Source organism: Amblyomma mixtum, chromosome 6, assembly GCF_055824585.1.
Source record: "Amblyomma mixtum isolate Tamu chromosome 6, ASM5582458v1, whole genome shotgun sequence".
NCBI classification, from domain to species: domain Eukaryota; kingdom Metazoa; phylum Arthropoda; class Arachnida; order Ixodida; family Ixodidae; genus Amblyomma; species Amblyomma mixtum.
In genome coordinates, this window is record NC_143017.1 from 71,272,098 (window position 1) to 71,344,186 (window position 72,089).

The 72,089-nt window shown below is 47.9% G+C and overlaps 1 protein-coding gene and 2 non-coding genes across 3 annotated transcripts; 1 reads left to right on the forward strand and 2 right to left on the reverse strand.

Annotated features, from left to right (window-relative positions):
• Nucleotides 1–21,264: 21,264 nt before the first annotated feature.
• LOC149339345 (small nucleolar RNA U3) lies at nt 21,265–21,478 on the reverse strand. The gene has a single exon (XR_016283909.1). It is a non-coding gene; the product is annotated as a small nucleolar RNA U3 (small nucleolar RNA).
• Nucleotides 21,479–21,783: 305 nt separating this feature from the next.
• Nucleotides 21,784–21,857, forward strand: TRNAN-GUU (transfer RNA asparagine (anticodon GUU)). Its single transcript has one exon. It is a non-coding gene; the product is annotated as a tRNA-Asn (tRNA).
• A 20,499-nt stretch (nt 21,858–42,356) lies between these two features.
• On the reverse strand, nt 42,357–56,934 carry LOC149339347 (uncharacterized). The gene is made up of 2 exons (XM_089548095.1): nt 55,415–56,934; nt 42,357–43,258 (listed from the first exon to the last, which is right to left on the reverse strand). Exons 1-2 carry the CDS (start codon nt 56,764–56,766, stop codon nt 43,222–43,224), a joined length of 1,389 nt encoding a protein of 462 aa, XP_089404221.1. The 5' UTR covers nt 56,767–56,934; the 3' UTR covers nt 42,357–43,221.
• Between the last annotated feature and the right edge of the window lie 15,155 nt (nt 56,935–72,089).

A 72,089-nucleotide genomic window follows, 5' to 3' on the forward strand; every position in this document is an offset into this window, starting at 1 on the left:
GCTGGATTTCTTTCTTTGCAGATTGCAAGTGCGTGCGAATACAAAATAAGAAAAGGGAACTGCGTTTTTCGCGGAAGCGAATTCAAACTCGAAAGGATCACTGGCACTGCTTTTTAGGAACCTAGTTATCCTGCCGCAGTTTTCACTACGTTCACACGAATCATGCAAAAATGCATATCACTTGACGAAAGCTCAATGAACCAGGCTGCATGGTGGGCTTCTAGCTTGTATAGTGGAGCCCTTGTGGCTTTCCTAAAGGTCAAAAGGTGTTTGAAGGTAAGAAGACCCGAAGTCCTTACCTTTGACAACCATTTCAGCTTCAGGGAAGCTGTAAGGGCTCCACTGTACGAGCTAGAAGCAAACCATGCAGCCTGGTTACTTTTGACAAAGACCGTACGTTTTTTGTCGCGAGTGCTAGCAAACGAATTAATTCCCAAGTAATCAGGGTTAACCATATTTTTCGTAAGAAAACAGGGGAGCGCAGGAGAGCAGGTATATTGCATAAGCTAGTGTACAAAAATTCATAGGGACACCTATTACCTGATACGTTAGCAGTGTGATAGCATTAAAAGTTATTGATGCATTTTCATTCATTCAGAATTTATTTCAGATAACGGAGAGGTTGTCCAGGGTGACGTGGCAAAAGGCATACATTGCCTGACGAGGCCACGCCACCCGGATGACAGGCGGCACCACTGGCTACAGAAATCAAGAAGGGCATTACATAATAGAACACAGATTTATTATCTTTACACAATATATTAAGACATCCTTACAAAACACTGGCTTTCGGCGGAAAAACGAACAGCATACTTCAACCACAATTCGACCATAGCAATATTGGCAAAACATACACAAGTGATAGGCATACGTTTAGTTTTCATCTTTAAGGTTCATTTATAAGCATTGCTTTAATTAACATTTTGTATTTACGTATAGAGGGGTGCTGCGTGCAGTATCCAGGATAATGGGGTATTGATTAATTAAGTCAGGAATTTGCCATCCTAACCTCTGAAAACCATAATTTGTGCCTACACGAGGTGTTTCCATACACTGTTTCCGAAGTTCGTATGTGCTAAGTTTTGTGTGATAGGTGGTTTCGAAGGTTATTTTGTCTAGTTTGTACTGGCGTAATATTTCGAGACATAGTTTGTATGTGTGCAGTTTACTTATTTCTAGTGTTTCATGACACCTAAATAAAGGCCCTCGGAAGCGACACTGCTTCCCTGGAGCCAATAGGTGAATTTTATGACCGACGTCGTTTTTTTTTTTGTAAGCATTTTAATACTATCGCGTTAATTACGTTGTTGATACCTGTTCAAGCATTACGGTACTCCTGTCTTTCGAAGCCGATAAAGTTCAGCATTACGACTCCCGAATCGCAGAGCCCACAGCGAAAAGGAATTTCGCTCCGGCGATGGGAACCGAACCTCTATCTCGTCGGTTTAAAGACGGGTGTTGCATCCACTAGACCGTATCTACAAACAATGCAGCCTTTCGAATACGTGGGTTATACGTATATGAAGCACTTAATAGATAAGTAGCCCAGTCGCCATTCTTCGCACGTATTGCCAATATTTGCACAATGCGTGGCTGTTTTATTCCCATCAGCTTCCGCAGCGGGCGTTGCTAAGCCTTAAAACATAAACGACGCGCTCGTCTTTAGACGTTCCTCGCACAAGAAATGTGGTCGAGTCGTGTGTGTATTGACGCAGAGTGCTTCGCAGCCGACGCTTCCGTGATTGTGGCAAAGGTTTGCACGATGCCTGCTCGCGTCATATCGGCACGGTCTTCTTTCCTCGCCGCCACAGCGGGTGTATGGTCTCGCAATTCCGCTGAGCACGGCGAAACTGCGCCGGGTGGTCTCGATTGCATGGTGCCGCGATGACGACTGGTCACTTACCACTTAAAGAGCACCGGTCAGCCACCAGACAGTATAAAACTATATACTTACAGCAACGAAATAAAACTGAGTGTATTGAGTACGCACCCCACACACGTTTCGCAAAGCCTCGTATACGTATTGCTGCATTCTTTGTTGCCGACCCCTCCTTTGCCAATAAGCCTTTTTTGAAGCAGCAGTATTTTCCACCACACGGATAGAGACAATGATTTTGTTCCTGAACAACTTTATATCATTATTTTTTTTTTACTTCTAGCATGCTCTAGCAGCCTTCAGTTACAAATTTTATTACTTACCCTGGTGTCCTTTCCATGTTGTTGAACCTGAAAACCAAAACGTCATGTGGCCCTGACAACATTCCAAACGCATTTCTGCGACGCTATGCCGAAACTCTGACTAAATTCCTTGTAATAATTTTTCGCGCTTCAATCTCAATAGGTAAAATACCTGATGACTGGAGGACAGCCCGAATTGTTCCCGTTTATAAAAAAGGAGACCGTCTTCTCTTGCAAAACTACCGCCCCATATCATTGACGTCCCCGTGCTGTAAACTATTAGAGCATATAGTTGCACATTGTATGAACGAATTTTTAGAAAAAAATCGCGTGCTAACTAGCTTCCAGCACGGGTTCAGAAAAGGATTCTCGACGGTAACACAGCTAATTACAGTAATAAATTCATTTGTTTCTTGTATAGATAATAAAGGCCAAATCGATGCAATATTTTTGGATTTTAGCAAGGCATTTGATAAAGTTCCTCATGATAAACTAATTTTTAAAATGAAAGAAATTGGCATTCCTGATATTTTAGTGACATGGATTACTGCATACTTAAAAGACCGCAAACAGTTTGTTGAAGTGGGTGGACAACGTTCGGGCTCTCTTCCAGTTTCATCCGGTGTTCCCCAAGGAAGTGTTTTGGGTCCTCTGCTTTTCCTTTTTTATGTCAATGATATTGTTCAAGTTGTTAAGCCACCAGTGCATATTCGATTGTTTGCTGACGATTGCATTCTATACCGAGAAGTTACAAATAAGGAGGATCAAAGTGACCTGGACAGTGCCTTGAACAACGTTTTTGAATGGTGCGACCGATGGGGCATGGTTCTGAATGCTGACAAAAGTGTATATATGCCGATAACCCGAAAAACCATACTTCATAGCTACACATATAAATTAGGCTCTCTCCCTCTTCAACAAGTATCCAACTACAAATACCTAGGAGTAACAATGAGTAGCAATCTATCGTGGAACTTGCACATAAAGAATATCTGCTCTGCTGCGTTTAGGAAATTGTGCTGCTTAAGACATAAACTAAAAAATGCTCCTTCTAAAATTAAGCTACTTTGTTATTCTTCAATAATAAGACCTAAACTCCAATATGCATGCATAGTGTAGGACCCGTATACTAAATCTAACGTGAAAAATCTGGAGAGAATACAGAGAAGAGCTGTCAGGTTTATCTTTAATAAATATGCAAGGTCTGACTCCCCCACCACTTTAATGGAGATTAATAAAATTGAACTACTTGAACATCGGCGAAGAAAGCTTAGGCTAGAATTTATTTCTCTCTTATTACATAACAAACTTGGTTTGGATCCCTCATCATACTTAACGCCGGCACCAACCAGACAAACTCGTCAACACCATCCCAGTTCTCTAACCCCTATATTCGCTAGAACAGACACAAGTTTTCGTTTTTTCCACGCACAATAACAGATTGGAATCAGCTAGTTAAACCGTTATCCCAAGAGTTTTAACGAATTATTTTTTCTATATTGTGTTGTTCTTTTTGAAATGTTGCGTTTTTTTTTTTGTCTCTTGATTGACCTTGTTCGCCCACCCTGCTTGGACTCAGTGTCCGCAGTATTTTGTAAATAATAATAATAAATAAAAGGCGCGGAGCAAGAGAGCGGGGATTGAGAATGCTGTCATTCGTCCTTCTGTTCGTCTCTTTGCTATCGAGGGCTGAACGTTTAGTCTTTGAAATCAGCATACACCTGCCTCGTGCTGACATTAGCCTTTTCGCTGACCAAACGTCGCCTCCGGAGGCGAGCGGTCGTCGTTTCTCCCGAAAAACGAAAAATCGCTTACAGTGCAAAAACTTCTATCTTGAGCGTGTTCAGTTATAGTCGAAGTTAGAATTTAAGGTACAAATGTGTTGCTACAATTTGATTTTTCAGATCCTATAACTTCGCACGATACGGTTACGTTTTGATCTCAGATATCGGAGCTCGGCTGAGGTTTTGGCTGCAATCAAAGATTTTGCACAGCAGCCTGTAGTACGTTCACCGTCATCTTCGCTCTCAGTCAAATCATAGGCACTCGGTGTTGTCTGAAGCTCATCTGTGTACTTGAATTATCCTCGTCTAGCTCTACCGGAGGCCACCAAACCACTAATAATTTCATACGGTAAATAGAAAACTTTTGAAGTGCATCGGCAATATGTCAAATGACAGAAGAAAAAAGGAATTCTCTAATCCGAGGCAACTTTTTGGATACGTTGCGCGATAGCCTTTCATTTCGAAAATGGGCATGCAATGATTTCATCTCACTCCCAGCTAGGTCTTCCTTCTTTTGGTCGTTTCAGACAGTTCCGTGGGCCGCCAGGTATCTGTTTTACACGTTGCAGGTTCAGTAAAATTTGTTCTTGCTTACGTTCCTGCAGCTGAAATGTTAACGACCATATTTAGTTGATCCATGCTTCTTTGTGCGCCTTACTTTAAACCTACAATATTTGTTTACTTCCTTTCAACGCGATAGGGTTAAGCAGTCAGCGAGGCTGATAAGCCGATGTCATCGTCGCAAGTCGCCGCCGTCCGCATCGCGACAGTGGCTGAGGCCTTGCGCAGCTTCAGAGAACGGAAGCTTCCCACTTCTCGGGGAGGTCACCAGGAGCGCTTTGAGTGAGTGTGACATCAGCGTTCGTCCTTGAGGAAGCGGTATCGAAAGCCTCCATTGCGTACGGGGGCCTCTAGGAGCAGCGCGGAGTGATGCCGTGAAGTGGATGGTACAAACAGCGGGCGCTACCGCATTTCGCAGTTACAGCAGAGCTTAAGCATCTCCCAAGTTTTTTTTCACTGATGTTCTAAGTCCAGTTGGACTTTTTTTCTCTTTTATTTCATGCAAGCGCAAGGGTGGGGTAATTGAGTATCCACTTGACATGCGAGAGGTGCGGGAATCGATTTTCAGCGCCGCCGGTTACCCACCGGAGATAGAGAGAGAGAGAGAGAGAAAAGGACGGAAAGGCAGGGAGGTTAACCAGGCGATGCCCAGTTGGTTACCCTACACTTGGGGAGGGGAACAAAGGGGACAATCACAAAAACACCTTGTCAAAACACCTCGGCCATATACACTATCACTCTCAGGAATTGGTAAGCTGACGCTGATCGCGTATGAGTAATTGCCAAACACACTTTAAAGTGCTCTCGGTTTCCTGCTTTTTTTTTTTTCAAGATCATCCTCTGGGATCCTGCTTTATTTTTCAAGATTATCCTGATTGGTCGAAACTGCTTGTCCAGAATGAATAGCCGGAACTGTCCCTTATATTTCAGCGCTCGCCGTTTACCGTACTCGGTGATTAGTCGACGTGAGGCAGTGTGACATTAAATGTATTTTAGCTATTTACTTTAAATCGTACTGCTATGTACTTCCTAGCAAGTTCTTATGCAACTACTTGCTCTGAATCATCTCAAGAGGTACTTTCGAGGATACTGTTACCGAAAGACGGCTAATTGCTCAAGCGCTTTTAGCAAATGCAATACCTTATTGTTTTGCAGTGAAATTCAATACAGTTCTGAGGATATGCCATGAAACAGATGAAACAGAGTATATTTCCTGCAAACAGTAATGACGAATCCATCCATATTTGTTCTCGAATGCTACATTGAGCAGCGAGGTAGTGCAGGTCGACCGCATCAATATTGATGCGCGTAGCAATGCTTCACTCCCGATCCTGACTGCAGCCTCAACCACAATTTAATTTCCACGTATATGCTTAAGATTTCCTCATTCGGTTAGAGGGGAACAAATAAACATAAATCGAACAGCCCGGTCTATTGCTACATGGTCGAGATCTCGGCGCGCGCAAGCTCCGACCCGAAAAGGGAAAAAAAAAGTGCGCTGTCGGCGAAAATTTCGGCGAATCTTGACAAGGAGTGGAGGGAAAGTGGCATAAAATGTCGAGACAAGGTGAATGTCGCGATGCTGTCACAAGCAGTCGGCGCCTTTCAAAACCCTCTGAGTAAAATGCAAAAGAGCTGAAAGATGCCAGCTGTCGCGATTCGCCCCAAAAACTGCACGTTCGGCTCTTTTGCTCCAAAATTTAGGGAACCAGGGCACCAGCCATCGAGAAAATCCCAACAGGCACAGATGTCTGTAGCACACATCTGCCAGAAGCAGGTCCCTCAACTCGTCTTACGGGTTTAAAATATTGTTTTATCTGGACGGCTCTCACTGTTGTCGAAGACGTCGCCGATGTTGGGTAACATGCTGTAGTCAAAACCGAGGTCTTTCTGAGCAAATGCTGTGTCTCGTGCTTCGTCGATAACAGCAAGCCGCTCTGCTTCTCGCCTTTCGCAGCCCACTAGTTCGGCCACCGGTAACTGTATGGTGGGCATCAACCATTTACAGAGTGCCGAGCAGTGCAGCATGGCTCGGGTGACTGCCAGCACCAGACGCATATCCCGCCCCAAAGATGCTCTTAGTTGCTTGGCGTGAAGAGGCTCTCGGTTAACAGGTGGTTAGAACAGCGCCCTTGAATAAATATACTTAATTGTCTTCCAGTTTTCACGACTTGTTTTCGTGTTTGTTTTACCTTTTTTCCGAGTGGCCACCTGGAGGTGGTGTACGAGTAATCTTGAGGTCATGGTGAACGACATCAACCAGCTAAGGTTCCCAGAATTCCGATTATTTTACACCTACCTTATGGAACACACCGACTTTCGTAAACCTAAGTTTATCTCGTGGAGCGCAGAGAGGTGCAGAAATGTTGTGGAATGTTTTCTTATCCCTAATAAAAGTCGCAGGTGCACACATATTTTGATACTGTAGCCGGGCTTTCGGGTGAGCGTTGCCGGAGCTTAGGCTCGCAAGGATGTGAGGACTCTCTAAGCTTGAGATGTACAGCACAACGTGTGAATACTCTGTGGATATGTTGATTCTATTTATCAAGGAGTGGTGAAACCGTAAAATCATGCAATGATTTAGCGAGGAATTGAGCACTTTCTGTGTACCCTGGTTATTCTTGTTAGGGTGGACAGTTCATTTCCTCCTCTCTTATCAATATAAACTGGCCTCTGCGAAGTGCACGCGGCAGACTGAATCGGGCTGTAGCTTTGCTGCATTCTTCTTTGTTGATGAGAAAATTAAATCACGAAGGAAGGAAGAGGCGGGCGTGTCAACGTGTAGAGAGCGCATAGGAGCCGAACAGTGGTGTCCCAACTACAAATGGTGCATTACTGTCCCAACTAAAAATGGCACATTACCACACTGGAGGATCCGCCGTCCCAACTACAAGTGGCACATCACTGCCCCAACTACAACTGGGACATTACAACACTGGAGGATCGGCCGAGAATCTGGATCCTGCATCAACGCATCTTCTTCTTGCCTCGTCGCGGATCGGCTGCTGACCCGAAAGACGCGGGTTCGATCCCGGCCGCGGTGGTCGAATTTCGATGGAGGCGAGATTGTAGAGGCGTGTGTACTGTGCGATGTCAGTGCACGTTAAAGACCCCCAGGTGGTGGAAATTTCCGGAGCCCTTCACTACGGCGTCTCTCATAGCCTGAGTCGCTTTGGGACGTTAAAACCCAATAAACCAAACCAAACCATCTTCTTTCTGGACGGAAGTTACGCCGCCAACAAAGGAAGGGAGAAGCTATACGAAAAATCTTATATCGATGCATCTGAAGAGAAATACAATTAAGGCGCATGCTGGCTGCACTTGGATTTAAAGGTGCACTGTAAAGGATCCAAGGATCCTAAGCTCGTTTTTTTACCACGTCAACTCGACCTACATGCTCCGAGCATTCTCAGCAACTTCGAATTATTGTCCTGTGCGGCCGATTTTTATATTAAATCTAATTAAACCCGGCTCCCGCCACTTTTTTTTTTCCAACTCACCTCCAAAAGCAAGAGGAGCGAACCAACACGTGGAGTGCCTTTCAGCCAGTCGCGTGGCAGCTTCGATTTTGTTTTTATTTTATTTTTATGTTTCTGTGAATAAATACTTACAGTCGCAGACAACATAGCCGTAAATTAGGCTCACAGAAATAAAAATAAGCATGGAGTGTTTGCTTTAAGTATTACTCCGTGGGTGGCAGAACGGCAAGCCGGCACGCGACTAACCCGGGTGAAAGGTTTACTCCTCCTACATTGGGAAGTGAGTTTAAAAAAAAAAAAGGTGGCAGCGGGGACGTTTAATTCGTTTTAATAGGGAAATCGACAGCACAGAACAATAACTCAAAGTTTCTAAGAATACATGCAGCGTATAGGTCGAGTTCTCACGGTGATAAGACGAGCTCGGAATCCACTTTACTGGACCTTTAATTGACATGCTCGCTTTCTTTAACTTTTAGCTTTTTGAAAAGTTGCGAAATGCGAATGTTTCTGTGATTACCCAAAATTTTCATGCTATTTATTACCAAAGCAATGATGCTGTTTTAACGCTACTGAACTATTTTGTTCTGACGAGCTACGAATTGCCACCTTTCATCGATGAACCGAGACCTTCCTGAAACTTGACCAGAATTAAGGGTTCAAAAGATATTTCGAGCTATATGTAGCGCCAGTAGTGGAAATTCCTGATTAAAATCCATAAACCGTGCTCTCACCCGCGAACATAAAAATTTTGAAATCTCGTATTTTAATCTTACTGAGAGGCAGTGTTCTTTTTTTTTTTTGAAAATTTTGAAGTTGTAACTTTCATTTCCTTTATGTTGCATGCCCTCTCTCGACGAAAGATACGGTGAGCAACCTTAAAGATTGAAAAAATATATATTTTCCTTCAAGTCAATCTCCTTTTTTTACGCAAAAATATACGCAAGAGCACAACGCCATAACCTATACCAAATATGAAATCCGCTGGTGAACGCAGTCGAGGTTAGGTTGCAAGTAACACAAACACACTCGAAAGTAGAAGGGTCCACAGCCGCTAACTTAGCTCAGTTCGTGGAACACCGTATGCAGCATACGAAGGTCGTGAGTACGGGTCCCACTGGTGGCATGTGGTTTCTTTTCTTCTACTTCCTGATCAATTATATTTCATTTAACAAGTGATAAATCTACTCATTCCTCATTGATAAAAGCCATAAATCGAAAAAAAAACGAGCATTCCCTATATATGCTCTCCTTGCATTCTACGTGTGTTTCCTTCATATCTGACATAAAGAGCCCCCTAATCGTTCGTGCTTTATAAAATTTCTTAAAGATATTCCACTCCAAAGAAGAATGGCACAAACGAGTCCTTACTGTAAAGTGTGCTTGATATCCGATCACCATCAATGCATTTCGTGGCGTGGTGGCCGAAGAGCCTGATTCACTCTCACAACGCTTCCACATAGAGTCGGTATACCCACTTTACCCACGCCCCGCATGCCGTGAAAAATGGGGGTCTTCTTTTTAACAGCAGCGATGGGAGCACTTTGGGGCGCATTGCTCTCAATGCTTAGAATGGCCTGAAACTTACCGCCCATGAACCACATAACGTGGTTTCGGAGCCAGCTCAACATTAAAACAAATAAATTGATTCATGGTAGCAACAACACTGTAGCATTGGTATCTGCTATTGGTATCTGCTACCTGCTAGTGCTATCGACTTCTTAACAACCTCGCACAGAACAACATTGTTCTTTAAAATGTCACACGCCGGAACCTGTTCGAGTACTGTATGCATTTATTCTAAACCTTTACTTTTTTTGTGACTCTTTTACCCTACTTTTTTTTTTTTTACTCGCATGATCGTGAGCTTCTTTCCACTGTGCTCTTGTTCGTGCGCTGATTGCTGTGAACTTAAAAGAGCTTTATTCTTTGTATTTTTTTCTTGTGTTGAGATGCACACATGATGTTCTTGCCTTTATATATGCCCACATGCCAGAATACTGCACAGCTGTCAGATTCGGGGCCCGTGGTCTTGTCAAGCTGTCAGACGGCAGTTTTTACTCCGGGCTCCCGCCATCATTCGTACCATTATGGCAAATAAATTTAATTGAATTGAATTAAATAGACGGCACGCCAAAGCTGCAGTGGGTGTCGTTGTTGACATTTACGGCAGCCCTGCCTGGCGCCAAGCCACGCGCACCATCGGAATAGTTACTACCATTCTAATTTATCGAACTGAAAAACATCAACTATGAAGTCACGGACGTTTGCAGACCATGAGTGTTTTTCAACCATTATTTCCAAATTGATGCTGCTAGCGTGATTATCAAATTATTCATCATTACCTCGAGTAATGAAAATGAAATCGCCGCGCGATGGAGGCACTCGATCAGAACAAACGATCGGCAAAATCCTGCTCGTGCACGAGCCACGAAGCACGAGGCCTGATTCTGAAGGCGAAGTAAGCAGAGATACACCGTCTGTCCCTGATGTACCTTTCGAAGCGACCAGTCCAGCTGGCGACGTTTTTCTGTGCGTCGGGAAGAACATCCCAGCGAAAGATCTTGGTGCGGCAGCTACCGTGGCAGAAGGCTCCACCCGGCTTCTTTGGCCAGCCGCCTACGGGGCCCTCTACGAAGGCCCTGTGGTTCCAGATGGACCAGCCACCGCTGCCAACTCCAGGGGACCAGGACCCTGGCGCACAGGAACAAGAGGGGCAGGTGCTGGTGTTGGCCACAGGACTCGTCATTGCAGAAGGCGCGAATGCATCGAAGGCAGAAAGGGGCGACTTCTCGTCGTCACCATCGACCGATGGGACCTCTCGCGACAAGTCTTCGCCAAGGTACTGTCCTCAGCCAAGGAGACAAAAATCTCGCAAAACCGTTTCTAGTGTTGTAAGTCTAATATTCCAGCGTTAGCATAACCAGAACATGAAGAAGTCGCTGTCGGAAAACTCCAGCTATATTATCGGTTGCTAGGGTGGAACCACGGCATAGAGATCATTCTTGAGCCACTAACGATCGCATACCGACCATCTGAAGCCGAATTAGTTGTTTAGAAACTGCTTGGTGAATGCCTTGGTTGCAGCCTCTATCTTTATTGCTGCTTTCGCTGGCCTATTCCATCGCCTCGCTTCTGCCTCAGCGGCTCGAACTGCGGGTTCCTGGCGTCGAAATAGACTGGCCTGGATAGCAGCAGCTCGAAATGGAGGGTCGCTACTTCTGTTTCTGCGGCCTGCACCAATAATTTTCTCGCTTAGGTCGCATTGCCGCTGCTTCAGTGGCACGTAAGCCAGGATTGTTGCTGCAGTAAAGGCGTTCTCGCTCTTTATCTCAATCTCAGAGGATAACTTTGGGGTCTGAAGGTCCTGCTTTTTCCTCTACATTTCAGCAACAATCATCAAAGGTGATGCAGCAGGATGGCGTGTTGAGCTAGTTGGATGTTGTTCACCTACAAAACACTTGTGGCGTCTTGTTTTGCACTCACTGACACGCTCCACACGCTGACATGCTGATTAGTATGCATGAAATGCCGTCAGGCATGACGTCATTCCACGCACACTAATCAGAGTTACGCAACACGCTGCTATGGCAACCGCTTGATACGGACCCCGCCAGCGGCGAAAACTTGGGTAAAAGCTAGGTACCGCAAGCGCTGTAAAATAAGTGATACGAATGCGCATAACTGCTGCCAACAGGATTACATTTTAAGAGTTAGTGGTCAGTCGCGACAAGGTGGAGTATACTGGAAGAGACAGGCACATGATAATTCGATGATTTCGATGCCCGAAGAAGGAGCAAGAGTACTTTTGCAGCAATATACGGTTAGTACTCTCAGGATTTTGCACCGGAAACAATGGTCGGTCTCTGGACGCAGGTTAATTTCACGGGACATCTATCGAAGGGCAAGAAAGGGGAAGAGTCGTATATATGAAGGGTGCGCGTCCTAACACTGCTGCGGCTACAGGGGATATCTGGATGAGACCAGGCCGGCCTCACAGAGGCCGGTCGTCGGCAAATTTGTCATGGGATCTTAACATACAGCAGCCAGGTATCGAGTCCTCTTTTAGCACTTAGTCAGAATTTAGTAATTAAATCTGTGTTGACCTCTCAGGAGATGTGTCTTAAGGCTTTATAAAGAACCCTTCGTAAAAAAGGGGGGCAAAAGGATTGTCCAAAATACCAAAGAATCAGGATATTGAGGGACTAACAGAATACTTCTCCCAAGGAGTATCCACGAATATGCAAAAGCGTTTACGATGGAGATTCTCCGCCCTCGGAGAAGTGCCTTCATATTCCCTGCTATCATTTTAGAGATCCCAGAGAGAGGAAGTGCTTTTTTTCCGCGCTGCTCCCATCAGTGTTTTGCACCGCTAATGCCGGCATGCCGTATAAAATTCCATTTTTAAGAACTGCTTAATCAAGAAAAAAAACGAGTGCGCTGAAAAATAAACATATTGCGAAAATTTTTTATTTCACTTGCATATTTTTGCTAGTTGCTTCATATAAATACAGCATTTTTTGTACCTTAGGAAATACGAGCTGACAACAATATGAGAACATTAATACCACTGGAGCTTTTATGAAATGTTCCAGCGCTGCGGTCAGGTCCTCGACTGCTAAACTTTCAGCCGTGTCTCAAACATGCGCTGTGCAAGGCTAGGCAAATCTTTTTTTTTCGCTGTTTCATTTCTAATGAATGTAATAGAAAGCTTCCACTCTCTCTCCTCTAAAATATTATGAGCAAAACGTCCTGAGCCCCGCAAAGCATTCCGCATCAGTACGCGTTCTTCAGAAAGGGGACGTGAAAATATCGTTGTTGTGCCACGAGCTCGAATGTTCACCCAGACTCCTCAGCATGCGCTTTCGCATCGAAATGATTCGATTTTCAGTCCTCGGCGCACTCTGCGTAAGAAAACGCCTCTCCGGATAGGCTGAGTTCGACGGCCAAGCCGTAGAAGTCCAGGTATTTTCCATTTACAAAACAGGCATATATTCGCATCATCCGGTCTCACAAGGCGTTGCTCTATTCTGACGCGTGATTAATCAGTCCCTCACGCAGCATCCTGTGTTCCTTGCACTCCCAGGGGCCGGGAACGCTGGCGCCCACAGTCCCTAAGGCACCAAGTGAGTAGCAGCAGTGCCGGCGAAGAGAGTAGCCTGTCGTCGCACTGGATGCCGGAGGAGACACGCCACCCCGTCAATAAGCGGGACAACGACGACGACGACGGTTTAGGTGCGGGTGGCACCTGCGATTCTGCGGTCTCCTCGGAGCTCAAGTGTATCGACAGCGGGCAGCCGCCCCGAAGCGATGAGATCCCCGGCAGGGGGCAGTTCACGGGTCAACTGCACTGCGCACCCACGACGCTGTGCTCAGTCTTCGCCGTGTTCGCCCTCAACTTAGCGGCTGTGACGCGGAGCATCTGCGTCAGCATGGGCCACGGAGCAAAGGGGTACGCCCCGTTTGATCAATGCGCTCTACTCATACAGTTTACTATTGGAATGCAGTTTAATGCGTGAACAAAGGTTAGATAAGAGTTACTGCACCCCAAAAATATTATCGGACGTGAGAAAAGCTTATTATAAACCACCCACAAAGGCTCGTGTAGGACAGGACTGATTAAAAACCATTCAGACAGGCGTTTTGCTGCAGATACCTAATCTGACTAATCATGAGAATAGATTAACATAATGAGAGTAGCATGTTTGAGATTTTTAGAAACTGGACTGGTTATCACTAACGGCTAGCTGGAAATTAGCTGTCGGTCAGAGGCCAAAAAAGTGATTAACAGCCAAAATGTTTAACTACAATCAAAGTAATTCATCCTAGTAGTGAGCTTGGTTCACCTGTTTTTTTTTTTACCTCCGGAACCATTCAAATTGAAGTCACGAAGAAACAATCATTTCATCTTGAAAACTATATTATCAGGCATTAACGAGACTCTTTGCTGAGACGCATGGCTTACCGTGTCTTGTACCTGCTTGTTTCTGAAGCTACTGAGTAAGTGGGCAATAGCTCACTTGCTACTGAGTTCGCTACATAGCACCGTAGGTCAGCTATATTGCCACAGATGGTTTAGATCACTGCAAGGGCAGCAGAAAGTTGTTTTACATACAAAAATTCTGACCTGAAAAACGTACCCAACTATATGCAAAGGTACGACGCACTTTGATGTTAAAATCCTTGCGCTGCAGTCACTAGGAGCGATACTACTGCTTCGCGTATGGCTGCCATTCACAAAGTGTGAGTCGGACAGGATGCAGCTACGGAAAGTAAACTAATCCAGTTTTAAAACCTGCCAGCAAGAGCGAGCACGTTGTCCCAGCAGGCATGTCTCAAAATGAGGAGTCGTCGTTAGAACGCATATTAATATCCGGCCTCTGAAAATTATCTCCAGCTAAAAATCGTCTCCAGTTGCAAAATATCTGCATCGGGAAAGTAAATTTTATTGCTCTCATTCTGGTCCAATATTCACCAAAAGCGGTTGCCCGAAATTTTGCCCTGTGTTGTCAGCTCATTATCTAGCGCAATGTACCACCCCGTGTCTTATATATCAAACGGCCGGTAAAATGAGTGCGTGTCATAAAAGTCCGCGTTGAAATTTTGTTCGTCACTAAACCGTAGTTAACGAATGTATGCGGGTTTTGAGGTTACCGGCATAAAGCTCTAGCTATTCACCAACAGTCGCTGTGCTTTTCTATTCGTTGCAGTCATCACTTGGGTCTTTAATGAGTGCACCCAACGCTGAAGTTTTATCCAGATATACCAGATGCCTTTGGAGACATTTTGTGCCTTAATCCGACAGATGGCATACAGCGCTCGAAATACACCTTTTTCGAGGCGGACACAGCCCAACAAGCCAAGCGACAATAGCGCCACCTAGACGCGAAGGAAGTGGCCTACACATAAGTAGATGTCCGAGTCATAAAGGGCTTGAAAATGAGCTCTAGCGTGCATCACTCGTACGGATGAGCTTAGCCAATCAAAGCTGCAGAATCCGCTTTGTTACGCTCTACTTAGGAGGCGGAGTAGGATCTCATCAAAGTTAACTCTAGCGTGATTACTGTCGGCCTCAAAAACCCTCCCAAAAGTGGTCAAAAGGGCAAAATTTTATTAGTGCTCCCAAGTGACAATCATCATTTATTAAGCATCTTCCTAGCGGGCTTTGAAAAACGGGGTTTAACACAGTGTTGTAGGCGTTACCGAAAAAAAGTAACTAAATACGTTACTCGTTACGCTAAAGAAATAAGAACGCGTTACCGTCCCACGTTCCCTACAAGAAAAGGTAACGCATTACCGTTACCGTTACCGAAAAAAAGTATCGTACGTTACTTTGCCGTTACTCCATGCCTATAAATTTTAATCAGTGCGTCTTCACTGCAACTGTATCCTGTAACTCGTCTTCTCTGCAAGGCTTGTTTTCCAACCAAAAGATCTCAAACCCAGACGACACGCTCATATTCTTCAAGCGAACGAAAACTCCGGATGGTCGCACTCTGCTGCAACAGAGTCTAGGCAGGAAAAAGCGGGAGGCCGTCCTTTTTCACAGTGCTGTGGAGAGTGGGTTGTTCTTTGTTCTGGCATAGGGGAGAAGGGGGGGGGGGGGGGGTATGACTATGAAGGAAGAAAGTTGGAGCGACAGTGTTGTTACGCTGAAAATTTTTAGAGAGTTTAGTATGACGTAGCTCACTACTGCTGGCACAGGAACAAAGGCCCATTTCCTTTTTCCTCTACTTGGGTGCTACAGCCAGTTGACTGCAATCTTCTTTTCTGTGCTGTACCAATGGGCTTATTCGACGGCTCTCTAGTGGCCATCTTGAAGTAAACTGGCGACATTCCTGAGTTTACTCAGAAGAGAGAACTGCTTCCTCAGACCTTTTGGTTGGAAAACAAGCTTACGGAGAAACTGACTGACAGATTTCTGCAAATGGTCCATTGGTGGCTCGGCATGCGTCCACTGTTTAGAGAGTTGTGTGTGTGAGTGGTTTTGGGGTGAAGATAAGTGTGTGAATGCGTGTTCGTGCTTTTTTTTGGTGAAGTGCGTGGTCAATGGCAGGTGTTTTCTGGCATGCATGCGAGCCGCAACAAGGGTCATCGAGAGCACCTGCAGATTTTGTTTATTTGCAGCATCATTTTCGGCGTTTTTTTTTTCTGAAAAAGAGGCGGAGGGCGGACAGTTGAAATAAAAAGTAACTAGTAACGTGACACCTCACGTTACCGGAAAATGTTAACATAAGTACATTACCCGTTACAGCTCCTAAATGGTAATGAGTACGTTACTAATTTACCGAAAAAAGTAACGCGTTACCGGTAACGCCATTACTTGTAACGCGTTACCGACAAGACTGGTCTAACAGGGATTCTGCTCCGATGCAGGCGAAGTCCTCGTGCGCAGCGCCTTTGTTCCCCTGCTGCTCCTGCCGGCGGCCGGCTGGCTTTCCATGAAAGCCACGCGACAGGAATTTGCCTGTCTGCGGCGTTGGACGAGGCGGGCGTTTGCGCAACATGTTAGGCGTCCAGCAGGTAACTGTAAATTGGTTTCAAGAGCGTTAGCTCTTTATCCATCCCGTTTCTCCATTTCTTGGGGTCTGCTACCACCTCCTTTCCGTGTAATTCAAGATGGCGGCCCCCATAGTAAATCAATATAGCGACCCAATTGGTGATTGATGGGTGACGTCATTAGTATATTTAATTGGTGATTGGTGACGTCACTGATTTTGTGACGTGATAGTTAACTAGTCACAGTAATATGTTTATTCGTTTTTAACTCAGTAATTAATGAGGCAACATAAAACTATTTAGATATTTCGAATCTTCTGTATGGTTTGGTCTGATTTGGTTTATGGGGTTTAACGTCCCAAAGCGACTAAGGCTATGAGAGACGCCGTAGTGGAGGGCTCCGGAAATTTCGACCACCTGGGGTTCTTTAACGGGCACTGACATCGCACAGTACACGGGCCTCGAATTTCTCCTCCAAAGAAATTCAGCCGCCGCGGCCGGGATCGAACCCACGTCTTTCGTGCCAGCAGCCGAGCACCATAGCCACTGAGCCACCGCGGCGGCAATCTTCTGTATGAGTAGAACATGTTAGATACCGAATTTAACTGATGAAGTTAATATTTAGTTAAGGCTATGGCTATATTTAATTGCTTATAATTAACTAGCCGATAACGTCATGATCTAATGATGATTCGTAACGGGCTCGATGAGTAGGACATGTTAGGCACCAATATTGTCTAATTAGGTTAATATTTACTTACGGTTAGGCTTAAAATGGCGGCCATGTCAGCACTCTACAGCTCACAATTTCATCCCTCATGGCGACCGGGCACCTACCGTCTTGAGGTCAGGAAAAATGGCCCTCCAAAGAGTCGAAAAACTTTTTGTGCACAAATTGGTCAAAAATATCCGACCTCAAGGCGGTAGGCGCCCGCTCGCCGTAAGGTATGGAAAAGTAGCCTAATCACGTGGCAATACATCGCGTGGACGATAGATGGCCCTACCGAACAGCTAACGCTCGTTACTTCAACGTCTTCCTGGCAGTGGCGGCATTTTTTTGAGGAAAGGGAATGGCACAGTATCCGTCTCACATATCTCGCTGGACGCCTGAACCGCACCGTAAGGGAAGGGAGGAAGGTGGGAGCGAAAGAAGAGAGAAAAGAGTTTCGACGTTTCAAGGCGGCCGTCGTCTCTTCATTTGGACGGAAAAACCGGCGTAGCAGTGCCACAGGACAGTCATCTTCAAGGAATGCGCCAGGTGTGGAAAAGCACAACCCGCTGTTCTCCAGCCCTGTATAGCTTTAATGTGATAGCATTCAGGTTGTAGTTTTGATAAAACCACTCGGTTCCTCTTTAACAAAACTTCTGATTGGTTGTGACGTTATCAGCACAGCAAAATTCGAAAATTTGATGGCTGGAATGTTCAAGTACCTTTCGTTGGATTATCATATGGGAATATACTAACCCGACCCGCTCCTTCACCTTAATTCACCCACCAAGTCCCACTAATTTGCCTTAATCCGCCCACTAATCCGCATTTATTTGCCCATAATTCTCCACTAATCCACTTTCATCCATTTTCTGGTGTCGGCCTACTTCCAAAATTTGAGGATCCTTTGGAGTATTTGGGAGTGGACCAACTTCCAAATACTATCGCAATTTTTCCTCTAGGATGTGGTTAAGAACGCCCGAAGTTAGTTCGTCTTAGGATAGCATAAAACTCGCGTTGCGATACGAAGAACTATAAAACGGCGTGCATAGTACAGCGCCGCATCTAATTTTGGCGTCACAAAGTTAGGCGTAATTGCTGGACAGACTAGGCACGTTTTGCTGCGGTTTTAAACATAACGTGCTTTAACCCCCCCCCCCCCCCCCCCCTTCTGAGCAGAGCAAAGCGAATATCATCTCATAACCGCATCGAGCTTCCACCTGAAAATAATATACCTGTGACAGTGCGATAGCATATCGCCTCCGTGTGACTGTTACTGTGCCTGAAATGTATACTATACATAAAGACAACACTAAGGCCGCCCTCTGCACTTGCAGGGATTTTCTACAGCTCCCAGCGGCCCTTCTTCTGGCTCCATGCGAGCCATGTTCAACATTTTCGAACGGAAATTTTTAAAATCAAAGAATTGTAAGGTACATTTATGTAAATATTAAAGGTAATTCTTCATTCTTCTGATATGCAGCAAAATATTTTCTTCAAAGTGTTTCCCTAGATCACATCGAACATTTATTCCTGCGATAGAAAACCAGGGGGGAAAGCTTTTGACAACAGCAAAAAGGTTAACAGGAAAAAAAAATCAAAACTGGCATCGCTTGATCTGCGGATATATTGATTGTTACAGGGAAACCTTATATTATATGAAACATTGCGTTCATCAACGTTTTCGCGCTCAAAAATGCTTTTGTCGTGAATTGTTGGGTAGGCCAAGCGCAGTTGCCGACTGCCGCTTTACCCACCGCTAACCTCTGCTGCTAACCACTTTGGTGCTACAGTTCTCCATAAAGTCAGCAATAAAATTCCAATACGGAAAGGTGTCAGGCAGGGAGACACGATCTCGCCAATGCTCTTCACTGCCTGCTTACAGGAGGTATTCCGGGGACTGGAATGGGAACAGTTGGGGATAAGAGTTAATGGAGAATACCTGAGTAATTTGCTATTCGCTGATGACATTGCCTTGCTAAGCCACTCAGGACAAGAACTGCAAAGCATGATCAATCAGTTAGACAGGCAGAGCAGAACGGTGGGGCTGAGAATTAACATGCAGAAAACCAAAGTAATTTTCAACAGCCTAGCAAGGGAACAGCAGTTCGCAATTGGTAGCGATGTGCTGGAAGTAGTAAGAGAATATGTCTACTTAGGGCAGGTAGTAACTGCAGATCCGGATCATGAGAGGGAAATAACTAGAAGAAAAATTGGAGGCTTATCAAGGTTAAGCCCAGTGGATGCGAAGCATGTCCTTGGCGTTTGGAGGCATCTTGACCGCATACACGCCCGGCGCAAAGACGCTGGCGCGGTTGCAGGCACAGAGACTGACGCGACGGCGGGCGCGCGCCGCCTCATCCCTGGCGTGACGTCACATATCACGTGATGCAGCGATGGTGGCGCCGCCGCCGCGTCGCGAGCGACGGCGCGAACCGAAGCGTGGAGGCCTCCGCCGGGCGACGTCCGACGGAGCGATATGAGGCCCCATCTGCAGCTGGTGTGACGTCATCACGTGCCGCCACATCATGTGATCTCACTTCAAGGTCAATGGTGGCCACCGCCGGGAGGCGACCAACGGCGCGATATGAGGCCCCATCTGCAGCCGGTGTGACGTCATCACGTGACGTCATGCCACGTGACCTACTTGAAGGTCACTTGAAGGTCAATGGTGGCCACCGCCGGGCGTCGAACGAAGGCCCGAAGCCTACGTTAATATGCTTCGCATAATAAGAATGGGGTGGAGTGCATATGGCAGGTTCTCTCTGGTCATGAATGGCAGCTTGCCAATATCCCTCAAGAGAAAAGTATACAAGAGCTGTATCATACTGGTACTCACCCATGGGGCAGAAACGTGGAGGCTAACAAAGAGGGTTGAGCTTGAGTTAAGGACAACGCAGAGAGCTATGGAAATAAAAATGGCTGAGGCTTAACTTGGTTAAGCCTGGAGAATGCGAAGAATCATCGTGTCGCGTGATTTGGAGGCGCACAACCACAGCGACGGCGCGAGGTGGGCCCCCGTTTCTCCACTGTCGTGACGTCATCGTGTCACGTGGTGTGACGTCATGTATCACGTGATTTGGAGGCGCACAACCAAAGCGACGGCGCGAGGTGGGCCCCGTTTCTCCACTGTCGTGACGTCATGTATCACGTGATTTGGAGGCGCACAACCACAGCAACGGCACGAGGTGGGCCCCCGTTTCTCCACTGCCGTGACGTCATCGTGTCACGTGGTGTGGCATCATCGTGTCACGTGATTTGGAGGCGCATAACCACGGTGAAGGGCTGAAGTGGTAGCTAAAGTAGTATGCTTCGCATAAAAGAAATCCAATGGTTACTTCTGATAGAGGAAAAAAAATTACCGATGATTACGTTACTTCCTAATGCGAAATTTGGGCGCAGCAAATAAGCTGTTTCACCTTTTCGATAGTGAGTCAACCCCAGCTGCGGAGTTAGTTTCAGGGACAACGCCGCCGGTGCCGACACAAACAATATGATACCGTCGCTTCTGCAGCCCTAAGAACCAGGTCTAGCCGTGGGAAGGTGGTCACGTATTCGTCGACATGCCGGGGCCTACGTGAAATAACCGGCGCGTCGGCAACTGAAGAGCACCCTATCCGCCACACAAGAACAGGGGGGGGGGGGGGGGGGGGACCCTTTCCTCCTCTTTCTGCATGGCGGCGACGGTGTTCTATGCAGTCACGTTATCTTGACTCTCTAGCGGCGTCAGCGGCATCCAGCGGTATCAGTCGGTCGCTGCTAGCGCTGGGGGGATGAAAGGGGGGCGGAGCTGGTTACGAGGCCGACGACAACGCCGACGACGACGCGAAACCCAGGAACGGACGCCAAAGAGCTGCGCTCTAAAAATGAACCTAGAAGCCAAGTTCGGAGACTGCAGAGTAATTAATTATAGGCAAAAATGTCGATATAGCATAGAGAACGCCATGACGTCACATCCACCGGAAGTCGTGACGGCATAAGAGGTTTGCATTATTGTCCTCGCTAATTATAATGGCATGAGTACTTATTTTCGGTTCGATTAAAAAATGCACACTCAACCACTCAGACTGAGTCTCCACCCTCCGACTAGACAATTAAGCCTAGGGGAACGGTCATCAATGGCAGGAACCCGGGTCGGAACCCGTAGTCTCGTAGCCGGCTTCGCGCTCAGGCGGAGACCCTCGACTCCTCATCGTGGATGAGTGTGTTCGAAATCGCGACTTGCGACTCGGCGATCATCCTATAGAAATGATCCTATGAAGAATGATCTTGCCCTACCACCGCTCACGATCCTGAGCAACCTCCTTCGGCCGTACACTTAAGACCGGTTTAGCATGTGAAAGAAATCAATAATCGACTGTTGAAGACTACTACTAAACCTTTTTTCTTTACAGCGGTACATTTAGGAGGCATTTAGGCAATGAACTGCTATCTGAGTTAAGTAATATTAGCTAAAGTAATTGAAAGATTAATCAAAACAATGGCCAATACAATCACCATAACGCACTCGCGAGCATGACACAATTGCAAGTGATCATGATACAGAACCCTTTTTCAGACGACTCATCCCAGCCCCGCCTCCGTGGCGCAATCGGCTAGCGCGTTCGGCTGTTAACCGAAAGGTTGGAGGTTCGAGCCCTCCCGGGGGCGGCGAATTTTTTTTCTTTATTATTGGCATTGAAATTTGGAGGCGCACAACCACAGCGACGGCGCGAGGTGGGCCCCCGTTTCTCCACTGTCGTGACGTCATCGTGTCACGTGGTGTGACGTCATGTATCACGTGATTTGGAGGCGCACAGCGACGGCGCGAGGTGGGCCCCCGTTTCTCCACTGCCGTGACGTCATCGTGTCACGTGGTGTGGCATCATCGTGTCACGTGATTTGGAGGCGCATAACCACGGTGAAGGGCTGAAGTGGTAGCTAAAGTAGTATGCTTCGCATAAAAATGACAGGTGTAACGTTAAGAGATCGGAAGAGGGCGGAGTGGGTGAGGGAACAAACGCGGGTCAATGATATCCTAGTTGAAATCAAGAGGAAGAAATGGGCTTGGGCAGGGCATGTAACGCGAAGGCAAGATAGCCGCCGGTCCTTGAGGGTAACGGAGTGGATTCCTAGAGAAGGCAAACGTATCAGGGGACGGCAGAAAGTTAGGTGGGCGGATGAGATTAAGAATTTTGGGGGGATACAGTGGCCGCAACTGGCAAAGGACAGGGTTAATTGGAGAGACATAAGAGAGGTCTTTGTCCTACAGTGGGTGTAGTCAGGCTGATGATGATGATGATGACCCTCTGCTGATAACTTGGCAGCGACGTCACACCCCTCTCATCCAATGGATAAGTAGTAAAATAGGACTCATTTTTTTGTTTTTAGAATGAGGCTTCTATTGCTATCGAAAAAAACACCGAACAAAAGAACGGAAATGAATCCAAATTTATCCGCACCAGCGGGAAGCTGCTTGCCCGTTTAAATGGTGTCCAGCAGAAAAACAAAATCCCCCTTGTATAATCCCGAGCCGGATTAGATAGAGTGGCAGCGCAAACAGAGCTCCTTCGTTTTCCAATGCCTAAGACCACTAAAAAAATCACCGTAATGGTGAATTTTTTTTCTACGAAACTTTGTTCTTCGTCCTTACCAGTATTACTGTTGAGATACCTCTATGTACCATTCATGAAACCACTATTCCCTTTCTTCAATATATTTATTGATTAAATATAGTCTGCAGTTCGACATATACTATCTTTTTTTTCTGTAGGGCTTTAAAACTGCTCTTCAGATATCTCTGCTGAGTGTGCACAGGAACCCACCACGGATGCAGCAGATTGCCCTTTGCTCTGCACACACGACTTGATGGCTCGTCTTGAAATGAGAGTGCAGCAGAATCGATCGCATGGCTGGTTTAAAGTTGAATGTTACGTAGGGATGCTGCGGAAGATTGCCGCCTGTTTCGAGACAGTTTAATTAATCATCCGTGAGCCGTGGCACACGCTTATGCTTCATTTCGTGCTCTTGACCGCGCATGACTAGAACCCACGCAACAGCAAACCGCTTGCAGCGCCACCTTCTCCCCTTCTCACTTTACTAGTCCACACTCTCACTAGTCTTATGCATGGCGTAATTCACGGGTTACTACACTGATGGGAGTGACCGAAACTGCTGTAATTCGTCCAATCGCGTATGCAGTTTTCATGCTGTGTCTTCTGATTATACGAACAGGCAAGACCTGTCCGGGACGTGGTGGCCTTTCGGGAGCGAGCGCTGCCATCGGAGAACATTGCCAACGGATCGCTGTCCTGCGAGCGGCAGTGACGTCTTCAGAACCTTCGCGAGTGCTGGCGCCGCTGCAGTATTGGCGAGTGAATGGTCCCCAGCCTCAGCGCCGGCGTGTGTGAACGGCCACGGGGACGAGTGCCAGGCCAATCGCACCGGCATGTTCCTTGTCACGTGTCGTTGACGAACTTATACGGCTCCGGCAAGCTGTGGTGTGAACGCTTCGCCGAAGCCTGTACACCGTTCTGCTGTTGGTGTTCCACGGCGCCTGGCAGGCGCCAACATGTTCCGGATTACCGAGGCGTGCACCGGACTGGGTGACGGCTGACGCGTCACCTCTTCGCAGGCGCACGCTTGTATATATCATATCATTGAGATTTTTTTGCTTTCTAAGCGCGCGCATTTTTCCGCTCTACAAGGAAAAAAGTAAACACGCATGCATCGACTTCAGAAATCTTTTTTGGCCCTGCTGCTTAGTTCTTGCAGAAGCCCAGTAGCCGGTCGTTGATGAAGAAGTTATGCACTTAGGAGTCACGAAATTTTTTCACGCTTGCTTACCGGAAACGTGAAATCTGTCTTGAATCTCAGTTCGTGGCCTGGAGCACACATGCATGGAGTAAGTTTTGAAAGTTTTTTTTTTTTTATTCGATTTCAAATTGGTATTGCCAAGTCAGTGAAGATGCAGAATAAAATGAGCCGCCGGGTTTTAGCCGTTACTGGCCTTACATTACAAAATGTCAGCAAATGAGAAGATGGGTTCAAACAAAGGTTAACATTGATTCATAAATGAAAGTACAACGTTTCACCAATTTCAGCAGCCCTGGAACAATACATTGTACTCACATTCAGGGACCCAGTGAACGGGCACCAAAATTGATAAAACAGCAGCTCTACACCCATTCAAATTATTGGTTTCTTCGACAGAATGTCTATTTGTGTTCGATTTTTAATGTTTAGAAAAGTCTTCAAGACGTCGATGTTCCTGCACGGAACGCACGCCTTTTTGCCTCTGCGTGCGAATTCCAGCGAGACCGACTAGTCTCTCTCCTCGGTAGTACTCGCACTGATCTTTGTTGTGAAGACTTATTGCGATTGCGCTGTGTGTTTTGTGAGAATCGCCGAAGAATCGCCGAGGAATTGCCGAAGAATCGCCAGGAGAACGCGCACACCATTGCTTACGCAATTTACCCGGTTTAACCACAGCTAAACCACTGCCAATTTTCTTCTCGCATGAAACCACTGGGGCAAGGAAGGTGCCCATATAAATCAGTTTTCTAACTGCCATTTTATTTTCATTTATTCTGAAGACATCGATGCTTTGCCCAGCTTTGCAACTTTTTATCTTCTGTGTCTCTCACTTTCACCACTTGATTCTTCAATTGAGTCTTTTTATTCGCGTCCTGCCACCGTTGGTAAGTAAAAATAAGTTAACGTAATTTATCTAAGTTACAAATGTCGGCAGGAAACTGCTCGAGGAAGGAATAGTAGGAATTCGGAGCTTCAGCATTCTTGCAGGCTTCTTTCTCTACCACCAGGCGCGTTTTGCAAGAAAAGACCCAATAATTAAATGAAAATTTCCTTAAAGGTGCCCTGCGACGTAGATAAAGCATGGGGTCTTTATTCTTTGTATGCAGAGTAAGGGACATTGTGAGTCCCGAACGCGCAATGAGATCACCGAAATCATAATATTTGATATTTTAATCTTCGCTAGAAATGCTTGTTTCGAGCCGATGGTGTCGCAACGCGGCGGCCATTTGCGGCAGCGGAAATGAGGTGGCATCCAGATAGGGTGCTGGATTTCTCATTGGTTGGGCGTCCAGTTTGTATATTGTTCCTTTATACTTGGGAAATGAATCCAAAATATTATGTCTCTGAGCACTGAAAGCTTTTCGCATGCCACACAAAAACTGGAAAGAAGCAGGGAAAGCGAACGAAAACTAACAAGAATACAGCTAGGGGCGACACTTTCCATTCCACTTCAAACCTTCGTGGCGGCCAGCGCTGTTCAAAAAACGTTGGTTCAAAACAGAAAGCGCGCGCGTCGAGACCGGCAGTGACCATACCAATTAGACGGCAGCGAAAAAAAAAGCCAGTCGACACACCTTGCCCAGAATTGGGAAGAGAAAGGCCGGACAAAGGGTGTTGACAGGAGACGGGAGTCGAGTTTGAAGGGGGAGGGGGGCTACTGCCACAGCCTTCAAGGTCTATTGAAATAGGTCGCGAAGCCAGAGCCCGAATGCGGTCCAGAACCAAGTGCTAGCGACATCAAATTAGGGGTGGAACTAAAGCGCCAAAATGAAATGAGTGGACAAACACGACTAGAAGAGGAAAATAATTGGGACATATTTTGTGTTTCAAAAGCATTCGAAAACAATTGCAGTGATTACTTTTTAAAATGTTTTAGTTTTGTGCATTTTGTTAGAAAGTATAGCGCTTGCTTTGTAAAAATTTTTATGACAGCGATCGCTCAGAGCAGCGGCAATGGCAGCGGGACGATGCCAAGGTTGACGATGCTCTGATGTCATACCCTTGTCATATCTTCTGACCATTCTGCTAGCCCTATTTTTTCCTCGTTGCTTGTTGCTCGAGTTCTTGGTGTGCATCGTTCGTGTAGTTTCCGCTTTTCCCTTTTGCCAGCGCTCCTGTGTAGTTTCGTTCGGTTGGGTGCGGTTCTGTCGCTTTTGCCCCAAAAGGGCATCGTCTGTGGCCATGGGGCCCCCGTACTCAAAAAAGAGGTGTGCGGTTGCACGATGTGCGAGCGATAACCTGTCTGGCGGCGTCACATTTCATCGCTTCAGCGCTACACCTGCGACATTCAGCGCGACACCTGAGGCGAGGACGAAGGAAAAAGGCACAACGAGAACTGACTACCTAAAAATAGCGTTGGTGGTCGGCACTCGTCGTGTCTTCTTTCTCCATTCTCGTGTCGGGTGTCGCGCTGAAGCGTCGCGGCGTTCAGCAGTTTATTTTTCCCGCCAAGCAGCACGTGACGCTGACGTCACAAATATGACGTCACTAAAACACGTGACTTCAACGTTGCGTTTTTGTTTTAATTATGACGTCACTTTTTAGTTGTCCACGCATTTCGAAGACGGCGCCGGCTGCGCACCATGAGCCGCCATGTTTTGAACGTATGGGCTTCTATGCAGCCTACGCTGCCATAGTACATCTACCTTACAGCCTTCCCGTCCGACTAAAAAAGAAACATCGGGGAGCTTCCTTTGTAGTTAGTCACCCCTGCCCTGACTACGGCGTCGCGTACACGGGGGGAAGATGCCGTCAAAATGCGCGGCTGTCTACAGCCCCGACAAAGCAACAACTGCATGCACGCTTCCGCTGCATGTGCGCTAGGTGCGGTTCTGATTGGTAGCGCCCAATCTCGGTACTGGGTGAGTGAAATGGGTGAGTGAAGTGTGTTTTCGTCTGAGCTTTTCATTACGAATTTTCAGAGTGGAATAACTTTCGTTTGCATGCTCCGATTTGAATAATTCTTTTTGCTCTGGTCTCTGGAAAGCATGATGAATCTATTTAATGATATTAACTGGTACTGAGGAAATTATCGCGGGGCCCCTTTAAGAAGAACTTTAAAAAAAGAAAAAAAGTACAATTTAAGAAAGCAAGGAAAAATTGCGACACTCTGCAGGTCAAATCTGCAACCTCCACAGGAGCAGCGCACACTAAAGAGTGCGGCTTTATTAAAATTATAACTAGAAGTATATATAATTTTAACTATATGCGCAATAATCATCACTATGCGAGCTGGTTACACCAAAGCAATGTTGACAAAGGTGTTTCCATATCGCTCAGCAACTGGGGTAGATCATTTGATTTCACGGATACTTAAGCGTCTGCTTTCGCAAAAAAAGTCTGAATAAGAGAAGATAACTATACTAGGCACGGGTTTAGGAAAACAATGAACTTTCCAACATATGTATGTATCTCGCATTCACATCAATTTAAAAGCACAAAAGGATGTTCTGAAATAGATTGGTTTGGTTTATGGGGTTTAACGTCCCAAAGCGACTAAGGCTATGAGAGACGCCGTAGTGGAGGACTCCGGAAATTTCGACCACCTGGGGTTCTTTAACGTGCACTGACACCGCACAGTACACGGGCCTCGAATTTCTCCTCCAGAGAAATTCAACCGCCACGGCCGGGATCGAACCCGCGTCTTTCGGGACAGCAGCCGAGCACCATAGCCACTGAGCCACCGCGGCGGCTGTTCTGAAATAGAAACGTTCAAAAAAAAGCTGAGCCCAAAAGGTATGACAAATAAGATGGTACTAGAAATTTTCATGACAAATACATGTAGAAAGATTTCAAAAAGTGCTTTAAAAAAAACTTCAGAAGATCTTTACACTATCAGATCGCTAGAGTTCACGTCGTCGTTGGATAGAAGCCACAAAGAACCTTTTCTGGAACAAGAAGAGGCATTTATTTTTTTACTGCATGCTAAGAAAGATATAATCACCCACTGCCGTAACTAACCATACTAGTTTATCATATTCTATTCGTGCAGGTACAAGTAATCAGAGCTCACGAAGTAGCACAGACGAAAATAAGTAATAAGCAGCGTAATAACAAGATGACAAGAGGTAGTTATAGTTCTACTGGTATCTGTAGAATGAAAAATTAAAAACAGGCCAATCCAGGCCCAGCGTTTCATCTGCCAACAACCCCCTGACCACCGGGGTCGTCTTTTACGAAGGGGATTGAGAGGGATATCTTCTAAAATATCCCTAAATGCGGGACTAAATGCGTTTGTTTGGTTTTGTACATTTCACAATATGCTTATTTCTCAGAATATGTATGCGCTTTACATATTTTTAATGCCGCGATTGTAGTGTCTCACGTCCTTTTGTACTTATAGTTTGAATGTCTGCCATTTCTTTCGTGAATATTTTGTATTTGGACCTTTCACTAGCCGAGCTGGCTATGGGTCCAGTCAAGTTCTGATGTACTGAAAATAGATGCTTGAAAGCACCCAGACTACAGCACTTTGAGAGTAAACATTTGCTGCAAGTTTTCCGACCAGCTCCCTTAATCTGAAGCCACCAGTTTCTGCACAGGAATTTTGTCGATATTTTGCACTGTGTAAGTGCTTCCAACTTTTGAGTGATTGGTTGGATCAAGCGAGTGTCGTGTGTTTCCCGACAAAATATGTTTGAGGCGTTCTGACCGACACAGGCCCGCTTAACCCCCCTACCATCGATATTGTTTTCTTCTGCGCAAAACTGAAAATACTCGCACATATATTTGAAGCGAGAAATTGTCGAGCGCAAATTCTGCCAAAGCAAAGAATAAAACTTGTTCAGCTGCCATTGAGAAACTCCGGAAAGCATCTACGCTCCGTCGCAGAGAGCCGAGAAATAAAACGTCCGTAGCAAGCCACCGCATACAAGCATAGAGACACATAAAGTAGTGTGGGCAGATAGAAAAAAAGAAATAAAAAAATATCGCTCAGCCCACACGAACGTTGAACAGAAAATGAGAAAAAAACTTCCAAGTGAAAAGTAAAACAAGATACAGTAAAAACTACACACAGAAGTTTGCTGCGAAGACTTCTGGAGCCGACCCAAATAACACAGGTTGGAAAGCTTGCATATTGGTTCCCCGCGACCGCTCGATGGCTTTGTCAATCGATCGCCGGGCACGTGCATAGCTTGCAGTTCAATACAACAACCAAACACCACTATTTCGCACCGAGAAAAAGCTAGCAAAGTGCACGAGAAGCTCTCGAACGCAAGCGTGCACATTCTCTGAGATGAGACATTTCACGCGAAGCGAGGCAAAATTCTGTGGCTACGAAAGAAGGTCACCTACATGGGCCCCCTATATATATGTGGAGCGCTTCTTTGCTCAGTCTACTTTCTGGATTATTTTTTGTTGTTGTTGCTGGTGTCGTTTCTTACTCTTCTCAGAAATTGCATTTAATTCCTTTCGGTAACACAGCAGCTGTCGTCATAATTTCATTGACAACACAATCAGCAGTTTTTGCCTACCACTTGAGAGTCAGCCGGTGTAGATTTAGACTGAGACTCAACTTTTATGTCTGCCTTCTCCAATTGGCAGACTGCCAAGCTGTCAGCTGGAGCTAGATACTTTCTCCTTTCCCATCGACTTATGCAGCAATCTTTGCTGGTTTCTTGCGCCTTGCGTACCTCCTTTTCTGGTTGTTTAATGTCCCAAAGCGACGCGCTATGAGGGAAACAGTAGCGGAGGGCTCCGGATACTTCGACCCCTGGGGTTCTTTAATTTGCGCTGACATCGTAACGGCACACGCTCCTCTAGCATTTATTTATTTATTTAGTAAGGAACCCACAGCGCCGTGGCATTACAGTGGGGGGGGGGGGCAATGTACAACAAAGAAGCACACATGACACCTCCGCTCGCAGGCAGAGTTACAAGCATAAAACTTTCACCATGTACATCTCACTTCAAAAGAACACATCACAATCGCATCACATCATTAAAGAACGAAAGAACGCATCATTTGATGTCACACTCACAACATCGCTCGGTAGTCTGTTCCATTCTCTAATGGTTTTCGGAAAAAAAAAGACATTTTAAAAAATTCAGTTTTTGCCGCGAATTCGCGGACTTTAAAAACATGGTCAACACGGTTGGATCTATAAAGAGGCTCCTGCACATACCTTTCGCGTTCAACCCGAACAGTTGAATAATAAACAGCATGAAACAGCTTCAGACGCAACTTCTTTCGGCGCGTGTCAAGCAATTCCCAGTTGAGTGCATCCTTAGTACGCGATGCACTGTAACGAGCCCCGCGTGTGCCAGACACGAAACGAGAGGCAATATTCTGCACCCTCTCCAACTTATCTTTATCTCTAGCAGTAGGCGGGTCCCAGACAGTGCACGCGTAGTCCAGAACCGACCTGACATAAGTCTTGAATAAAATGTCACGACATGACAGTGGAAAAGTGCTTGCATTTCGGCGAAGAAATCCCAAGTTTCTGCGTGCTTTAGCAGAGATATAATCGACGTGACGGCGCCAGCTCAAATCAGGAGTAAAATAAACGCCTAGATATTTAAATTCGAATACCTGTTCTAACATTGTGTTCCTAATAACATATGAATACACATAAGGGTTTTTCTTTCTTGTAAACTTCATATGGACAGTCTTGGACAAATTCAAATTCATATTCCATTTAACGCACCACTCTGAGATTCTGTTCAAATCTTGTTGGAACATTTCCGCATCTCGATCACTAATGACAACACTATAAAGAACGCAGTCATCCGCAAATAACCGCATTTGAGATGCTATTCCGTCGCCAATGTCATTCACGTAGAGCAGGAACAATAGTGGTCCTAACACGGAGCCCTGGGGAACACCAGACACAACCTGCACTCTTTGAGACTCGGCGCCATTCATAACCACAAACTGCTGCCGTAAACATAGGTAATCTTTTACCCATGATATCACTTGAGGGCTAATATTGTAAAAAGACATTTTTTGAATTAGTAAAGAATGCGTCACGGTATCAAAGGCCTTTTTGAAGTCCAAAAACACGCAGTCCACGCTAAGTCGCCTGTCCAGTGCCTCAGCCAAATCGTGCGCAAATTCAGTCAGCTGCGTAGTACACGATAGGCCCCTTCGAAAACCATGCTGACGAGGATTAAACAATGAATGTGCGTCCATATGTGCTGCTATACTGGTGAACAAAATATGTTCGAGTGTCTTGCACGCAACTGAAGTTAGAGATACCGGTCTATAATTTGATACAGTGTTGCGAGGGCCAGATTTGTAGATTGGCACAACACTTGCAATTTTCCAGTCATCTGGAAGGCAGGATTCTTCAAGCGATTTTTCAAAAATTATCTTTAAGTAGGGTGCAACCGACTCAGCACACAGTTTGTAGAATTTGTTTGGCAAGTCATCAGGACAACCAGCTTTAGTAATCTTCAGATTCTGCAACAGAGACTGTATACCGTTGATGCTGATCACAACATCATCCATAACACTCGCCACTGGCTGGAAACTCGGGGTATTCATATCATCATGTTCGATTTCAGAGCTGAAAACAGAGCAGAAATATTTATTAAAGAACTCAGCTTTTTGTGCATCATCATCAACAAAGGTGTCACCAGAAACAAGAGGTGGTATAGTTACAGAGTCTTTTCCATTTCTCTTTATATGTTTCCAAAATTCCTTTGGATTTTCTTTTAATTTCGTCTCCATTGAAATGCCAAACGAATTCTTTGCAGCTGCCACAGCAACTTTCATTCTTCCGGCAATTTCCTGGAGCTTGAACCAATTCTCACGCGTCGGATTTCCTTTAAATTTAACGTAAACACGTTGCCTTTTGCGCGTAATACTGCGTAGCTCCCGAGTAAACCATGGTTTGCTTTTACTCCTCCTCTTCGTTAATATCCATGCCGGAACAAAGCACTGCCTCAGTTCAAACATCTTATCCTTAAATCTAGACCATAGTTCAACCACTCCAGAGTTATCGGCATGCGTTTCAAAGATCGTTCGGTACTTATTCAACTCTTCGTTTATCTCCCTTACGTTTGCTTTTTCATAGTTATATACTCGCCTATGTGCTGTACAGTCGCGGGTAAAAAAGATTAGCACACATGACGGAACACCAGAGCGCCGGAATGACAACGCGTGGCGCTGCGGGTGGCGAAGAGGCTGATAACGAGAGTGCCGGGCCGTTCCCATTCTACAGTATTAGGGGGGTTCAGCGGACTGCCACGGGCAGCAAAATTACTGGCTAAAGGCAGCGCTATCATCTATTGTTCCCGCGAGTTCCTTTTGACAAACCATCGCGGACATAAAAAAAACAGTAATAAAAAGAGGCCATCTTTGCTCATGATAACCGAGCCAAAATAAATGCCGCAAGCACAGTCACGTATGGTCGGTACTTCAACGCTCGGGCGGTGCATGCTTGATAAAGCTTACTTCATGCCGTCCCCCCCTACGCTGCAAACATGGAAACGGCCCGTTAGGCAGGTCTGCGTACCGCAGCGCCGCGTGGTGAGATATACGAATTCTAATCGCCAATGATCTGTGCTAATATTTTTTGCTCGCGACTGTACCAGCGCTCCTTACATGTTCAACTTTCATTTCACAAAGCACAGCACTGTGATCGCTTATTCCAGGTAGCACCTGAGTGGAACTGACGAATTCAGGTTGATTTGTGAACAACAAATCTAGGATGTGATCCCCACGTGTCGGTTCCAGAACCGTTTGACGCAATGCATAAAGTTCAACCAAGTTGATCAGTTCTTGGCAGGAGCGACTCGTAAAGGACTGGAAGTGAGGTTGATGAGTCCAGTTAATGCTAGGCAGATTGAAATCACCTCCGATCACCATAAAATCTGTTTGAATTGCGTCAACTGTCCCCGCCAGCTGCGCAAACAGATCAACTGATGAATCAGGCGGGCGGTAGAACGAACACACAGTTATAACTTTGTTGTTATTAAGCATCAGTTTACACCATACAGCTTCACATTCATCGGCAACATTTATTTGGTAAGAAGAAATTGAAGCATCCACAAGAATAAATACACCTCCTCCATGCAAGTGTCTGTCCTTTCTATAACATTTAAAACGATCTGGGAATACTTCACCATCTGCAATTTCATTTGCTAGCCATGATTCAGTGCCGAGAATAACGGACGGCTTCACCATATCAATTAGAGCTGCAAATTCATCAACCTTGTTTTTAATGCTACGGCAGTTAATTACGAGAAAGGAAATAAGCGTTGCATTACGCCGACACCGTCACTCAACCGGTCCTACCTCCTTTGTAGCACTGGCCTTATCACCTACTATCGGTACGACCTCATTTGTATTATCATCAAACAAGTACTTCTCGCCGTTTATAATAAGAGTGTCATACCTGAGGCTGATCTTGTCGCCACTTTGTTCACGTGATTTTGCGAACTGCCATAGAAACTTTCTCTTTCTACGTACTTCCTCAAAAAAAACCTCTGAAATACTGACATCACTTCCTTTTAATTTATAAGCCCTCTTTAAAACCTTCTGCTTGTCAGCGATATGCGATATGCTACCACCGCGGCCGAGATCGAACACGCGTATTTCGAGTCACCAGCTGAGCACCACAACCACTGAGCCACCGCGGCGGCGCGCTCTTCAATTTCTGTCAAATCATTCATGAGTGTGCATCATCATTCCAACTTTTCAGGCTCTCAACTCACCTTGCTATATCAACAGCAGTGAGATTAGCTTGATGTGAGCACAAAGAAGTCATCTGAAGGGGCTTTGAGACCGATCGTTAGCTCATCATTAGGCTCATCGTTAACCTCTATGCTGAATATCTATTCTTCGTAAGGAAGCAACGCAACCGAAAGTATAATAAAAAACACATTTCACGTAATCTATAGCACACAGACCTCTTCAGTTCTGCCTTGCTGTAATTTCAGGCTAGGGACTTGTTACAGAGGTAGACTGTGAGAAGCGTTTTAAGTGATTTGTAACTAAAATTTTCTTATGTTTGTGTCTGCCACCAAGGATGATATTTTGCGAGCCGGAGCTCTAAGAAGCATGTGGCCCGAAGAATGAGGGGACGCACTCGACAATCCGTCGTCTTCGGCAACGCAATTATCGTGACTGGTTATCGTGAAATGGTGTGGCAGCAGGGCTTGCAAGCAGGTGGCTCACCCGCTTGCTTGTCTTCTAGGTGCAGATCGGCAGCCAGCTGCTGATACCAACGGGACATCACGAACAGAATCAGCCTTTCGTTATTCATCAGGTACATGTGCTACAGAACTGCATCTTTTCGTCTCTTTCTATCCTGCAACCTGCGGATGGGAATCAACCATCGTCAACTTCCAGTGAAAGTGAAGATTGCAAGCCGCTCAGCGTGGTGCTGAAGCAAAAACGAGCCACCTCATCCCCATGGGTGCGGCAGGCAGCAAAGCTTCCACCCAGATGACTCACCCGCTTGTCTTCTTTGTTCAGGTCAGAAGACGTTTAGAAGACTTTTTTTTTTTTTTTTTTTTGCTCTAGCGAGCCCTGTCTCGCCGTGCAGCCTTTCCCGTTAGATGGGCACAAACCACATTGAACTACGAATAATTAGTAACTACAATAATGGACGAAGGCTTTCTGTGGCGATTGTTGAAAAAATTACCGACGATTACGTTACTTCCTAATGCGAAATTTGAGCGCAGCGAATAAGCTGTTTCACCTTTTCGATAGATTGAGGCAAAGAAATCGAGCAACACATGTATGCGCTATCACAGAATTTTTTTTTTATTTTTCACACGTATTCGCAATTTCGGCTCGGGCGGTGCACATAAACAGATCCGCCGCCACCGATCTGGCTCTCTGATTGCCACCGCACAGGGGTTTCATTGGAGGAGGAGCGAAGAAAGGAATTAAGTTCGAGCCGGCGCTTTGACAACCGGAGACTCGCAGGAAGAGGGGGGAGGGGGGCGGCGTGTACACCCAGCGGCAAACGATGGGGGCAGAAGCGCGCGCAGCAAGCGGACAACACGATAAAGGGAGGAGGGAAGAGATAGCAGCGACTGACTGATGCCGCTGACGCCGATAGCGCTGGGGGATGAAAGGGGGGCGGAGCTGGTTACGAGGCCGACGCCGACGACGACGTGAAACCCAGGAACGGACGCCAAAGAGCTGCGCTCTAAAACTTGAACTGGACTCTGATTAATGAGGGCTAACATTTTTTGCGAGAAAACACGGGAGCCGGGACAAGCAGGAATTCTGCAGAAACTCACTGTACTAGATAATAACGTCGCAGATACGAGCCCGAATATTCGCTGCTCCTAGCTTTCGAAGCCGAAAAAGTTCTACGTTAGATTTTCCGAATGGTGGTGCTTAGTACGAGCACGCTGGATTCCTTGAGAGCTTGACTTGGTTACACCTCACCACAAATCCCAGAAGAACTCTTACGATGGGATGCAGCGCGGGACAAAAGCTAAACATTGCAGAGCCCATTTCTACCCTGATCAAGAGAAAGAGAGGAGCAAGCTAGAACTAAAGACAGAAAGAGTAGATAAAAAAGGTAATAAGGTTGTGCAGACTAATGTGCCGTTTTGTTTCCATGCCAGGATTGGCGCTTGCGCCGCCCGCGTCATTTTCTCTTTATTTGCACTGATCTATTCTGAAAAAATGGTGAAATTTACAGGTTTTAAAACCCAAAAAATCTACTTTCACTCACTAACCTCATAAAATTCAAGGACGTGTCGGAACCTGCACGGGTTACTTTGTCGATTCCTGTATTTCACTTCATCGATTGCTCGACAAAACTATATCCTGAAGTTTCCTGGTTTCGAACAGGAAAATTGTCGCTGACCGCACCGGTGCTGTTATAAAGAAAGAGTTTCTTAAAACCAAGAGATGACTTCACTTTAATATTCTCCGAGCTCTTTCTTAACGCAGTCAGTGACAAGCCTCTAAGGACTTTTTTGTGAAACAATTTATTAGAAGTGTGGCTCAATACATACTTTTTATACAAAATAAACGTTTCGTTACAGCTGGGTACACTTACATCTTTAAAGCTTCAAGTACTAGTTAATAACAAGATAGTCTCTATCATTGAAGATCGCCTTATTTCGAGGTCGTGACACTACGGCCTCTATCTTATGACTCTTCATTACTACTTGTTAGCATTAGGTGGCGAGAAACAAACTTGTTCTCACCGCCTCATCTCATTTCCTGAAGTTTTCGCGCCATAAACTTACCTACTTGTTCTCAGGTTTCTGGGATCTCCACATTCGTGTTCAGAGGAGCAGTGAAACTTCTAAGAGCCCTCATTATTGCTACCAGGGCAAAATAAATACTCGCGCGTGTGAGCTCCGACACGGGACTGAAGAATTTGTATCTGAGCCAATTGGTTCATAGCGCAAAGGTAGCGACAGCCAACTGAAGACGACACACAGCAAGCAGCACAACTCGAGGCTGATTGTGTGTCCTCTCTGTGTGTCGTCAGACCCGGGAAGGGAAAAAAATGTTGCGCTCTAGGCGAAAATCGTGGCGTGTCTTGGTAAGAACGAGCAGAGGGAAAGGGGAGAGAAAATGTGGTGACAAGGGAGTGTCGCGATGCTGTCAGAAGCAGTCGGCACCTTCCAAACCCTTGAGTAAAATGGAAAAGGGCTAAGAGATGCGAGCTGTCCCAATTTTCCCCCCAAAACCGCGCATTCGGCGCTTATGCAGCCACTCGAGTGCGCCTACCTCACCTGTCGTCTTATCTTTCACTGCAGGCATTCTGTATCGGAAATTGCCTAAAGGATCCTAAAGTACACTGTGGAAACCAGCCTTCGAGGTAAACCAACAGGCTGAAAAGTGTGGGTGTTCGAATCTGCAAGTAGTAGTTGCCTCAACGGCCCTCAAAAGAAAAGTTAGAGGGGAGGGCTATTTAGAGGCCTCTCTTTGTTGTAGAAAGACCATATCAACTACGTGGCTGCAAACCGTAAGCAAAATCTCTGCTGTCCAGTATTCAGTGCTCTCAAGAGTGTGCCATAGCTGATCCTTTAGCCTTTTTAGGCGCTACATAAACAACTGTGTGCATTGAAAATTCGCTAATTCTATTAGTGCGCATTAATTAGCAGGGAGGGGTCTTTTCTTTAAGCCTCAGATAACTTGGTTGTGCATGCAAAAGCAGCGAGAGAAAGACGCGCTACTTTACGGTGACACCCATGGAGATTACGTTTATCACGTCCCAGAGGCAGAAAGTGCCAGCCGGAAACCGTAACTATGTTTGCAGATCGACTTTTGGCCGTGCTAAATCTTTATCGAGCCTCCTCTGAAATAAAGCAATTTATATTCACCGATTCCCGATAGGAAGAGTATGTAGAATACGAAAGAAGAACAGGGGGGTAAAAATGGTCGGATTGTGCGGTGCTTTTTCGTGCGTTCTCAAATGATTAAAGAAACCTAGCTTTGAAAAGAAAAAAAAAATAGGAGGCATATAAAGCCTTTTTTCTTTGCTGTGGGGCACCTTTAGGTTAAAGCCGTTTTATTGGCAGCTTCGAATGAAGATTCATGTGGGCACTCGGAGGCCGGGGGCAGTAATTCGCTCTTTCTGCTGGACGTAAAAGGCTTTGGCGCGACCCATTAAGAGCTTTGCGGAACGAATAAAAGTAGACATAGTGAAAACCATTCCACTTTTCTTTCTTTCTTGTAGAAGTCCTGGAAACATAGGATGACTCGCCAACGTTTTACGACCGCGGCCGACATCTCTGCAGCACGAAAAGAAGGCACCTTTTCATATGGAGTAAACGGCTAGCTGTGTTATATTAGGCTTGCTCGAAACGGGGTCTAAATTTTTTGTTTTGTTCATTATGGCCTTTCATATGTCGTTGAATGAATATATCTGCAAAATATTTTTGCGTTGAGTAACCTAAATACAGATGACTTGATGGTTTCGTCCTGACTGACTATGACTTATCATGAGAGGTCCTCCCATTCAGAGCACCATTGTACACAGATCATCATACAATGCGAAGAAAACAGCCGCAGTCCCGATAAACAGAATAAGCTTAAGCCTACACACAAGGAATGCCCTGATGTGGTACCCGCTTCTTTCTTTCTCAGCACATGTTTCAGTGTGTTGCATTCGAAGTAGTATAAAAATACTAACTTGTTCATCCTACACAAGATTAGCCCCACTCAATAACAGAATACATGCGCTTGGTGTGGAGCTTGCCCTACGGTCTACCACATATCGTGGGAATGCACAACGAAACCAAAACACTTAACTGTATCCAACCCGACATATGAGCAGTGGGAGGTGGCCCTGACGAGCGAGACCCTGGATCAGCAACTTAAGTTGGTTCAAGTCCGTCAGTCAGCTAAAGCCAGTGGCGCCTTGGACTAGGGGTGCCACCCAAGTTGCTCGAGCAACCTTCCTCAATTCAAATAAAAGTTTTCTCTCTCTCTCTCTCTCTCTCTCTCTCTCTCTCTCTCTATTACCTTCGGTTAACGGGTACTGATCCTGTTGCTGCTCGCCGCTTTCCGGTTATGCTTCCGGTTATGCTGTTAATCATTACACAGCTCAATCGGATCTTAAGTGTGCTACGAACACTGAAAGTGTCTTTAAAACTCCTAGGATGCTTTCATTTTGCACTTTATTTAAATAAACGCATGCACTAAACCACTTTTGCAGTAGTGAACTTATAGTCGGAAATGCAAAACCTATCCTTTCAAGGCACATCCGTCGTTACATTGCCCTGAGAGTGCATGCTAGAAAGGAGAAAGCTCCAAGAGGTTATAATATTCCTCGAATATTTAGTGGCCTCCTAGATGAATGAAGTCTTCGCTTTTCGTATGCGCCCCGATCTGCATGCTGCTGTAAGATCTATGGAGAAATCCTGATTATGAGTTGATTTGGTTAGGTATTTTGCTTTTCGTTGTATGACAGTTTTTCTCTGCATTGTGGCGTATTTTATGTGTGTTTAGTTATGCACTAAATGATGCTTCGACCGGTCCTTGCCTTACAAGCCTGTGTGTTGCTTGGCACGTCCATGCAACCTATATGTATCTGTACTGAATGAACAGTGGCGTCGTGTGGTGTGTCGTGTTGTGGTATGTCGTGCTGTGGTGTGTCATGCTGTGGTGTGTCATGCTGTGGTGCAGTGCATCGCAGTGTAGTGTTTTTGTGTTGCAGTGCGGTGCGGTGCGGTGCGCTGTGGTGCGCTGTGGTTTGGCGCGGTTATGACGAGTAAAACCTTCATTTCCTTACCAAGAAGGGTATTTCCTTTGTGTTCGCAGTATTCTAAGCTGTAAGGCGGCCAAGAATTCCTCCGTCGGTGTCATGCGTAGGCAACTTTATCATCAGTACAAAAGCACACAAGATACTTCTGAAAAAAAATTATCAAGAGATGAAGATTCCACCCAAAGGTAATGAAGGTAAGAACAAGCTGGTGCGACAGATTCTCTTGACGCGCGTATACATGTAGAGGCCTATAAGAATTTTTGGTAAAAAAAAAACTCGCCAGAACAGTACACGGCTAACGCCGAGTAGCAGGATGGAAAACACATTTTTTTTTCTTCTTGACATTTACGTGTATTTCTTTTCCCCCTGCATTCTGCAGAAAAATCAATATACCCACCGCCATAACTTACTATAGTCATATATCATCTACTTGCGCATTAACAAGAGGACCTTGTGAAATACCACAGAATAAACAAATAATAAAAACCACTGCCGGATTCTCAGCTGCGTATTATTATGGTTGCGAGCAGTAGTTTTAGTTGAGCGGTATCTGAGTCGTAGCTGCAAGCAAGCCTCGCAATCCGGTGTAGTCGTTGCAACAGGAGTAATTTCAAAGAAATAAAAAGGGTTCTTGAATGCACCAAGCATTAAGAATTTTAACAGCAAACATTCGCTCGGAAGTTGGCCACTATACCTCTCAACCTGAAGCCGAGAGTTTCAGAACTAAAATTTTGTCGCCATTTTCTATAATGTTTGCATTTCCAGCTACAGAGAGACTGCTTGAATCAAGCGGGCGTAGTGGGGTTCAGACCGAAGTATGAGGCAGTTGTTTGGCCTGAAAAACACTCATCGAACCACCCTGGCATGAATATTATCTTTCTGCCCATAGAGATGACAAGTTTTACAAATCTGATTGAAGCAAACAATACTCGAACGCTTACTGTCAAACCAAGGAACAAAACTGGCTGCTACCGACAGATTGGTTTACCTCCCTTTCAGCAGGTATCATCGAAAGACACTGGAAATCCTGTACGCTCACGCGTAGCGACACGACAAACAACGTGTGAGCCAGACACTATATACACACATGAAGACGAGGAGACAATATGAACTGACAAGAGAAGAAAGCAAAAACCTGCGGGAGACACACCCAGAAATTTGCTGCGGAGACTCGTCGACTCGCTCCAAATCACACCGGCTGGAAGGCCTGCATATTGGTTCCCCGCGACCGGTCGATTGCTCTGTCAATATCGAGCGCCGGGCATGTGCGTCGCTTTCATTGAAACACAGCAGCAAAGCCCGAATGTTTCGCATCAAGAACAAGACAGTAAAGTGCACAAGAAGATCGACAACGCAAAAAATACACACACTCTCTGACAATACATCAGACACGTCGTGGAGCACAATTCCGTGGCTGCGAAGGAATGTCGCCGATGTGAAGGCCCTTATACTGCATATGCAGCGCATTTTTCCGCCCATTCTGCTTGCTTCTTTCTTTCCTCGTTTTTCCCAGTGCCGCTGTCATCAGCGGTCGCTCAGATATAAAGGCAGTTATATCACGACAGGCCACAGAAGAAATATTGCGCTTTTCCGGCCACGTGTTTCAACTCAGCAATCGTATTGAACCGGCCGTCGTCACGGGCTCGTCGACCACTCAACCCACTGTTTCTGCATTTACTCCCTCAGTGCAGAGTCACGGGGTACACCACTGGACTAAGGCGCAATTTTTGTGTTTCCCTTCTCTCAGTGACAATCTTCCAAGCACTCCCTGCACCCCAAATACTTGTCCTCTCCTTTCCCGACAACTTTCGGAACATTATTTTCCCGTGTTTTTTTTTGCGATTTTGCTTTTTCGATTGCTCTCACTTCATTTGAGGGATCTCTATCATCACCCCAACTTCATCAAGTGCCCCAAGTTCCTCAAATGCCGCTGCTTTATCAGCGTCAGTGGGATCAGCCGGGCGGCGCAGAGTTAAACAGCTACATCAACCCGCCTTGGGATTGACGGTTAGGTCATAGAGCCTTTATGCTGAATTTCCATTACCTGCACTACAACTGCGGTGCGTGAGAGACCACCTATTTTCCGACCGGTCTCAATTAACCCTGTCTCCCTTTATCAAGAAGCAAGGAAAACGACAGCACTTTCTATTTCTTTTTTTTTTCATGTACAACAGTGCTTTTGTAGTTCCGCCGAGCTGCCATTTCAGGCTAGGAGCTTCTGACAGCGGCAGTACCATGAGGACTCAAGATTCTTAAGATGAGTTCTCAGCAAAAAAAAAAAAAAAGAAAGCAAGACAACTAATGCGATTGATGCTTCTGTGTGATAGCATTAGTGTTCCCCTCGGACGCAGCCGCCCCTACCGCTGAGGGGTTTAGACCGTTCGATGGGGTGTCGTGATTCAGTTTGTGAATCACTGTGTGACATGCCTTACCCTAGGTCCACTCTCCCCCACAGGTTCCCTCTCCCTTTTCATTTCACAAAGTTTAGAGGGAGCTTATCTCTCTCAATCAACATGAAGAGAGGCTGGTGGGCCAACAGGGTTTGTGATCTGGGTGAGCCAGAGCCGTAAGCAGCATGAGGCCCCAATAATTTGTGCTCTCGAAAATGCGAATCCTGCGGTCACGTTACCCAGGAGTGACTTGTGGGAGAGCGCGGGGAGAGGGCACAGCACATGCCTCCTCTACCACTTTTGGAGCGGAAAGCTCCACTTCCCGCATGCAAAGCTGAAGGTCAAATCAGGCCTGGATTTGACCTCTAACTGCAGGCTCGCCGGAGGTGTAGTTATGACGTCGTACCCCGTGACTTGTCGCAGCTGTTAGCGCTCATTCAGCGGCTGCGCCGACCGTCGCTGACTGAGCGAATCACGTGACTAACCACGTGATTCGCTCTTGCTGAATAAATGCCAGCACTCCCCGCTAGAAACAGCGTCGAAAGGAGGGGAGCGGGCGTACTTGGCATACGCAGGACACAAAGTGTACGCGCGTACTTAGCGCAAGTACGCAATTACTTGCGCTTACTCGCACGTACTAGCGCAAGTACGCGAAAGTACTTGCCCGTATTAGTAATTAATACACGCAAGTACTTGCTAGAAAGTAATGTTATAAATATACGTTAAATCCTACTGCTATGTTTTCCTTACCTTGCGTGCTGCCATTACGCGCTCTGACGCTCGAGGTCATTTCCAAGTTGATCTCACCACAATGCGGCTAATTTCTGTAGTGATTTTTATTGAAACGTCATATCTCGTCTTTATCTAATCTTGAGCTCCAAACAGTTTCGACGACAGATAAAATGTTATGTTGTGTTTTTCTACCTAGTGACTATTTTAAAATTCTCGCTCGCTGCTAATGACGAGGTATTTCCGCTTGAAAATCCTGTATATTTGTCTCGAACTAGGCGTGTCAGTCTTCTCCCGTAAAAATAAAGTAGTACTGAAAAAAAAAAGTTACGAATGGTCTCTGAATGGTCCCTGAAAGGTCTCTGAATCAGATGCTCCACTGCTGCAGTTTCTTAACCGCTAGGAACAACAATTATTTTTATGTTGGTGAGCATGACAAAGCTTTACTGATGGCCTCAAAACAGCTCCAGCCACGACTGAATTTCTCCTTTGAGCTTACGATTTGAGCCTTCAGTTGAATGTAAAAGGGAAACATCTGTCAAAGAGCCCAGATTATTGCTACATGGGCAAGGTTTCGTAGCACCCCAGCTCCGACCAGAAAAGGAAAAAAAAGGTGTGCTGGGGGCGGAAATCTCGACGAATTTTGACAAGTTCGAGCGAAGGAAAGGAAGGATAAAATGTGACGACAGACAGACGTCGCGACGCTGTCACAAGCAGTCGGCGCCTTTCAAAGTAAGTACAATGCAAAAGAGCTTAAACGTGTCAGCTGTCGCAATTCGCCCCAAAAACTGCGCGTTCGGCGCTTTTGCAGCAACGGATTGAGGCCAGCGGATTTGCGCCAACCTCTCTCGTCCCTTGCCTTTAACGGCAGTCGGTCCATATCTAGAATTGCCTGTAAGACCCAAAAGTACACTTGGAGAACCGCTCTTCGAAGAAATCCCAACAGGCGAGGAAGTGTGATGCTCAAAATGGCAAGGAGCAGTCGCAGCCTCTTCCCACACTGTCAAAAAAAAAAAAATAAGGATTTAGTTAGAGAGCCCTCGCTGTTGTAGGCGAGATCGAAGTTGGGGTAACGTATTGTAACCAAAATCTTTCAAGCTCTTTAGGTGTACGAGGAGGATACCATCCAAGTTGGCGCAAAATATAAAATGTGCACCAGAGATTTCGTGCTTTAAAACGTTCCATTGCTGGTGGTTTACCGTTTTTACGAGCTATATACACATTCATGTACAGCCTTTTTCAAAGTATCTATAGAGCCGGAAGGATTTGTTCCTGGGCTATGCTGTGTTGCTTATTATACATCACCAGTGTTCTAAATCTCCCGACTTTCGTTCTGAAACCTAAGAAAGCTAGACTTCCGCGTATTCTACAAGAGCTTGGAAACAAGACTTAGAAGCAAATCCCTTGGACTGTTTACTTTTGACAAAGCAAGCACATTTCAAAATAGGAACTCTTTTTGTGACTACGCTAAACCAAGCAGGGACTTTTTTTTTTTTGCTGTTGGTTGCTTTACTACATTGGTTACGAGAGCGGTAAATACCATTTATGAAGAGGATCAGCATGGTAGCACGCCCTCAGCCAATTTCATCCATATTTCGCCACATGTATTTTTTTTTCGGTTTTTCTAGAGTCAGGCGCATCTTCAAAACAAATGTGATCCTACCGATACCTCGAATGATCATTTGACAAATCGCGGTATTTCTAAATCTCGGCTTCCAGCAATTTAACACTTATCGCTAAAGTTTGCTCATGTCAATAAAAAAAACTTGGCTTTTCTGCATTCCAAATCTAACTGATATTCTTGAGGCCAGTATAAACTGTCTGAGATGATTTTTTTTTTTTCATTAGAAACGGCGCGTGGCACCTACCTTGTCATTGAGTGGGCGCATGAATGCGAACTAGAGAGGATAGAGGGCGACGAATACTATTACTTTTGCTGTCACACCCACGACGTTGGGGAGAGAAACATTTCTGATAATTTATGTGTGTGCGCTCAGAAATAGATGCTCTTCTCCCCGAACTTCACGATGGATTCTTAGAAGACCGCTCTTTATTCCAAGAAACTCCCTGATTTTTGTTACGTAGTTCACCATTGCCTTTCGTGCGCCCCGAATTGTAGAGCAAAGCACAGATTATCGATTCATAACCGTCATTCTCTTACATTGGGAGGCGTCATTCACCATCTGTTCATAAAAAAATCACAACATTTGTTGTTGAATGGCCATCACTGGAGCTGGATTAGTCTTGAAAATTAGTATTTATTGAACTAATTTTGAACAAGTTTTAACTCTCTGTTCCCCCTGCGCCGTTCTTTTTCACTGTTATGATGCTGCACTCTACTCCCTTACCATTCACGTGAGTTGCGATTCGCACTTGTCATTCTTTTCAAGAGTTTATATTTGTGATTTTAGTTTCATGTACACTCCGCTGCTGCACAGAAGCGCTTCTGTACAAAACTTTCGATCCCATAGGCGTGTGCTGCTCACCGAGCGTACTGGATGTGAGTTCTGCGTAACAACGACGACAGGGCCAGATAAGGAAAAAAATATTTGGCTATGAGTTTCTATTCGTATGCAAAATCCGTGGGACGAAAAGGTGCTTCCTCACAGCGACACTAAGCACCACGCCAGCATGTTTATCACGCCCTCGAGGCCCAAAGACCCAGCGGTGAATGTAGAAAACAACAAAACGGTCGTTCGCACAAATCATAGCATGTTTGCAGATAGACCTTCAGCACTTCTTATTCTTTGTCGAGCACCCTCCCAAATAGAGCAATTTATATTCACCAACACTAAATCGGAAGCGCACACACGAGGCCAAACAACAAGAGGACGAAGACAAAAATAGTCTCATTGCGGGGCGCTTACTCGCACGTCCTCATGCGGACTGAAAAATCATGGAGAGAAAAAAGTGAACACGAATAGAAGGCACGGAAAGCTTCTTTCCTTTGCTGCAAGGCATCTGTATTGGCAGCTTCGAATGAAGATGCATGTCGGCACTAGGAGGATGTGGGCAGTAATTCGTCCTTAGTGTCGGACGGCAAGCGCTCTGGCGTGACCCATTAAGAGTTTTGCAGACCAAATAAAAGTAGACACAGCGAAAGCCACTCTGCACTTCTTTTCTTCAGGAGAAGCTGTAGAAACTCAGGACGATTCGCCAACATTTTACAACCTCTGTCGACAGTTTATCGGCACAAGGAAAAGCAAGGTGTCATGAAACAATTCGCAGTGGAGCAAACGGTTAGCACCGTTGTGTAGTCAGCTCTCTCAAAACTAAATCTTACTTATTTCTTTCGTTAAATTTAGCGTTCAATCTGTTTCTGAATATATACCACTGTAACATGTGTTTGCACTTAGGACCCGCAATGCTCATGATTTGATGGTTGCGTCATGACCGCCTCATATTTGTCATCAGGTCTCCCCGTTCAGAGCTTCATTGTATGCAGTGTAATTTGGAGGAAAACACCCTCGAAGGCAGAAGCCACAAGCGCAGTAGACAATACGAGAACCATGAAGCTACACAATGAATGCTGTTGTTTCGTATTCAGCGTTCACTGAAAGACATAAAGAGATTTAAAAGTCATAATGTGACCCATTTTATTGCATATAATCTGCTATAAACGATATAATTAGCTTCTGATAGCTGCTACTGATCCTGCTGCTGCTCCCTGTTGTCTGCGTCTCCCTACTGAAGATACTGCTCGTCGTTGCACTGCCGGTCTTGCATTGTAGTCAACTGTCAGCAACAAGTGAAAGGCGAACAGGTATTTGTAATGCGAATACAAGAATGCAAGGACATTACCTCCTGGAGGTGCAAGACGAAACGGTCTTCGTGAAGTGAAAATCAAGTGCACTAATGTTCGGTTTCCCTTGTCTAAAATGTTGTAGTTTTACTGTTTCCGCTTCAGCGGTCCTGGTCGCGTTTCATTTCTTTGTCATTGCACGTTGACAGCAATAAAAATCAGTGCTTTTACAAAAATTCGCGTTTAAAAAAAATGCCTCAAAGTTACTTGGTCGGGAGAGACCAAACTGTAGCCTGAGAAAAGCGATAATTACTTGCTCATGCGGGAAGTAAATTTATCTACGCTCGAGCAGCAATATTGTGCTATGCACATCATAGCAACAATGATAATAATAATAATAATAATAATAATAATAATAATAATAATAATAACAATAACAACAATAACAATAACAACAACAATAACAACAATAATAATAATAATAATAATAATAATAATAATAATAATAATAATAATAATAATAATAATAATAATAATCCGACAGGCCACCGCCAACTACAGGAAAAAAGTTTCTTCAACAGATCTCCAGTTAACGCTGTCCTGTGACAGGAGTGGCCTCCCAGTACAGCAAACTTCGAATCCCATCCAGCCGCCTGAGTCTCTACCGCCCCCTGTTACAGTAACCTTCCCTTTGAATTATAATTACACAGACGCTCATCTAACTGTCCCCCCGGCAACCTGACTTCTCGCAGTTAAGCAGTTAAGTATTTTCTGCAGCCTTTGACGCGCAGTAGTCTTCAGTTGTTTATTGTTTCTTAAAACCTCAGAAGACACTGGTGCGATGGTAAGCAAAGTGTCGCGATGGTAGTGCGAGTTTAAGGGCTGAGATGAGAACGAAATAGCTAGGAAACCTGAAAGAGGAAAAACATGAAAGCGTGGGCCACTCAGAAGACTGTTTACTTCACGTGCTTGTGCGGTCGAATGGCGCGCGCTGAATCGATTGTTAGCTCTTTTACAGTTTGAGCCATCTCGATTTCCATCTCTCCCATAAATGGATTGTGTTGATTCCCAGACTCCGGCTGCCCCGCATGTGAAGCTCAGACGCTTGTTCGTGCGAAACGCAAGCCTGTCCATCACTGCCAGCTCAAGAGATTGAGCATACTGGTTCGTTATTCGACCAGCAATGGCACTAGACTGCGTCCCATATTCTACCGCCAATCAATATCTGGCGGTGGGGTGTGGTGTGGCGCGGTTCTTACACCAACAAACTTGCTTGTCTTACCCCGAAGTGGATTTCTGTCGTGTTAGCTACATTATAAATAGTGTAGTGAGCATTCGTAGACACGAAGTCAACAAGACGACTGGGGAAGCGCGACTACTAATCAACGAGATTCAGCAAAAAGACCACTCCCAACGCAGTTTCGAAGAATAATTAAAGTTCTAAGATTTGTAAAATAAAGGTATTGAAACAAAAATACTATTCGTGGCTAAATAATTCATACTCCTCTAGACAATGCTAGCACTTGTGAGGAAATGGTGTACAGTAACTAACAGCAGCCTTCCGCGGCGGCTCGGAGATTTCACATTCGGCTCCTGATCCCAAGGATCATGGGTTCAATCCCGGCCACGGCAGCCGCATTTTCGTACAAGACAAGTGCAAAGGCACCCCATGTGTCGAGCGATGTCAGTGTATGTCAGTGTCAGTGCCAGTGTCAGTGTAATTAATGAGGAATTCTTCCCTAGGGCGCCCTTCGCACCATACAGTTTTATTAGGAGAAAAAAGTGCAGCAAAAGCGACAAACATCTGTGACACATTCTCCTCATTCATCAGAATCTCCGCTTTCAAATTGATTGGCGTTAGAGCTCCCGAGATTAAAAAAAATATAAAGGAAGAGTGCCGTGGACTGCGTTCTCTATAATAGTGTTTTTTTTTTTTTTTTGCTGCAGGCAGACTTCGATCAAGAACGCGCAGACAGTGATAAGGGGCTAGCGACGCGGCATCAAAGAACGTACATCGCCTGTCACTATTTCTTTTCGTGCTCGAAATAGCAGCACTAGGTTGGCCAGGCATGGCGGGTAAGCCCAGCTTGTCTGGTCTGGAGAGCAGCATTGACTGGCAGGCTGGGACATAAGCGCTAAACACTGTTTTGGCGGTACAAAGTGTTCGCACTGTTTTCACTATCGCATTTTTACGTAGACTCGCATATCTACCTGCATATTCCTTGTAAATTTCGAGTGCTTGTTTGAGTAAGAGGGTGGAGTTGTAAAGCAGCATCCAAACAAATCGGAGCAAAAATATGAAAATGCGTTTTCTCTCGGTAAGTTGGAAATCATCAGAAACAATCTCACCTTTTACACAACCGAGTGGTGTTTTGCTCAAATACCTGTCTCAAAATGTCCCTCACACTGCGCATGCGCATTGCTCGTATTACGAATTTTTTTGGTATGGTTTGGTTTGGTTTATTGCTGTTTAACGTCCCGAAGCGACTCAGGCTATGAGGGACGCCGTAGTGGAGGGCTCCGGAAATTTCGACCACCTGGGGTTCTTTAACGTGCACTGACATCGCACAGCACACGGGCCTCTAGAATTTGGCCTCCATCGAAATTCAGCCCCAGCGGCCGTGATCGAACCCGCGCGTCTTTCGGGCCAGCATCCGAGCGCCGTAACCACTGAGCCACCGCGGCGGGGCTTACGAATTTGTAACTGATGTGGGAGGTACTGCCAGACTGCTGGCTACTGAGTGACCGAGCATCCTACTAGCAGGCAGCAATGCACTTCCGCAGCCAAATTTGGTTAAAGTCCTTCTCTCTAGATTTTCATACAATCGAAAAAAAAAAAATTATTTACAGCAAAATTAAAAGGAACACAGAACTCTCTTCGTTGCTTGCGAATGGGTTTTGCATATTGTCGATTAATTTATTTCCTTATGTTGTACTGCTTATTCATGTGTATGCCACTAACAAGAGCAGCATACCGGCTCGTTCTGTCTGCAATGAGTCCTGATATCAACTGTGGACTATGAAAAAGAAATAGAGCATCTTCAGCTTGCTTTATTTTGAGCTCAGCCAAGTGAACCATAATGCACTCTAAATTACTTTTAATGGTACTCGAAAATGTCTCTAAAGTTATTATTTTCTTAGAGGTAGAGACCAAAAAGAAACAGCACAGAAAGCAGGTCCGTACCACACAAAATTCGGCTTCCTTGAAATTTGTTCAGTGTTATTTCTTCGTAGATAGTTCTCGGTGCGCATTATTACCCAGAATAAAAAATTCTGTTTCAGGGAAGAAAGGCGGAACAAAATATGCTGAATTGATCCATCTTAGAATTACACATGCAATACAACGGATCTTGCATTGTTCCAGTCTTTAGTCCCACACTTAGCACCGGTTCAACAGTGTTCTCTTTCACGGTCACAGGAGCGTTCCGCTAAGGGGTTCGGTAGCATATCATGCAAGCCATCTCGCAGCACGATAATTTTGCAGTGCATTTCCTAGTGATGATTCGGCAGGTCACCCGCAATTTTGTGAAAAAGTTCGGACTAAACTTGACTTCCCTAGCTCACCCTAAAGAAACACAGAAAAAAAAATTCGTTTTTTTTTAATTAAAAAACCTAAAGCCATATATATGCACATATGAATATTCCAGCCCAAGCTGGAATATGCATGCGCAGTTTGGGACCCTCACATTTCTTATCTAACTAAAGCACTTGAATCAGTGCAAAACCGTGCAGCTAGATTCATCCATTCTGACTACTCATCATTCTAGTGTGACTGCCATGAAGTCAAAAGCTAACCTGCCTGACCTCGAGCAGCGACGCAAAATCTGCCGACTCATCCTTTTCCATAAGTTTTATCACTTATCCCTCGCAAATCTAAAACCAGCTCATCACGTGTCCCCTTGCACCAGTCACAGCAAAGCCGTTTATCCCTCCCGCGCACGCACCACTACGCACCTTCATTCCTTCTTTTACCAGACTGCAGTAGACTGGAATGGCCTTCCTGCCGATGCCGCACTCCACACCAGCCCCGTCCACTTTAAAAAAGCTATTGAAAATGTTCTGTTTTAAACCCCATGTCATTCATTTCAGATTCATTTTATGTATTGTTTCCCCTCCTGTAATACCCCTATTCAGGGGCATTTGAGGTGTACAATAAATAAATAAATAAATATACCACGATAAGCCATGTGGTTCATGATGCTTCAGACTAGAACTTTTTATAGTGATCTTTGCAATGTTCTGCGCCTTTTCGCCTAATTATACGAAGCTAACTATACCTGTCCTACCATTCAGTGTACTGTAAGACAAGCAGCTGAACTCTGCGGCAGCTGCATTTACTCTCTAGTGCAAGACGTCTACCAAGCTAGGCTCCGTAGAGTGCTGCTGAAACTAAACTAACGCCCTCGCTAGAATTCTTTCCGTCTTTGCCCAGACAGCACTGCGACAAGCCACCAATATGTAAACCAGTTTCACTAAAAGTACCCACTTCTCTCATTTCATTCCGCATAACAACATTTTTGCTTTCAGCAGCTTCGCTACTCTACAGAACGCTTCGGTCAAATTGAAATTGGAGTGCTTTGGTAGATAACTCCGTCCTGATGAACAAAAAAAATTCAGGGGGCACTTTGGCTGTCTAAAGTGGTTAGAGGCGGAAGCGTTTTCCGCACCACCTCCGCTGTTTCTGTGGCACTGGTGGCGTCACATATATTTGAGTACTAATTACTAAGTGATGGCAAATCACTAATTAATTGTTAATTACTGATTAGTGCATGAATGTTAATTAACTGCTAATTAATGACGCTTAAGCTTCGCCTTTAGGAGTGGAACGCGACAGCGCGTTGTAGCGCTGCCAGGGAGTCCACGGAACGCCACCACCCGTTCGGCGCGATGCCTTGCCCTTTGAACGCAACGCTTTTTGAGGAAAGGAAATGGCGCAGTAATTCTCTGTCATCTCGGTGGACACCTGAACCGCACCGTAGAGGAAGGGAGGTGGGAGTGAAAGAAGATAGATAAAGAGGAGCCGTAATGAAGAAAATGAAAATTGTATTTGAGGAAAGGAAATTACGCAGTAACTGTCTCACATATCTCGGTGGACACCCGTCAAAATTCAGGGGGGCACTTTTTGACCTAAAGTGTGGTCACTTATGTGTGGTTAAGATGTTAAGCTTCGCCCCTAAGAGTGGAACGCGACAGCGTCTTGCAACGCTGCCAAGGAGTCCATAGAACGCATTCGCCCATTCGGTTCTACGCCTCGCTCGTCGGTACATTGGTTTTTGAGGACAGGAAATGTATCTGTCTCTCATTTGTCGGTGGACACCTAAACTTCGCCGGAAGGGAATGGAGGAGGATGAGAGTGAGTGAAGACACCGTATTCACTAGCACAGGGAGTCCACGGAACGCCATCACCCGTTCAGCGTCACGCCTTTGCCCGTTGGAAACAGCTTTGAACGCAACGAATTTTTCAGGAGAGGAAATCTCAGTAATCGTCTCACATCTCGGTGGACACCCGAACCCCGCCGTAAGGAAAGGGAGGTAGTTGGGAGTGAAAGAAGAGAGAGAAAAAGAGATGCCATAATGAAGGAAACGAAAATTGGATTTGAGGAAAGGAAGTTGCAGTAACAGTCTCACACATCTCGGTGGACACCCGCAGCCCCGATTATAGGTCGCCGGTTCGAATTCCTGCCGGAAGCTCTCTAACTGATTAGAAAAAATTTATTTACATATGTACACATGCCAAGGTTACAAGATACATTCACATTAACATGACATTAAGCATGTAAGGTGAGCCAATTAAACAGGTACCATAAACATTTCTAAGTAACTAACAGGAATGGGCAATGTAAAATTAGAATGCATATATACCGATTGACAGAAGAGCGAAAAGTCGATAGTTAGTCATTGAAACATTGAAAAGGAGACCTTAGCGCCAGTTTGGCCTAAAAACCAAGGCAAGACGACCGTTATTAACAGAAATAAATGGGCATGACCATTGTCGGAGAAACTCTTCCTCACCCAAGAAAAAGAGTTCCTCGGACAAAAAACTAATCAGCTCCCGTCGGAGACGGCCGAGAATTGGCCACACAGCGCGGCGTCGAAAGCCACTAGCGACCGCGGCGCATCGACTGCGCCATAAACTAAAAAGACCTGCAACTATTAACAGGCGAGCAAAACGGCCGCTGGGGAAGCGGCCGCGGGAGACGAAGCACGAAATGCCCTGCCCACGAAATCCCGCATGAACCGCGCGCCAAAAGACACGCGCTACAACACAGGTGACTGTAGCGTGGCGATTAGATTCCGCGAACGGGCAATTCGGACAGGTACTGGAGCGTAACACACCCCACCGCTCTAACCGATCACAAGTAGGGAGAACTGCCCAGCCAAGTTTCCAGACAAAGTCACGTAGATGATCTGGGAGAGGTGTCGACGCTAAACGCGCCCACTGAACGCGGCGCATAGGTGAGCGGCGAGACGCCGGCACAACAGGTAACAATAGTGTGCCCATAATGTCCACCACACGGTCTGCAACGATGTTGACAGCAGGTGCTACTGCTCTTACATGCCTGTAAAAGGCCACTGATGAAGCGTAGAAAGCGGTAGGTTGCTCTGACTGGGGTCCATGATTAACAGGGGCCGCCGGATCCAAAAAGCGTAAAGAAGGGCCCAAAAAGTACCGAGCCAGGATTCGCGCCGGAGATGCGTTTCCTAGCAGGATACGCAAAAGACTCTTCAACGCTAACAGCGAGGACGTGACGGACAAATTTGGAAAGGCAAACCCTCCTCTCTCCCGTGGTTGTCCAAGAACAGCACGGGCTACAAGCTCGGTTCCGCCTGACCAAAAGAACGAAAAAACTGTAGTCTGCACTCGCCTTATGACACGGAGGGGTGGTTTAACAGTGTAGCAGAGGTACCAGAAGGCACCAAGTATGACGGACTGAACCAGGTAGCGCCTCTCAAGCAGAGGCAACTCGAATGTCTGCGCCCGTCGCACACGAGCTGTAATGTCTTCGACAACCGAAGACCACACACCATTCCATATTCCAGCACAGTCGTAGGTCACACCTAAAATGCGCATCTGCGCGCACCACTGCAAAGGTATTGAAGATGTAATACGAGTCTGGGAAGACCCCACAAAAAAGTAACAACTCTTCGAGTAATTAAGAGCAGCCCCAGACAAGGAGGCGTACTCACGGAAAACATTTAAAGTTTCAAGCAGGCTGCGTTCATCAGCTAAGTACAGAGTGATGTCGTCTGCATAAGCAGTGACGCGTACCGCTTCGCTGCCTGGCAAAGCCAGACCTCTAATAAAGGAGTGGCGATTGACTGCCAAGAGGAAAGGCTCTAATGCTAAGACAAACAAAAGGGGGGAGAGCGGACAACCTTGACGGACGCCGCGGCGAACATCAAATGCGGTACTTTCCCGGCCATCGAGGAACAGAGTGCTTGAAATATCTCTGTACATCTCTTTAATGAGAAGCACGAAAGAAGGTGGGAAGCCGAAAGCATCCAGCATCCCGTAAATGTACTCGTGCTCTAAGAAGTCGAACGCCTTTTCCTGATCAAGGGAAACAAGAAGACCCTGTGCGCGCCGTCGTAAAGTATACGCTAGGATGTCTCGCGTTACAGAAGATAAACTGTGTATTTCACGGCCTGGGATGGAGCAAACCTGGTGGCAGGAAATAAGTGACGGGAGGAGAGCTCGTAGACGACGAACGAGTAATTTTGCTAATACTTTGTAATCTGAATTTAGCAGGGTGATAGGGCGCCAATCTGCCGGACATGTCGACATAGGAGACTTTTTAGGAATAAGGACAATGCAGCCTCTTTTGAATGATTCAGGAAATACGTGCTCAGTAAAGCATATTTTTAATACTTCCGAGAAAATAGGGCCCACAATATCCCAAAATTCTAAATAGAACTCCACAGGAAGGCCGTCTGGACCAGGCGCTGAGCCTCGTTTCATGGAGTCCAACGCCTCCTTGATTTCATCTGTTGTTGGCACAGCCATAAGGCCGTCATGGAGTTCAGTTGAAACCTGCGGCAAGCCTGCTAAAAATGGGGCTGCGGAAACGACATTGCGATCAACTAGAATGACCGACTGAGCAATACCCCTGAAATGGCTAAAAAACGCACTGAAATTCCTGCCACCTGGTTGGGACGTAGCCCCGGCGCAAGATGTAAACGCAGGGGCACCTTGAGTGTACAACAGCTCTTGGCGGGCCAACCGAAGCACCTCAGGATGAGCAGTTGGACTGCGTCGACAACGCCATGCAGCCGCTGTCAAAGAGGAGGCACGTAAAAGACGCTGTAGGCGCTCCGAAAGCTCCTCTTTCCATGCGCACATAAGCGACGAAGGTGACGGGGTGCGTTGAGCAATACGTAGCTTCGCCGTCACCACACGCACCTCATCTGACACGCGAGCCCTAAGGGCTCGACCAGATGCGGCGCAATGGTGACGCCACTGCTCCTTCAGACGGTCCCAGTCACCAGGCACCGCCCCAACAACCGAAAAACGCAAGACCCGTGTGAGCCCCTCTTTAGTGCTGGCGTCGTGAAGTATGCGTACATCCAACCGCCATGGTCTATGGGGTGATACTGCAGGCGCCGGAACCGTGAGTGATAGAAGAAAAGGGCGGTGGTCTGATATGTGCACCGGCGAGGATGGCAGCGTCAGTACATTAGCTACACACACTGACCGCGAAAGGCTCGCCGGAACGTACGCCCTGTCTAGCCTACTCGACGATAACCCGCGACGCCAAGTCCACACAAAGACGTTGCCATAGAGGAGCTCATACGCGTCCGTGAGCATGAAATGGTTCACTAAGCGGCGCAACTCACGCGCATTCCAGCCTGGCCTACCCCTACCAGGGCCTTGCACATCGGCGACCGTATCGAGCACGCAGTTGAAATCGTCCAACATCACAACATTACGCCCTCCAAGAAAATGCACATCTAAATCTTTAAAGAATGCGTTTACCAAATTGGAATGCGCAGGCGCATAAATACAAAGAATTCTCAGGTGAAGTGCGTTAAACGTGCAGTCGAACGCCAACACGCGTCCAAGCGCATCGTAGGTAACATGATGATCGCGCAACAGTGAGCGGTTCAAAACAAGAACGCCAACGCCGCTAGAACGCGTGCTGGCGTACGAAAAGAAGGCATCGATGCCAAACCTACGCTTGAATGTCAACACGTCACTGAGACGAAAAAAATTGGTTTCTTGCAGGCAGACGATATCGCAACCCGAGGAACGAGCGAATGCGACCACCGTTGCCTGCTTCAAAACACTGCGGAACCCCTGCACGTTAAGAGTAATAATTTGAAGGTTAGTCATTTTGGAAATGAAAAATGAAACCTGAACAGTTGTGATGCTTAGGCAATACAAAGCGCGCCGCGAACGGCGCTAAACCACCTCACTTTTTGCGGAGGGTCGGACCAGAGGAGGCACGAGGCCTCCTTGGCCGACCGGCAGAACTGTCCGAGTCCGTAGTCGACGCATGTGGACGCTTTAAGCTCGAACTTAAAGCGACCATCTCAATATCCGACGACTCTTCGCTAGAAGTGCTAGCGCTGATCCTCGATGTTGAAGAGGACGGCGACTGCACAGGGTCAGCGTCTGGAGATGATCTTGGCTCTTGTACAAGCGATGACGAAGACGACGATGGCGGCGTCGGGTCCTCCTCATGCGTGATGACAGTCTCGTCAATGACGAGGTTGACTGAAGAGGCCGAGGACGTCAAGCTGCTGTCGTCACCGTCGACCTTAGCTATGTCGGCGTCCCTGCTCAAAACCGCAACGCTGGCCGCGGGCTCTAGCGCGGGCTCCGAGGGTGGCACGTTCTCAGCCTCAGATTTTTCCAGGGACACAGTAGGCTCGGCCCCTGTCTCATCAGGGACGCTCGGAGAGACTGAGGCTGACGCAGCAGGAACCTTTACTGTCTGCTCGCTTGGTGCAGCACAGGACGCATCAACAGCAGACTCCGGCTCTTCCACGTAGCGACGCTGAGACGCAGTGGAAGCACCCGTAACGGCGGCGGTGTTGGACCCGCCGGTCTCCTTGATGGCTTCAACCGCTCCCTGAGCGGCCTGCGGGGGCGCAGGGCGGGCCGCAGCCTCCGAGTACGAGGGCCTGATAGCGCACGCCACAGTAGCGTGCGGATCACCACAACGACGACATGGCAGCACGCAACCCTGGCCTTGGTGCCCAAAGACCCCACAGCGGGCGCAGAAAGGAGCCGTGCACTGTGCCCTGAAGTGCGCAGTGGACCCGCAACGCCGGCAAACGCGCTGCATGCCCTTGTAGTCGCACGTCACGCGGTGGCCCGCGACCTTGATGTAGTTGGGTACGGGTGACTCTGGTTTCATTTCAATCCGCACGTAGCGGGTCCCGGTGGTGACAGTGGGACGCGATCCCATGACGCCGCGACTGATGTGCAGCACCTTGCCAAAAGGGGAGAGAGCCTTGGCAAGGGCGTCACTGGGTACACGTGCGGGCAGAAAAAGAACAGTCACCTGGGTCACTTGCGGGCTCAGGGGAACGATGGCGACGCGTTCCTTGCCGATGGTGGGGCAGGAAGCTTCAACGATTTTAGCCATGGCGGCTTCACTTTTCACAGTGACTTGGTAGTTGCGTCCACCGAAGTGCTGGACGCAGTACACTTCCTCCAATCCAACAACGGAGGCTGTCGCATCGACGACATCCTCCGGACTAGCCCCCTCAGGGACGACAACATCAAAGGCCAGAGCCTTTGTAGGTGGCTGGCTCACCATAATGAGGCGCCCGCCAGCCGAAGGACACCTTAACAAAACAGTACGTCGATAGGTCACACACCGGCCACCGACGCAAGCCGGCGGCCGGAACACACACCGAAGCGTCCACCAGCTACCGAGTTACTCACTGCAGCAACGAAGCCGCGTTCCCTCCACCACCACGCACTTCCCCACCGAAACGACAACCACCACCCACTTCCCAGCCAAGTTCGACGTACGAAGCCGCGTTCCCTCCACCACCACGCACCAGTAAGTTTATGCTGCTGGAAACGCTGAATGGAAACATTCTGCGGCGAACGGTTGGCAAATAAGTTCCTTCCGACGCGCGGTGCCGACAACTGCTAACTACGACGCCGACGGCTTTTCGAACGAACAAGCTGTGTGTGAGATGCCGAAAAGAGCGCCGTAGAACACAGATAAGTGGTCGCGCTCATATTTTCAATCTCAGTATATCGAATTTAAAGCTGTCGCTGAATATCACGTTGGCACGTGGTGACCGCCATGTCATTTGTTGTTGTTTTTTTAACCTTAACTCCAGAGTAAGAGATATGCGGGTTGTGAGGCATCACACGCGAGCGTGGAGTGTTATCTTTCGATCGCAAGAATGCAGATGAGCAGTGGAGGTAGAAATTAAAGTATGGCTGGCGCACTCACGCGTGCTTTCCATCATGGCTCAGGGGCGTGAGCGAGTGAAAGCAGCTGGTTGAAGCAGCAGTGGATGTTCGATTGGGATACCGGGTTTGGAGTATGTGTTATACAGTCGGCTTCGGCGGACGCGATTATTACGGCATGCGTGCGTTCTTTCAGTCTTTTAATTGAATTTCGGTGGAGCGCGCGAAGTTCTGGAGGCCCGTGTACTGTGCGATGTCAGTGCACGTTAAAGAACTCCAGGTGGTCGAAATTTCCGGAGCCCTTCACTACGGCGTCCCTCATAGCCTGAATTGCTCTGGGACGTTAAACCCCAATGAGCCAACCAAACCAATTCCAGCTCGAACCAGTTTGCAGACCGTGGGCTTTCATTTTCATCCTTCCTTCAGTCACAACAACGAATCAGCAGTGTGTGAAGTTGCACGGCTGTCTGCTTGCATCTCCCCCCCCCCCCCTCCTATTGTGCGTAGAAACTAGGAGAGGCACCCGGCGAACGCGGTAGCCGCATTTCCGTACCGCCGAAAGCCTGCATGTTGATGGATAATCCAAGCTACGACCCGAAAGACTTTTATTGCGAAAGCAATACTGCTCGCGGTTTGAGCCCTTCAGCGTCGTCCCGGCGGTGTAACCACGTTTGACCTTTAGCATGGACGGATGGATGGAAAAAACTTTATTGTTAATAAATTTTAAGTGTTCTCGACCATTACGGGTCACTGGGCGCCGTGGTCGATCCTTGGTCCAGGATGCCGCGCTTGACTGCTGCCATCGTGGCTCGGCGCACGAGAAATCGTTGCGCTTCCTCGACAATTGACCAAAGAGAAGAGGTCCCACGCGATGTTAGAAGACGCATCAACGTGCACCCCATTCCGCGGAATATGCATCCCGCATATAACATCGAGAGGAGGAAAGCAAGAGGTGAAGCCCTGCAGAAGAAATGGGACAAGCAAATTAACACCCTTTACGTGGACGCAGCAGGACCAAAGAATGGAGTCATGACTATTGTGGTCTCAACGCCTTCAGGGTCGATGGTGAACTGCGCCTCGATGAAAACATCTAACCCCACTCACGCAGAGGAGGCAGCTATTGCATTAGCTGTAGCATCTAACCCCAACGCCGTTGTGCTCACTGATTCCCAGAACGCCTGCCGCAAGTTCAATAACGGATTAATGCACAAGTCAGGGTTGTCATTCCTGACTAAGCATCCACCCAACCAAGTCTCAGTCATCTGGTTCCCCGGTCACCTGGAACTACCAGGAGGAAACGAAGCCGCCCACAGGCATGCCCGAGCTCTTCTATACCGGGCGTCTCCCCCTGATTACCATGAAGGGTGCCGCGACCTATTAGGTTTAGCAATGTATGCTGACAATCTCGTGCCATACAGAACAGCCAGTAAGGAGTTCCCAACACCACAAAAATCCCTCAATAAGTTAGAAGAGAACACCCTTAGGAGACTACAAACCAACACATACCCAACACCAGCTAAATTACACCAGTGGTACCCTACACTATACTCTCCGCAGTGTCCACATTGTGGAGAGGTAGCTAACCTCTACCATATGGTGTGGGCAGGCCAATATAATCCCTTAGTTGACCCCATTCCCAACCCCTCGGAGGAGCAGTGGGACGCTATTCTGCTCAGCGATGATCCTGACCGTCAGCACTGGCTGGTGAGGAGGGCCAGCGCAGCAGCAGCAGCCAGTGGACTGCCGGACTAGGCGGCCCACCCACATGTTCTGAGAATATTGAAGAAATAAAGATGTTTGTAATCAATCAATCAACCTCGTCCTCGCTGCCCAGCAAGTGCTCCCACTGCATCACACTCGGGTGGTCTATTATGGGCTTTAAGTCTGCCTTAGTGCAGGTCCATGTGACATGCTCTAGTGTAGGTTTACCCTTACACCACGGACATTCGTCTGCCTATTGTGTAGGGAAAATCTTGTGTAGTTTGTTCAGGTGTGGGTAGGCACCTGTTTGTAGTCTGCGCCAGTCTACCGCCTCCTCTTTGGTGAGCCTTTTGTGTGGAGCTGGGTAGCGTTTCCGCTGACCCCTGTAATGATCGAGTATATCTGAGTCCGTGGGGGTAACTACCGTATTTACTCGCATAATGCTCGCACTCGCGTAATGCTCGCACCCCCCGCATTGGCTATCAAAAATTGGGAAAAATTTTTTCCCCGCATAATCATCGCACCCCCAAAATTACTGCCGCGAGCCGTCTGCTTGTCGTAGCGGTCGCCATCTATTGACCGCGGCTACAACTACCGTATTTAGGCGATTCTAAGCACCCCCTTTTTTTCACTATCGCGATCCCAACGCGATGCCCAAACTGAGAGGGGGTGCTTAGGTTCGAAAAATCTAAACTGACTCCCCCCCCACCCGGGCCCCTCTTTTCGCGGCGAAATCTCGATGAAACGGGCGCGAGAAAAAACATTTTATTTAGGAAACATTCAAAAGAAAAATAGCTTTGAACAAGCCATTTAAAGATAACGTCCGGAGGCTGTACGCAGAATGGATGGCCGAAGGCCAGCATGCTCTGACGCCGGGCGGCAAGATCAAAAGACCGTGCAGAACCTCCAACTCACTGTGCACAACACGTTTCAGACGCCTACGAGGATCGGCAACAGTGTCAGCATGGACACCAGTCCGGACCTGACGCTGAGCCGCTGTATCCGCGGCGTTACCTGGAACAGAACACAATATACACTGGGCAGTGATCATTACATTATACAAATCACTGTCCCGTACAAAGCACCCCGCCACGCAAATAAAACACACAAACTCATTAACTGGGATGCCTTTCGCGCTGTACGCACCGTCCTCCCAGACACTCCCATCGCAGACATCGACGAATGGGTGCAGTCACTCAAGCATGACGTTCACCACAGCACGCGAGACATTGAAACTACAATCGAAACACCTACCCTTGACACACGCCTAGCCCACCTCTGGGAGGCTTATCACAGCATCCTAGAACGCTAGAAAGGCAACAAACACAACAGAACGCTTAAGAAGCGGCTGGCCGCGCTGCAGACACAAATCCAACAGCACTCTGAGGAGCTCTGCCGATCCAACTGGGGACAGATATGTGACGGCATCTCCGGAAACCTGTCCAGCAAACGCGCATGGCAACTCCTCCGACACCTCATTGACCCCACGCGCACAAAATCAGCAACACAGCACCACGTGACACGCCTCACACATGAACACATTGACGATCCCGACACCCTTCTAGACACACTTCAAACCATGTACACATCTCCAGGCGGCCCCATACCTCTACCGCACTACACAGGACAAGCAAACCCAACACTCGACACCGACATCACGGAGACGGAAGTCAGAGCGGCCCTCCTGACTCTCCGCGCCAACTCCGCACCTGGTGCAGACCAAATCACAAACTCTATGCTCCGTAATCTGGATGACCAATCGATCACCCACATTACGAAATACTTCAACCAGTGCTGGAGGGAGGGTAACCTCCCGCAGTCCTGGCGCCACGCGAAGGTAATATTCATACCTAAACCCAACAAACCACTTACACTTCAAAACCTTCGCCCTATTTCGCTAACCTCATGCCTTGGGAAGCTCCTAGAGCATGTTGTGTTAGCGAGACTCACAAGTCACATGGCGGACAACAATCTTTACCCGCATAGCATGGTAGGATTTCGCCCCCATCTATCCGCACAGGACGCTATGCTGCAACTCTCACACGACATTTTCGACCCGCTTCTTCCTGGTCACACCAAGGCAGTCTTAGCTTTGGATCTATCCAAAGCTTTTGATCGCATTGAACATCAGGCGATCATGACTGCTCTATCCCCCTTGAATGTGGGTGTGCGCACGTATGCCTACATTCAAGCATTCCTCACTGACCGCACAGCTGAGATACACTTCAGCCCTCTGTCTTCCCCCTCCTACACTCTTCAGAGTATCGGCACCCCTCAAGGGTCCATCCTTTCCCCCTTTCTCTTCAACATTACCCTCATGCCCCTCGCCCGAAAATTGGCCACTATTCCCCACCTGAAGCACACTCTTTATGCCGACGATATCACCCTGTGGACCACTCACGGCAGTGACGGAGACATAGAGAACACCTTACAGGAAGCAGCCACCCTCACCCAAAATTACGCACGGACCATCGGACTGTCTTGCTCCCCAGAGAAGTCCGAACTCTTCCTCATCCGGCCTAAGAACCACCGCTGCCCCCGCTCCCCCATTGCCATTGAACTGAATGGTGACCCGGTACCTGAGGTTGGAACCCTCCGTGTATTGGGCCTGCACATCCAGAACGATGGCAAAAACACCACCACCCTCAAGAAACTCAAGCAGGTTGTAGGCGCGATATCGCACCTCATCCGCAGGGTTTCTGGACGTCATAGAGGCATGAAGGAGCGCGACCTATGTCGCCTCATTCATGCCTTTGTCCTCAGCCGAGTGCTGTACACTACCCCATACTTACACCTATCCAAACATGACATAAACGCTTTGGATGCTTTGATTCGCAAGGCATTCAAGGTAGCACTTCACCTTCCCCTCAACACACCCACAGACAGATTACTAGGCCTGGGCCTCCACAATACGATCGGGGAACTGGTGGAGGCCCACCGACAGGCCCAATACATCAGGCTCACACAAACCTCCACAGGTCGGTATATCCTGGACACCCTCGGAATCAAAATACCGGCCAACGACCCAACCCTCCTCGCCATCCCACGATCCCTTCACCGAGAGCTCCTCATCAGGCCGCTCCCGAGGAATATGCACCCGTCCCACAATGAGCAGCGCCGCAGAGCCCGTGCGAAGGCACTCCATCGAGCGTACGGCCCCCAGCCGGACGCCGTGTGGGTGGACGCTGCCTGCACGGTGGTGGAGCTGTGGTGGACTCCTCTTTATCCGCCCTCCTCACACTACCTCTCCCTCCAGACACGTCCCCAGAGGCTGCAGAGGAAGCCGCCATATCCCTTGCTATAACCCGCACGGAAGCCCGGTACATTTTAAGCGATTCTAAAACTGCGATTCTAAATTTTGCTCGAGGCCGAGTCCATGTCCCTGCTTTTCGCATACTGGACTCGCCCGATGCCCCCCCGCCCCGCCAAGTGGAGCTGATATGGGTGCCCGCGCACTCCGGGAATCCCGGAAACGAGGCCGCCAACCTTTTAGCCCGAGGTTCTTTAAACCGGGCTCAGGTGGCCTCGGATCGGGGATTTACGAAGGATCGCGTGCACTCATTCAGTGAGCTGACCCAGGCATACAGAGCCTCTCGCCAGCTCTACCCCCCGCCCCACCCCTCCCTAGATAACAGACACGCAACACTCTGGCGCAGATTACAAACACATACTCTCCCCTCGCCCCTTACCCTAAACCACTATCATCCCTCCTTCCCCACTCCTGCTTGCGCCCTATGCCCAGAACCCTTCGCTTCTTCCCTCCACATCCTTTCCCTCTGCCCGGCGGACCCTCCCCCGCGGGACCTAGAGAACCTCAGGACCTGGGAGGACTGGGAGACCCTGCTGCGCTCGGAGGACCCGGCCGTGCAGACCATCACCACCGGCCGTGCTGCCAGTGTTATGGACCTTCGGAACATAAACACTTGAGTGCAGTGGGGTCGTGCGGGGACCCTGGGGCGTGCCCCGAATTCCTCTGTAAATAAAGTGTTCTCTCTCTCTCTCCTTGGAGCTGCTGTGCAGCTGGGTATCAGAGGCATGGGCGATGATTGATGTAGACATGGTGGCCAGAAGTTTCAAAAACACAGGAATTTCGAACGCCTTGGATGCGACTGAGGACCACCTGGTGTGGGACGACGAAGAAGCATCGGAAGATGAAGAAACCGATGCCGCAGAAGCCAACGATTCCAGTGTCGACACGGACTCTGATCAAGAGTAGAATTGCCTGATAAACGTACGCAACGCGAGTAGTGACGGGAGGTTGCGCGCGGCAAATGAAGTGCTTTAGCAGCTTGCGCTTACGTTCACCTTGTACTTTCATAACGAAGGTAAGTTCCGCTTAAAAGTAATGTTTTCGTTATATTTACAATAGCGGACCTGACAATCCCGATCTCGCACCCATTCATCTTTTCATTTAACACTCCGAAACATTTGCTTGAAAATTTTCCCCGCATAATTATCGCACCCCCCAACTTCGCGTTGATTTTCAGGGAAAAAAAGTGCGAGGATTACGCGAGTAAATACGGTATGTCAAAGGTGCCTGTGGTGCAAAGTGTTGAGTCTGCTCGGTTGACGTACCCTCGAGCTAAGTCGTCTGCATCCACGTTGCCCCTCATCCACTCATGTCCGGGAACCCACACTATACTATGCTTAGTGTTTTTGTGTCTTCTCGTCGTGTGTAGAATATGATTGGCGATGCTGTCGATCCTGCCTCTTGTGTAGTTTATGCATGCTTGTTTGGAGTCCGTCACTATAGTGAGGTTGTATCCTGTTTCGTTGCCGTGCGATATTGCCAGAGCAATGGCGGCTTCTTCAGCTGCTTCTATGTTTGGGCTGTTTATCGTTGCGCTGGTTATTTCTTGCCCTCCTTCGTCTGCTACAACGGCGATCGTTTTGCGTTGGTATCGGTACTTTGCTGCGTCCGTGTAGACTACGTTGAGATTGTCACTGAGTTGCCTGGTGAGTGCTCGGACTCTGGCTTGTTGTCTTTCATGATGTATATTGGGATCCATGTGTCGGGGTCTGAGACCCCATGACCCGGGGTCTTACCCGGGTGTTGTTTCTCTCTTCATTATTAATCTGTTCCTTGTCTCTTTCTGTGCCTAGAGGTAGCCGGAATTTCTCCAGTAGGTGTCTTCCCGTTCTGGTTTGAGTGAGTCTGTCTAATTGCGCACTGCATTGCGCTTCTCGTAGTTCGTCGAAGGTGTTCGATACTCCCAGGGCCATTAGTGTTTCGGTTGGTGTGGACATTGGAAGTTTGAGCGCCGTTTTGTACGCTTTGCGTAATATGGTGTCGATTTGTAGAGTCTCTTGCTTGTTTAGTTCGTGGTAGGGGAGGTGGTGGTGGCGGTGAAAAACTTTAATTTGCAAAGAGAGTTTGAGGGTCAAGAAACCCTGCTACATTGTCGGTATCCTTAGTCCGGGACACCGCACGACGAGGGCCCGTCTCGCGCCCGCTTTACTAGAGCCCTTTGAGACTCCAGCGGGGAGCAGTTGAGGAGGGCAGTCTCCCATGCCTCTCGGGTGGGGGTGGGGGAAGGGGGAAGGTGAGGATTCCGAGTACATGCTGTACGTTACCCTGCTCGTGAAGAGGCTGTCTATGAGTCTTAGGGTGTCCTGTTCTCTCATCCCCTTCTTTTTACTGCTGACTCTTCGCACGATTCTGGCGACTTGCTCTGTTGTATTCTTAACAGAGGCGATGGTTTTGCTGCATCGTCCTGTGTTTTGCAGCCACATTCCAAGTACCCTGACTTCCGTTTTCTCAGGTATTGCCTCGTTTCCGAGTTTCAGGGTGATTTGGGAGTCGTATTTTCGTGTACCTTTTTTTATTCTTACGTATTCTGATTTTTCTGCTGAGCACGATAATCCTCTGGCCCTGGCGTATTGTTCAGTATTGTCGATCGCTCTTTGTAGCCGCTCTTGTTTAGCTGCTAGGGAGCCTGTGGTTATCCTTATTATTATGTCATCTGCATACATTGCGTAGCTCATGCTTTCTATTTCGTCGAATACTTTCGTGAATCCTATCATCGCTATGTTGAATAATAGCGGTGATATTACTGAGCCTTTCACGGTACCCTTGTTTGGCACCGTGAAGCTCTCCGATCTTGTATTTCCAACGCCTATCGTAGCCGTTCGTTCCGTCAGAAAGGCTTTGACATAACGGAAGGCTCTGTTTCCACAGTTTATGTTATTGAGACCTTCCATTATGGCCGCATGTCCCATGTTATTGAGACCTTCCATGATGGCCGCATGTCCCACGTTATCGAAGGCTCCCTTTATGTCGAGCGCTAGCACTGTGTGTTCGCCGCTTCTTGATATTTCAGTGACGGCATCCTCCTTTAATTCTATAGGAATACGTCTTCCGTGGACAGTCCCCTTCTGAAGCCAAACATGGCATCAGAGTAATATCCCTTGTCCTCCATGTAGTTTGTGATCCTTTCATTAATCTAACCTCCTCTGTGACGTCACGCCAGACCGAGAGCGACAGAGCCCCAACTCGTCTCGTCGCGGTCGTCCCAGCGTAACCACGGTGCGCCGAGCAGCATCTGCGCGCCACTGCAGCGGGGAGGCGCTCGCTGCGATGACGTCACGCCAGACGGAGATATATCGGGCTCCGACCCGACTCGTCGCAGTCTAGAGGAGAGTATCTGTTCTCGCTTCGGCGAGCACGGCTTCGGCCGCTTACCTGTTTTTTGAGCAGCGTCCGCTCCGGCGGACGTAGTTGTTGCTGCGACGCGCGTCTTTCCTTTCCTCTCTCTCCTTCCTCTGATCTTTTAACTCTCCTCTATCTGCACGTGGCAGCGGTGGTGGCTTGGTTCGAGCCAGTAGCAGGCCGTGCAATTTCCTTTCCATCCTTCTCTCAGTCACAACAACAACAACGTCGCAGTCGAAATCTGTCTTCGCTTCGGCGAGCGCGGCTTCGACCGGGGCGCTGTGAGCGCGCGGAGCGAGTGGACGTACAGCGCATCGTCTCCGCCAACTTTTGGCTGGAGTCACGGCTCCTCGGCCGGAACCCCGTCAACGCAGCCGCGTCTGTCTTCGCGAAGTCGACAGCTACCTGTGGACACCACTCACACACAGGTGGGGCAACATTTACGCATTTTAGGGCCGATCCTCACTTGCGTTTCGTGGCGACGGCGCTAGGCCTAACGCCTACGCCGACGCTCGGCCGTGAGTGAGTCGCCCACCCGTGTCAAGATGGCTGCCCAAAAAGTACAACGCGGCTACGACCCGGACGCCATGGCCTGGTCCGAGGTTCCTTCAGCTCCAACGCCTGAGAGTCCGGATTCTGCGCCCATCGAGAACCCGAGGCTCTTCAAACTAGTGGAACGCCGCTCCCGCAAGCGGGACGCCGCCTCCAAGAAAGCGGACGCCACGTCGGCAGGCCGCTCAACACGGGACAACGCTGCTGCGCGCGCTGCAGCGCTTCACGGAGGGGCCCAGTCTAAGACGGGACCCTCTTGGAAACCAAAGCCACTGCCGCGTCTTCATCCAGAAGACATCGTGATCATCCTGAAGCCCCGGGTGACCGTCGCTCTGAGGGATGTCTACCAACATGGCGAGCTGGGAGCAGCGTTCGCGGCCTACCTGGGCGCCAAGGCCGCAGCATCCCTCAGCCTGCTCCCCACATGGGAGCAAAACCTCATCGTCGCAGGCACCAGAGAGCCGCACGTCGCGGACAAGCTTCTGCGGGATTTTCAACTAACATCACCGAAGGGCCAGCTCTCTATGTACGGCCAGTTGAAACTCACTGGAGACGTGTGCCGCGGCGTCATCACCGTGGCCAAGCACGAGACCAGTGAGTCCCTCCAAAACAAGATCCAGTGGCGTGCTGGAGAGCTTGCCGATATCCGCAAGCTTGGCAAATCCGACGTCGCGTAGCTCACCTTCGTGGGAAAAGTGGTGCCGCGATATGTGCATTATAACTCTGAGGTGACCCTTGTGCGTGCGTACAAGAGAACCATTCCGGCCTGCGTGCGGTGCGGCACTGTGGGCCACCGAGCAGACACCTGCCCCTGCCCGGATGAAAAGTGCGGCCTGTGTGGCCAAACGGCGCCGACCGTCGACGGAGTCAAGGCGCCGCATGAATGTACGCTGTCCTGTGCAGTCTGTGGGCAAGCCCACGCTACCAACTCCCGCGACTGCACGGGAAAATTCCGGCAGCTCAAGGTGTATGGCCCCAAGGCTAAACGCCCAGAGGTGCCAAAAAACCAGAGACCTGGCAAGCAGCCAAGTCATTCAAAACCAGGTGCCGGTGGCGGAACGCCGCGTGGTGTTCACGGCACCGACCACAAGACATCGCACCGTCGGTGAAGCCAGCGCCCGGGAAGAAGACGGCGCCTCCACCGCCCAGCGGCAGAGACACTGGCCACTTCCCGGCCCTCAAGACAATTGGCGCTGCCGACGCCCGGGCATCAGCGCCTCAGCACGACAAACAAGTGAGCAGCTGGGCTGAGATCGCCTCCTCTTCCTCCCATCCCTCACCCTCCCCCGTAACCATCTCCGCACTCGACGCAGAGTACAAAAAACAGATAGACGTGCTCCGGGCACAGAATGAGCTTTTGCTCAACAAAATTCAAAATTTAGAGTCAAAATTGGCGTCCGCCGCACCGAGCCCGCAGAACTCGGACGCAATGGAGAGCGACGCGGAGATCTCGCCTGCCCTCGTGACAGCCATCTCTGCGATGGAGGAGCGCTTAACCTCTAAATTGCGATATATGATCGAGACCGCCATGGACCAGATCTTGACAAAGGTCAAATCTGCCGTCCCCGCGGTGGTCTCAAAACACATCTCGGACAACCCCCGCCTCCTCCGTCGGACGGGACCCATTAGGGACGTATCCCGCCCTTCAAAATTCAACCGTCTGATTATTGATTCGGACAATGAGGACAGCTGCCCCGCTCCTTCTGTCATCACCCCTTTGATGGCGCAAGTAGCTGGCTCTGAGGCAGCCAATCCCTCCTCCTCCCCCCCAAGAATTTTAAATCATGGCGAGACACCTTAATCAAAGGAGTTCCGCCATATCCAATTCGGCCATGTCAACTTCAATAACACAGTGGAACTGTAGAGGCTTTAAGGACCGCACTAAGCGGGCCAATTTCCGCCTCTACCTTGAAACTTTCGAGTCCTTACCAGCCGTGGTTGCCCTCCAAGAGCCAGGCCTGGGCGCCACAATTTCAAATTGCACGACGTTCCAACAGGATCCCGCGTCTTGTCTTCTCGTTCACAAAGACTACACAGCCAACCTAGTGGATCTCGACCTCCAACTAGAGTACTCTTATGTAATGGTGACCCTCCTACCAGTCCGCCGCAGGGACCCACCGATGCATATACTCAACGTGTACTGCTCTCCCAAACTAAAGCGAGTGACTTTTGCAGACCTCTTTAGCCGCGCGCTAAGAGTAGCGGGCCGCGATCCCCTGCTGATTGTGGGCGACTTTAACGCTCCCAGTCAGCAGTGGGGGTATCGCAAGGAGGAGTCGCGCGGGCGTAAGCTGGCGGAGCTTGCGTCCACGTTGGGCCTCACCCTCCACACGGACCCTGTCCACCCAACCCGGCTAGGAAATTCCGTGACACGGGATACGTGTCCGGACTTAAGCTTCACTCGCAACATACGACACGCAGATTGGCTCAACACCGAAGAGACCCTCGGTAGCGACCACTGCATCATTAACACTACACTACGCACACGCCCCCTCAAGCGTCCCAGAACACAAGCCCATATCCCAGATTGGACGAAATTCAGGCAAAATTTTAACTCACTTGATAATACACCCATTTCCGCGCAAGGCTACACAGCATGGTCCCAACAGCTGCTGGCACACCTTTCCTCGCATGAAACACACATCCAGCGCTCAGAGGCGGTCACGGACGTGGATAACCACCTTCTACACCTCTGGGAAGCCCGTCGCAGCCTCGTCCGCCGTTGGCGACGCCAGAAACACAATAGAAAGCTTAAAGCTCGAATTGCCGAGCTTACCCAAAAGCGGCAGAGTACGCGGCCCAACTCGCCGACTCCAACTGGGTAGATAGATGCAACACGGCCGCGCGACAAATGTCCAGCCGAAACACGTGGCGTCTCTTTCGAGCCCTAATCGACAAAACACAAACACGAACCGAAACACAAAAACATTTGCACCGAGCCCTGCACGCTTTTTCTGGCAACACGACTCAACTGGCACAGAAACTTCGGGACCAGTATCTGTGTACAGACCAAGACCCCCGTGGATCTGCGTACTCTTATGCAGGCAGAGAGAACACGGAGCTGGATCAACCTTTCCAGCTCCATGATCTGCGGGCGGCTCTTGCCAAAATGAAACGGGGCACTGCGCCAGGACGGGATAAGGTCACCGTCAAGCTTTTGACGAACCTGCCCGACTTGGCATACCAGTCCCTCCTGGAATACGTCAATGCGATTTGGCGCGGGGACACCCCCCTGCCAATCGAATGGAAAATGGCTTTGGTCACTTTTATTCCTAAAGCTGGCAAACCAATTGACACAGATAACCTCCGACCCATCTCTCTCACCTCATGTGTGGGCAAACTAATGGAGACGATGGTGCGGGATCGGTTATCTACATATCTTGAAAACAAACAAGTCTTTGCGAGCACCATGTTCGGATTCCGCCCACACAGATCCGCACAGGATGTCCTCCTGCAACTCAATCGGGAAGTCCTTGACCCCCTCGAATGCCCCCATAATGACCGGGTAGTACTCGCCTTGGATCTTAAAGGGGCATTTGACAATGTAACACATGAGATCATACTCACTAACCTAAGTCACACCGACTGTGGCCTCAATACATTCCAATACATAAGCCAATTTTTAATAGATCGTCAATCCTACATTCGAATTCAAGATAGAGACCATGGTCCTTACCTACTCGACACGCGGGGAACCCCTCAAGGCGCGGTACTTTCCCCGCTGCTCTTCAATCTGGCCATGATGCACCTGCCGGCCCAGCTGGGTGGTGTCGCCGGCGTGCAGCACGCCCTGTACGCCGATGACATCACTCTGTGGGCCACGCAGGGCAGCACAGGAGACATTGAAACCAGCCTGCAAACAGCGGCGACGATAGTAGACCGCTACGCCCGCCGCTGCGGTCTTCAATGTTCCCCTCAAAAATCGGAATTTGTGCACCTCCGCCCCTCACAGAAGTGCACAACTAAAATATCTCTCTCTCTTGAGAGTGGTCCCATACGCGAAAGTGATGAGATACGGGTACTCGGACTCTACATCCACAAACACAGGCGGCCAGACACTACATTGGCCAAACTCCGTAAGGTGGGGGACCAGGTGGGCCGCATGGTCCGCCGGGTTTCCAACAAACGCGGAGGGTTACGAAGTAAGGATGCCTTGCGGCTGGCAAACGCCTTCGTAACTAGTCGAATTCTCTGTTCGACTCCTTATCTCCACCTACGGAAACAAGAGGAGGACGCCCTTGAGGTCATCCTTCGCAAAATTGTTAAACGTGCCCTTGACCTCCCCATCACTACTTCAAACAGCCGGCTTATGGCTCTTGGGGTGGTGAATACTTTCCGGGAACTCCGGGAGGCGCACCTTACAAACCAGTACACGCGATTGTCGCTAACGGAGTCGGGTCGCCGCCTTCTTGCTCGACTCCATATCCAACACACCCCTCCAATGGAAGACAGGTTTCGCATCCCGGAACTGTGGAGACGTGCCCTCCACGTGCGGCCTCTTCCAGCAAACATGTCACATGAAGACCATAATGGTCGGCGCCTGGCACGAGCGGAAGCGCTAGCCCGATATTATGGCAACAAAACAGGTGTATACTACGTGGACGCCTCCGGCCCTCACCACGGGGGATGGTACACGGCCGCGGTAGTTCACAACAGCAACACAGTTAACGGCCTAACTTTCAGAGCCCGCAGTGCAACACAAGCAGAAGAGGTCGCGATTGCTCTCGCGGCCTCACATTCCAATTCAAAATATATAATCACCGACTCGCGAGGGGCCTGTCGGAACGTCGAACAAGGCTGCACTCCCTTCCTAGCCTATCGAATATACCAAAATTGCATACGGGATACGGACCCCGCACACAGTTACCTCATATGGGCCCCTGCTCATCAGGGGTTGGCAGGAAACGAGGCAGCCGACGCAGCCGCCCGCGCGCTCTCTCACCGGGCTGTTTTCTCCTCCCCCTCCGATCAGGAACCCGATTTTAATCCGGTCTATACATTCAAAGATATTACAACATATCAAAATTGTCATCGCCTTTACCCTAGCCCATGTAAAGGCCTGAAGAAGGCGGATGAGCGGCTCCTTCTCCGCCTTCTCACCAATACATTGCTGTGCCCGGCAGCGCTAAAACATTTTGACCCCTCCTTTAGCGGCAGCTGCCCACACTGTAGTGCAGTGTCTTCTGACACTTATCACATGGTGTGGGCCTGCCCCTCCAACCCCGCTATTCCCCCCATCCCCAACCCAACCCGGGAGGACTGGGAGGCGACCCTGCTCGGCTGCCACGACTTACAGGCCCAACAAGCCTTAGTCGGGCGCGCCCGGGCGGCGGCAACCGCCACTGGGGTCCCATACTAGGGACCTCCACCTAGTGTTTGTAAGGATCGGTCCCTTACTGGCTGATCCAAACATACCTCCTGCTCATTCGTAATAAATGTTTTCACCACCACCACCCACCGCTCATCTGTTTTTTTTAGCAGCGTCCGTTCCGGCGGACGCGGTTGTTGCTGCGACGCGCGTCTTTCTTTCCTTTTCCTCTTTTCTCTGATCTTTTAACTCTCCTCTATCTGCGCGTGGCAGCGGTGGTGGCTCGGCTGGAGCCAGTTGGCAGGCCTGTGCACTTTCCTTTTCATTCTTCTCTCAGTCATAACAACAACAACGCAGTCGTCGGAGGTGGTGAAGAATCGCGGATACGGCCGCTTATCTGTTTTTTTTTTTTTCAGCCAGCGTCCGCTTCGGCGGACGCGGTTGTTGCTGCGACGCGCGTCTTTTCTTTTTCTCTTCTCTCTGATTTTTTAACTCTCCTCTA

Coding starts and splice junctions, on each gene's coding strand:
- LOC149339347 (XM_089548095.1), bottom strand. CDS start 56,766: ATGGTGAGCCAGCCACCTACAAAGGCTCTGGCCTTTGATGTTGTCGTC. Junction 43,259..55,414: donor GGTCCGACCCTCCGCAAAAA/GTGAGGTGGTTT, acceptor TTTTTTTGACAG/TGTGGGAAGAGGCTGCGACT.